The 72,089-nt window shown below is 35.1% G+C and overlaps 2 pseudogenes; both read right to left on the bottom strand.

The window, feature by feature from the left end:
- Window positions 1–32,104: 32,104 nt before the first annotated feature.
- On the bottom strand, window positions 32,105–42,491 carry LOC110197096 (replication termination factor 2 pseudogene; annotated as a pseudogene).
- Window positions 42,492–42,514: 23 nt separating this feature from the next.
- LOC110197095 (inosine-5'-monophosphate dehydrogenase 2 pseudogene) lies at window positions 42,515–45,618 on the bottom strand (annotated as a pseudogene).
- Window positions 45,619–72,089: the final 26,471 nt, after the last annotated feature.

Here is a 72,089-nt window from a genome sequence, read left to right as displayed (position 1 = left end):
GAATTAAAGTATGTAGTGGGACTTCTGGGAGCCAACATGGCGGAGTAAGCAGTAAGTCACTCACTCTACCTTACTGACCTTCAAAAACCCAGAAAATACCAGCCAGGAAAAATCCTAGAACAGTGGGGCCAGCAGAAAGGGGGATAGAACAGCTTTTTTTTCCTTATTCATTTATTTATTTATTTATTTATTAGCTCATGAGGCTAGGAGGATTAATAGGAAAGGTACCTCTTGCTGTGGCTGAAGGGGATAAGTATAGGATGGGAGGTGACCCTGCAAGACAGCAGCAGACCCAACCTCAGCAAACCAGCAGGAATCCTGAATAAAAGGGAGATGGAGTGGTCAAGTCCCAACACCACAATTACGAATTATTGGTTTACCTGAAAGTCATGATGGAAAAAAGAGCCTGAACAGCCTCTTCCAAGAAATCATCAAGGAAAACTACTCTGAAGTCCTAGAACAAGAGAGTAAAATAGCCATACAAAAAATCCAAAGAGATCCTAAATTGAAAATGCCAAGAAATGTAGTAACCAAATTACAAAATTACCATATCAAAGAAAAAAAATACTGGAAGCAGCCAGAAAGAAACAACTTAATATCATGGAACCACAGTCAGGATTACACAGGACTTTGCAGCTTCTACATGAAAAGATCATAGGGCACAGAATATGATATTCCATAAGGCAAAGGAGCTTGGATTACAGCCAAGGATAAATTACCCAGTGAAAATAATCATAATCTTTCAGGGGAAAACATGGACATTCAAAGAAATGGGGAATTTCCAAACCTTCCTGATAAAAAGACCAGAGCTTAACAGAAAATTTGATCTTGAAATAAAAGACTCAATAGTGACATAAAAAGGTAAACAGGAGAGAAAAATAAAAAAAAAACCGTGTTATTAATAGGGGAAAATTGTTTACATCCCCAAAAGGGAAGATGACACTTTTAATTCTTGAGAACTGTGTTATTATTACTCCATTTTAAAGGAATATACATAGAGGGGGTGAGTATAAGTTGACTTTAATGTGATGATAAAAAAATCTATTCAAGTGGGTTAAATGGGTCTACGTAAGGGGATTAATCTGATCTAACTAAGAAAATGTAGTGAGAGGGGGAAAACGGAGGTTTCAGATAACAGGGAAATTATTTTACCGAAAAAGGCACAAAAACCTATTATAATAGAGGGAAAGAAGGGAGGGAGATGAGCATTGTTTGAACCTTACTCTCATCTGGATTTGGATCAGGGAGGGAATAACATAGTCAATTAGGTATGGAAATCTAACTAGCCGCATAGACATTAGGAGGAAAAAGGTGAAAGAAAAGTTAGGGGAAATAGAACAGTGGGAAGAAGTAGTATGGGAAAAGGGGAAGAAAATGGAGGGGGTAATAGAAGAGAGGAGAGACTGAGGGCAGGCTGTGGTCAAAAGTAAAGCACTAATGAGGGGAGAAAGGAGAAAGAAAAGCACAAATGGGGAGAAATAGGATGGAGAGAAAGACACAGATAGTAATCATAACTGTGAATATGAATGGGATGAACTCCCCCATAAAACAGAAGTGGTTAGCAGAATGGATTAAAAACCATAATCCTACAATATGTTGTTTACAGGAAACATATTTGAAACAGAGTGACACACACAAGTTAAAGGTAAAAGGCTGGAGCAGAAGATATCATGCTTCAGCTGGAGTAAAAAATGCAAGGGTAGCAATCCTGATACCAGACAAAGCAAAAGCAAAAATAGAACTTATCAAAAGAGATAATGAAGGTAACAACATCCTGCTAAAAGACACCATAGACAATGAAGTAATATCATTAATAAACATATATGTGCCAAATGGTATAGAATCCAAATTCTTAAAGGAGAAGTTCAGGGAGTTGCATAAAGAAAAAGACGGCAAAAATATACTAGGGGTGACCTCAATCTGCCCTTCTCTGAACTAGATAAATAATATCAGGGATGAAAGAAGGATGTCCATTATCACCAATGTTTTTCAATATGTTACTGGAAACATTAGCTTTAGCAATAAGAGAAGAAAAAGAAATTGGAGGTATTTGAATGGACAAAGAAAAAACAAAGCTATCACTCCTTGCAGATAATATGATGATATACTTACAGAATTTTAGAAAATCAAGTAAAAAACTATTTGAAATAATAAACAACTTTAGCGAAGTTGTAGGCTATGAAATAAATCCACATAAATCATTAGCATTTCCGTATATTATCATTAAAGCCCAACAACAAGAGATAGAGAAATTCCATTTAAACTTACTGTAAACATAATAAAATATTTAGGAATCTACCTACCAAAAAAACCCCAAGAATTATATGAACACAATTACAAAACACTTTTCACACAAATAAAGTCTGATCTAAATAATTAAAAAACATCACTTGCTCATGGGTAGGCAAAAAAAAAATGGTAGTTCTACCTAAGCTAATTTACTTATGCATGCCATACCAATCAAACTAACAAAATTATTTTATAGAACTAGAAAAAATAACAAGGTTCATTTGGAAGAACAAAAGGTCCAGAATATAAAGGAAACTAATGAAAAGAAATGCAAGGGAAGGTGGCCTAGCCATTCCAGATCTTAAATTGTATTGTAAAGAGCAATCATCAGAACTACTTAGTACTGCCTAAGAAATATAGTGGTGGATTGGTGCAAAAGGTTAGGTATGCAAGACAGGTGACAAAATCACTGCAATCTTCTCTTTGGGATAAGAACTCACTATTTGACAAAAACTGCTGGGAAAACTGGAAAAGAGTATGGCAGAAACTAGGCATGGACCAAAATCTCACCCCATATACCCAAATAAAGACAAAATGAGCTCATGATTTAGATATAAATGCTAATACTATAAGCAAACTAGGAAAGCAAGGAATAGTTTAACCTTTCAGATTTATGGAGAACAGAAGAATTCATGACCAAACAGGAGACAGAGAACATTACAAAAAGCAAAATGGATAATTTTATACATTAAATTGAAGTTTTTGCAAAAACAAAGCCAACACAACCAAGATTAGAAAGTAAAAAATTGGGAAAAAATTTTTTTACAACCAGTGTCTCTGATAAGGTCCTCATTTCTAAAACACACATAGAAGTCAAATTTATTAGAACACAAGTCATTCCCCAATTGATAATTGATGAAAGGATATGCGTAGGTTGTTTTCAGATGAAGAAATTAAAGCCATCTCTAGTCATATGAAAAAATGCTCTAAATCACTATTGATTAGAGAAATGCACATGAAAACAGCTCTGAGGTACCATATCATACCTATTAGTTTGGCCAACATGACAAAACAGGACAATATAAATGTTGGAGAAGATGGGAGAAAATTGGAACAAATTGTTGGTGTAGTTGTGAAATGATCCAGCCATTTTGGAAAGCAATTTGGAACTATGCACAAAGGGCTACAAAAATTTGCATATCCTTGGACCCAGCAATAGCACTTCTAGGGCTGTATCCCAAAGAGATCATACAAATTGAAAAAGGACCCACATGTACAAAATTATTCACAGCAGCTCTTTTTGTGGTGGCAGAGAATTGGAATTTGAGAAAATGCACATAGATTGGGTTATGACTGAATACATGGTGTATGAATGTAATGGAATACTATAGTGCTCTAAGAAATGATGGAACAGGCAGACTTCAGCAAAATCTAGAAAGATTTGTATGAACTGATACTTTGTGAAGTGAATAGAACCAGTAGAACATTGCACATAGTAAGAGCAATGTAGTGCAATGACTAACATTAATAGACTTAGCCCTTCTCAGCAATGCAAGGATCTAAGACATCTCCAAAGGTCTCAGAATGGAAAATTCTGTCCACATCCAAAAGAAGAACTATGGAGTTTGAATGCAAAATATGTTTAATAGGCATGTATATGTATAACCTATACCAGATTGCACAATGTGTTTAGGAGAGAGACCAGGAGGGAGAAGGAGAAAAATATAAAACTCAAAACCTTATGGAAATGGTTGTTGATAAATCAAAAGAAATTAATTTAAAAAATGAGATGTGGAAGAGAACTATATCCCACTAAAAGGCACCATAGACAATGAAGTAAGATCATTATGAAATACATATACACCAAGTGTTGTAGCATCCAGATTCTTAGAGGGAAGTTCAGGGAGTTACAGGAAGAAATGGACAGCAAAATTATAGTAGTGGGGGACCTTAACCTCCCACTCTCTGAATTAGATAAATTTAACCACAAAATAAACAAGAAGAAAGTTAAGGAGGTGAATAGAATATTAGGAAAGTTAGATATGATAGATCTCTGGGGAAAATTGAATGGGGATAGAAAGGAATATACATTTTCTCAATGTTACATGGCACATACAAAAAATTAAGCACATACTAGGGCATAAAAACCTCATAATTCAGTGCAGAAAGGCAGAAATATTAAATGCGTGTTTTTCAGATCATGATGCCATAAAATATATGTAATAAAGGGCCATATAAAAAAAACACTTAAAATTAATTAGAAATGAAATAATTTCATCCTACAGAATGAGTGGGTCAAACAACAAATCATAGTAACAATCAGTATCTTCTTCCAGGAGAGTGATAATAATAAGACAACATACCAAAACTTATGGGATGCAGTGAAAGTGGTTCTTATGGGAAGTTTTATACCTCTAAATGTTTCATAAATAAATAAAGAGATCAGTGCATGAAACTAAAAAAAAAACTAGAAAAAGAACAAATTAAAAATTCCCAATTAAATACCAAGTTGGAAATACTGAAAATCAAAGAAGAGATTAATTAAATTGAAATTAAGAAAACTATTGAACTAACAAATAAAACTAACACCTGGTTTTATGGGAAAAAATATAAAGTAGGTAAACTTTTGCTTACTTTGATTTAAAAAAAACAAAAGAAAACCAAATTACTGGTACCAAAAATGAAAAAGGTGCATTCATCACCATTGAAGATTAAATTAAAACAATAAGTGGAAACAGTTTTGCCCCACTGTATGACAATAAATTTGACAATCAGTGAAATGGGTGAATATTTACAAAAATATAAATTGTCCACATAACAGACAAGGAAATGAAACACTCAACCCATCTTAGAAAAAGAAATTGAACAAACCATTAATGAACTCCCTAGGAAAAAATCTACAGGCCCAGATGAATTTACAAGTGAATTCTATCAAACATTAAAAGAATAATTAATTCCAATACTATACAGATTATTTGGGAAAATAGGCAAAGAAAGAATCCTGCCATATTGTTTTCATGATACAAATATGGTGCTCATACCCAAACTGGAAAGAGTCAAAGCAGAGAAAGAAAATTATAGACTATTTTCCCTAATGAATATAGATGCAAATAATAATAATCATCATCATCATCATCATCATCATCATCATCATCATCATCATCAAAAAGATTTCAGCAACTGAATCATGAGAATAATACCTATGGCCAAGAAGGATTTTTACCAGGAATGCAGGGCTGGTTCAGTATTAGGAAAACTATCATCATCATTGATTATATCAACAACAAAACTAACAGAAATGATATGATTATCTCAATGGTTGCACAAAAAAGCTTTGGACAAAATAAAAGAAAACCATTCCTATTAAAAACATTAGTGTGCATAGGAATAAATGGAGCCTTTTTTAAAATAAGTAGCATTTACATAAAACCATCAGCAAGCATTATATGTAATAGGGATAAGCTAGAAGCTTTTCCTGTAGGATTGGGGGTGAAAAAAGGATTTCCATTATCACCACTGTTATTTAATATGGTACTAGAAATGCTAGCTTTAGCAATAAGAGAAGAAAAAGGAATTAGAATAGATAAAGAAGAAACTAAGCTATCACTTCTTGTGAATGATATGATCATATACTTAAAGAATTCTAGAGAATCAAGTTAAAACTACTTGAAATATTAAGCAATTGGGGCAGCTAGGTGGCACAGTGGATAGAGCAGTGGCCCTGAAGTCAGAAGGACCTGAGTTCAAATCCAGCCTCCAAACAAGCATTTGACACTAGCTGTGTGACCCTGGGCAAGTCACTTAACCCCAACTGCCTAAATATAAAAAAAAAATGATTAAAACAAAAGAAATAATAAGCAACTTTTTCAAAGTTGCAGGATGTAAATTAAACCCACATAAATCATCAGCATTTCTATATGTTACTAACAAAGCCCAACAGCAAGAGGCAGAAACAGAAATTCCATTTAAAGTTACTCCAGACATTATAAAATGTTTAGGAATCTGCCTGCCAAAACAAACCGAGGAATTATATGAACACAATTACGAAACACTTCACACAAATAAAGTCAGAACTAAATAATTGGAAAAACAATTTCTCATGGGTAGGCTGAGCTAGTATAAAAAATGACAGTTCTACCTAAGCTAATTTACTTATTCAGTGTCATACCAATGAAACTAACAAAAATTATTTTATACAGCTAGAAAAAATAATAAGATTCATCTGGAATAACAAAAGGTCCAGAATATCAAAGGAACTAATGAAAAGAAATGTAGGGGAAGGTGGTTTAGCCATTTCGGATCTTGAATTGTATTATAAAAAAAGTAATCATCAAAGCTACTTCATACTGTCTAAGAAATAGAATGGTGGATCAGTGGAATAGGTTAGGTACATAAGATGCAGTAGTCAGTGACTATAGTAATCTACTGTTTGACAAACCCAAAGACCCCAACTTCTGCGATAAAAATTCACTATTTGACACTGTTGGGAAAAGTGGAAAATAGTGTGGCAAAGTTGGCATAGATGAACATCTTACACCGTACATCAAAATAAAGTCAAAATTAGTAAATGATTTAGATATACAGGATTATAGTATTAACAAATGGGAAGAGAAAACAATAGTTTCCCTGTCAGATATATGGAGAATGGAAGAATTCATGACCAAAGAAGAGATAGAGAACATTATGAAATGCAAAATGGATAATTTTATTACATTAAATTGAAAAGTTTTGCACAAAAAAAAAATGGAACTGAGATCAAGAGGGAAGCAGAAAATTGGGAAATAATTTTTCACAACCAGTGTTTCTGATAAGGGCCTCATATCTATAATATGTAGAGTACTGAATCAAATTTGTAAGAATACAACATTCCCCAACTAATAAATGTCCAAAAACATGGACAGGCAGCTTTCAAATGAAGAAATTAAATGCTGGAGAAGTTGTTGGAAAATTGGGTCAGTAATGCATTATTGATGGAATGTACACACCCTTTTACCTAGCAATACCACTTCTAGGTCTGTATCCCCAAAATATGACAAAAATGGGAAAAGGACCCACATGTGCCAAAATATTTATAGCAATTATTTTTGTGGTGGCAAAGAATTGGAAATTGATGGGATGCCCATCAATTAGGGACTGGCTGGAGAAATTGTAGTATATGAATATAATAGAGTACTATTTTTCCTTAAGAAACGGTGAGCAGACAGACTTCAGAAAAACCTGTATGAACTTATATGAACTGATGCAGAATGAAGTGAGCAGAACCAGGAGAACATTTTACACAGTAACAGCCACATTGTGTGATGAGCAACTTTGATAGACTTAACTCTTCTTAGAATACAGGGATCTAAGACAACTCCAAAAGACTCATGATAGAAAATGCTATCCACATCCAGCAAAAGAACTGTGAGTCTGAATGCAGATTGCAGCGTAAAATTTGCTGTCTCTCTCTCTTTTTATTTTGTTTTGTTTTTTCTTTCTTCTGGTTCTTCTCAATCATTACAATTTTTCTTTAAAACATGAATAATATGAAAATATATTTGATAAGAATGTATATGGTGAGCCCACATCAGGTTGCTCACTATCTTGAGGTTGGGGCAGTGAAGGGAAGCAGAGAAAATTGAAAACTCAAAAGGTTATGGAAGTGAATGTTGAAAACTAAAAATAAATAAATTAAAAATATATAGTGAATTCCATAGTTTTCTTCTTTAAAAAAATAAAAAAAAATTCTTAATAAGAATGAAGTCAGTATTTATTTTATTTGGCTACTAATATTGTTGTTTATTCATTCGGTCATTTCCAAAGCTTTGTGACACCGTGGACTAAAGTGTTCCAGGTCCTTCTAGCCTCCACTTCATTCCAAAGTCTATATGCATTGTTTTCATGACCCTATTTATCCAATTCATCTTGACCCAACCCCTTCTCATATTTCTGTCAATCTTTCCCATTATCAGGGTCTTTCCCAATGAGTCCTGTCTTCTCATTATGTGGTAAAAGTTTTTAAGCTTCAACTTCAATGCTTATTCTTGCAATGAATGGTTGGAATTAATGTCCTTAATTATTGACTGATTTGATCTCCTTACTGTCCAAGGGACTCTCAAAAGTCCTCTAGCACCACAACCTAAAAGTGTTGATTCTATGACATTCTGCTTTCCTCATAGTCCAATTCTCATGGCCATACGTTAATACTGGAAAAAATAAAATATAGCTTTGAAGCTTTGTTGGCAGGATGATGTCTCTGCTTTTTAGTATGTTGTCTAGGTGTGCCAAAGCTTTCTTCCAAGAGAGAAGAGGTTTTTTTTTCCTCCAAATTTTATGGCTGTAGTCACCATCTGTAGTAATCTTTGAGCATAAGAGTACAAAATCTGAAACATTTTTTCTTAATCAAAGATAAGTAGTTCTTTTTAAAATATTTTTCAATTCTTAAATTGACAAACTTCCAGGAGACAAAATGGTGGAATAAAGAGTAGATCGCTATCCCTCTCCCTTTTCATCCTCAAACATGCATAAAAAGTGCCCCAGAACAGATCTTGAAATAGCAAGTCAAGAAGAATGATGAGATGAAGCAATCTTTTGATCCGGGAGTTTTGGCAAAGAGAGAATAGCCAAAGAGGGTCCATATCACTGGGGAATAAGAAGAGTGCAGGCTAGGACAGGAGGTGTCGCAGAAAGTCAGGGCAGATTCCACCTCAGAAAACCAGTGGGAGATTCTGAGGGCCACACTATTGCAGCAGGAAAAGACCAATACCAGGACACCCCTCTTGCCTTAGCACGGCCAGTGGAACCAGCAGACTCCAGTTCAGAGAACCAATGAGTGTACTGGCATGGCCCCAGTGAGGCAAGTATCATCCACTAGCATACCCCAAGAGCCTCAGTGTAACCTAGGTAAACACAGAAAAAACCCACTTGCCCTCAGCAAAACTACACACTGCCACTAGGATCCCAGCTCAGTACAGGTGAGCTAATTAGTAAAAGATTTGAGAGATGTGCAGGTGAGAGCCAATAGCTTGGAAAAGACAGGAGAAAAACTGACTAAAGAAAGTATCTCCTTAAAAAGTAAAGTTGGCCAAATGAAAACAGAGGTGCAAAGCTAACTGAGGGAAGTAATTTCTTAAAAATAAGAATTGGGCAACTCAGAGCTAATGACTCTATAACATATCAGGAATCAGTGAAAAAATATCAGAAGAATAAAAAAAATAGAATGAAATGTAAAATACCTTATTGAAAAACAAACAAACAAAAAACAACACAACTAACTTGGAAAGTGGAACAAAGAGAGATAATATCAGAATTGTTGGTCTACCTGAAATCCATGATCAAAAAAAAGATCCTGGACAGCATCTTTTAAGAAATAATCAGGGACAACTACCCTGAGGTCTTAGACCGAGAGGGCAAAATAGTCATTGAAATCAACTCCTGAAAGAGATCCCAAAATGAAAATTTCAAGGAATATTGGATCCAAATTCCATTGAATAGTAGAAATAGTAGGATAGAAGAGAGGGTAGATTGAGGGAGGGTGGTGGTCAGAAAGAAAATACTGGTGAGGAGGAAAAAGGATGGAGAAGAGCAGAAACAAGAAGGAAAATAGGATGGGGAGAAAGACACACTTTGTAATAACTGTGAGTGTGAATGGGATGAACTATTCCATAAAATGAAATTGTATAGTAAAGTGGATTAAAAACTGAAATCCTACAATATGTTGTTTAAAAAAAAAAGTTTGAAACAGAGGGATACACATATAGTAAAGGTAAAAGGCTGGAACAGAATATATTATTCTTCATGTATTCCACAGAGATCATACAAATGAGAAAAGGACCCACATGTACAAAAATATTTATAGCAGTTTCTTTTATGATGCAAAGAATTGGAAATTGAGAGGGTGCCCATAGATTGGGGTTGAACAAGTTGTGGTATATGAATGTAATGAAATACTATTGTGCTCTAAGAAATGATGAACAGACTGACTTCAAAAAACCTGGAAAGCCTGCAAGAGCAATCTGAAAGCAGCTGAAGAAAGCAAAAGGGAAGGAAAAGCAGGCAATATCCAGGGGCCAGACAATCCTACCCCTAGAGTTCCAGTGTTGCTGATTCCAGACCAACACCAGGTAAGCTTCCAGAACACTACAGCCTCCAACTGCCTATACCTGAGGCCCCAACATACAAAGCCAGTGACCATGCCCAAAGATCCCAACAGAAGAAGCCTGGGTCTGTGCCCTCTGCTCACCAGCAGGAGAGCATAATCTATTTAAAGGCCAGGAAATAAGCAAACACAATGAGAAAAAAGAAATGTATCATAGATTCATATTATGAAAACAGTGAAGATCAAGGAAGAAATTCTGAAGAGGACATTGTCAACAAACACACATCTGGAACCTCAAAAGGGAATATGAACACAGGTCTAAATTGACTTTGATGCAATAATAAGAAATAATCTAATCAAGTAGGTTAAATGGATCCAAGTAAATGGATTAATCTGATCTAAGAAAATGTACTGAGAGAAAAGGAAAGGACAGGAAAGGGTAAATTACATTACAGGAAAAGACACCAAAACCTATTACAGTAGAGGGAAAGAAGGGAAAGAAATGAACATTGTTTGAACCTTACTGTTATCAGATTTGGCTCAGGAAGGGAATAACAATCAGTTAGGTATAGAAATCTGACTTGCCCTATAGGCAGTAGGAAGGAAAAGGAGATAGAAAAGGGAGGGGGATAGAGGGGTGGGAAGAAGCAGTAAGGGTAAAGGGGAAGAAAAGAGAAGCAGCAAATAGAAGGGAGGAGGGACTGAGGTAGGCAGTGGCCAGAAGAAAAAGCACTAGTGAGCAGGGAAAAGAGAAAGGAGAAAGAAAGTCATGAATAAGAGGGAAAAGGATGGAGAGAAAGACAAAGATAATTATCATAACTGTGAAAGTGAGTGGGATGAACTCTTAAATAAAACAGAAACAGCAGAATGAATTAAAAAAATAATCTTAAAATATGTTGTTTACAGGAAACACATTGGAAAAAAGAGTGACACACGCAGGGTAAAGGTAAAATGCTGGAGCAGAATATATTGTGCTTCATCTAGAGTAAACAAAAAAAAAAGCGGGAGTAGCAGTCCTGATCTCAGACAAAGCAAAAACAAAAACAGATCTTATTAAAGAGATAAAGAAGGAAACTACATCCTGCTAAAAGGCACCATAGACAATGAAGTAATATCATTATTAAACATATATGCACCAAATGGTATAGCATCCAAGTTCTTAGAGAAGTTCAGAGAGTTACAGGAAGAAATATACAACAAAACTACATTAGTGGGGGACCTTAACCTCCCCCTCTCTGAACTGGAATAGGCAAAGAAGAAGTAAAGATATTACTCTTTGCCGATGATATACTTAGAGAATCCTAGAGAATCAAGTAAAAAACTTCTTGAAATAATAAACAACTTTAGCAAAGTTGCAGGCTATAAAATAATTCCCCAGAAATCATTCCCATTTCTTTGTATTACCAACAAAGCCCAACAGCAAGAGATAGACAGAGAAATTCCATTTAAATTTAAACTTACTGTAGACATTATAAAATATTTAGTAGTCTACCTCCCAAAACAAACCCAGGAACTGTATGAACACAATTACAAAACACTTCTCACACAAATAAAGTCAGATCTAAATAATTGGTTAAATATCACTTGCTCATGGGTAGGCTGAACTAATATAAGAAAAATGACAATTCTACCTAAGCTAATTAATCAAACTACCAAAAATTGTTTTATGGAGGTAGAAAAAAAATAATAAGATTCATTTGGAAGGACAAAAGGTGTAGAATATTAAGGAAGCTAATGAAAAGAAATGCAGGGGAAGGTGGCCTACCCATTCCATATCTTAAATTGTATTATAAACTGGCAATCATCAAAACTACTTGATACTGTCTGAGAAATATGTGGATGGATCAGTGGAATAGGTTAAGTATGCAAGACACAGTAGTCAGTAACTTAAGTAATGTATTGTTTGATAAACACAAAGACCCCAGCTTCTGGGATAAGAACTTAATCTTTGACAAAAACTGCTGGGAAAACTGGAAAAGAATGTGGCAAAAAGTAGTCATACATCAAAATCTCACACCTTATTCCAAAATAAAGTCAAAATGGGTTCATGATTTAGATATAAGTGCTGATACTGTAAGCAATCTGGGAGAGCAAGTAATAGTTCACTTAACAGATTGAGGAAAACAGAAGAATTCATGGCCAAACAGGAGATAGAGAACATTATGAAATGCAAAATGAATAATTTTGATTACATTATACTGTAAAGTTTGACAATTGAAAGACATGACAAAACAGGGAAATGATAAATGTTGGAGAAGATGTGGGAAAAGTGGAACCCTAATGCATTGTTAGTGGAGTTGTGAAATGACCTAACCATTTTGGAGAGGAATTTGGAACTATGCCCAAAGGGCTATAAAAATATGCATATCCTTCTACCTGATCCAGCAATGTCACTTATAGGGCTGTATTCCTTAGAGATCATTCAAATGGGAAATGGACCCACATGCATAAAAATATTTATTGCATCTCTTTTTGTGGTGGCAAAGAATTGAAAATGAGAGGATGTCCATCAAATGGGGAATGGCTGAAGATGTTTGGGAATATGAATGTAATGGAACACTATTGTGCTCTAAGAAATGATGAACAGGTAGACTTCAGAAAAACCTAGAAAGACTTGTATGGTGTGATGCTGAGTGAAGTGAGCAGAACAAGGAGAATGTTGTACACAATAACAGCCACCTTGTGTGATGTTTAATATTGATAAACTTAACCCTTCCCAGCAATACAAGTGTCTAAGACATCTCCAAAGATCTTGTGATGGAAAATGCTATCCACAAAGAAGAAAGAACTATGGAGTTTGAATGTAGATTGAAGTATACTACTTGCTAGTTTTTTTCTTCTGTTGTTTTTTGTTTCCTCTTTCTGGTGGTTCCTGCTATTGGTTCTAATTCTTACTTACAACATTATTAATGTGACAATATGTTTAATAGGAATGTATATGTACAGCCTTTATCAGATTGCATGCCTTCTTTGGGAGGGAGGTTGGGAGGAAGGGGGAGAAAAATTTAAAATTCAAAAACTTATGGAAGTGATTATTGATAATTCGAAATAAATTGATAAAAAAAAGAAAAGTGAGATATGGTAGACCTCTGGAGAAAATTGAATAGGGATAGAAATGAATATACATTTTTCTTGGCAGCTACGCTAAAAATGAGGATATACTAGAGCATCAAAATCTCACAATCCAATACAGAAAGGCGGAAATCTTAAATGCATCCTTTTTTCAGATCATGGTGCAATAAAAATTACATAAAATAAAGGGCCTTGGAAAGAAAGACAAATTACTTGGAAATTAAACAGTCTAATCCTAACGAATGAGTGGGTCAAGCAATATATCATAGAAATATCAATACCTTCATCTAAGAAAATAACAATAATGAGACAACATATCAAAAGTTAAGGGATTCAGCTGAAGCACTTATTAGAGTAAATTTTATATTTCTAAATGCTTACAAGAATAAAAAACAAGAAACAGTAGATCAATGAACAGGGCATACATTTTAAAAAAAGCTAGAAAAAGAATGAATTAAAATCCCTAATTAAATACCAAATTAGAAATACTGAAAATCAAAGTACAGATTAATAAAATTGAAAGTAATTAAACTATTGAACTAATAAGTAAACTTAAGATGTGATTTAATGAAAAATAATAAAATAAATAATACTTTGGTTAATTTGATTTAAAAAAGAAAGAAAAAATGAAATTACCTGTATCAGAAATGGAAAAGGTGAATTTACCACCAGTAAAGAAGAAATTAAAACAATATTTAGGATCTATTTTGCCCTTCTGTATGCCCATAAATCTGATGAGCTAAGTGAAATAGATGAATATTTACAAAAATAAAAATTTCCCAGATTAGCAGAAGAAGAAATTAAACACTTAAATAACCTCATTTCAGAAACACCAATTGAAAAAACAATCAAAGAAGTTCCTACAAAAAAATGTCCAGGGAGAGATGGATTTTCAAGTAAATTCTATGTGACATTTAAAGAACAATTAATTCCAACACTATACAAACTATTTAGAAAACTGAACAAAGGAGAAGTCCTACAAATTCTTTTTATGATATAAATATAGTGCTGATACTGAAACAGGGAAAAACCAAAACAGAGAAAGAAAATTATAAGCCAATTTCTCTAAAGAATATAGATGTGAAAGTTTTAAATATATTAGCAAAGAGATCACATCACCTTATCATGAGGATAATATACAATTACCTTGTGAGATTTATACCATGAAGGCAGGGTTGGTTCACTATTAAGAAAACTGTTTGCATAATTACCACATCAATAACAAAATTAACAGAAATAATAAGGTTATCTCAATAGATGTAGAAAAACTTTTGACAAAATGTATGACCCATTCTTATTAAAAACACAGGAGTCTTCCTTGAAATGATAGGTAGCATCTATCTTAAACTATCAGCAAGCATTATATGCAGTGGGGGTAAGCTAGAAGTATTTCCAATAAGACATGTTGAAACACGGACGTCGATTATGACCAGTGCTATTCAATATCATGCTAGAAATGTGAGTCTTAGCTATAAGATAAGAAAAAGAAATTGAAGGAATTAGAATAGGCAATGAAGAAAGAAAACTACCATTCTTTGCAGATAATATGATAGTATACTTACAGAATCCCAGAAAATCAATTAATAAGCTACTTGAAATAATTATCAACTTTAACAAAGTGGCAGGATATAAAATAAACCCACAGAAATCATCAGAATTTCTATATACTAAGGCTTCCGCTTCTGGGAGCCAAGATGGTGGAGTAAAAAGGTAGTCGCTCTCACTCTCCCCTATCAACCTCTGAAAAACCAGAGAATATCACCCCAGAAAAAAAACCCTGGAACAGCTGAACTAGAAGAAAGATGGGGAGCATCAGTGCAGCAGCCCAGCAGAAAGGGTCTCCCAATACGTCAGCAAAAATAAGGGAGGCAGAACTGTGAGGGGCTCCAGGCAGATAAGTACCCTGCAGCATTCATCTGAAAGGAGGTGAAGAAAACAACCTAAAGGCTTCCTAAAGCCCCAGCCTTGCTGATTCCAACCCAACACCAGGTGAGCTGTCAGAGCCCTGCAGCCTCCAATTGTGAAGAAATCCTGAAGCCCAGGTGGTAGAACAGGCAAACACCAACACCTGGACCTCCAAGTGCCTTAGTGAGGGCGGGGGAACCAGTAGAAACCAGCTCAGAAAACCACCAGGTGCATCAGCACTCTACTGCAAAGGAATCTCCCAGTGCATTAGCAGAAAGGGGAGACAACACTGCAGGGGCCCCAGGCAGATAAACACCCTGCAGCACCCATCTAAAAGGAGCTGAAGAAAGCTAAAGGAAAGGAAAAGCAGGCAACCTAGAATTGCCTGAAAGTTCCAGCCTTGCTGATTCCAGCCCAACACAAGGTAAGCTGCCAGAAACCTACAGCCTCCAATTCCAGCATAAGAGGCCCCAGCACACAAAGCCAGTGACCAAGACCTAGGCTCCCAACACAAGAAGCTTGGGTCAGTACCCTCTGTTCCCCAGCAGGAGAGCTCAATCTCTTTAAAGGCCAGGGAATAAAGAAACACCATGAGTAAAAAGAAACATATAGATTCATATTATGAGAAGAGTGAAGATCAAGACAGAAATTCTGAAGAGGACAACATTGTCAACAAACCCACATCTGCAACAACAAAAGGGAATATGAACTGGTCTGAAGCCCAAAAAGCCTTCTTAGAAGAGCTCAAGAAGGATTTTAATAGTCAAATGAGAGAGGTAGAAAGTCCTTCAAAAATACAATTGGCCAATTGGAAAAAAAATACACTGAAGAAAACAAGTCCCTAAAAAAACAATTGGCCAATTGAAGAAGGAAACAAAAACTAACAGAAGAGTACACTGAAGAAACAAGTCCCTAAAAAACACAATTGGCCAGTTGAAGAAGGAAGTACAAAAACTAACAGAAGAAAACAATCTGTTAAAAACTAGAATTGGACAAATGGAAACTAATGTCTCTATGAGAGAGCAAGAATCAGTCAAAGAAACAAAAAAATGAAAAAATAGATGAAAATGTAAAATACCTCAGTAAAACAACCGACCTGGAAAATCGATCAGGAGAGACAATTTAAAAATTATTGGACTACCTGAAAATCATGATGAAAAAAGAGCCTGGACAGTATCTTTCAGGAAATCATAAAGGAAAACTGCCCGAAGTCCTAGAACCAGAAGGGAAAATAACCATAGAAAGAATCCACCATCACCACCTGAAAGAGATCCCAAATTGACAAAAGGAATATAATAGCAAAATTCCAAAATTACCAGATGAAAGAGAAGGTGCTGCAAGCAGCCAGAAAGAAACAATTTAAATATCATGGAACCACAGTCAGGATTACACAGGACCTTGCAGCTTCTACATTAAAAGACAGGGCATGGAACATGATATTCCAAGGCAAAGGAGCTTGGAATGCAGCCAAGGATCAATTACCCAGCAAAAATGAGCATCATTTTTCAAGGGAGGAGGTGGATATTCAATGAAATAGGAGACTTCCAAACTTTCCTGATAAAAACCAGAGCTCAACAAAAAATTTGATCTTCAAGTACAGGACTCAAGAAGGACTTAAAAAGGTAAATGGGACAGAAGATACAATATGTTGTTAATGGGGGGGCTGTTTAAACCCCTACAAGGGAATATGAGACTTGCAACCCTTGAGAACTGTATTGTTATTACACCTGTTAAAGGAGTATACATAAAGAGGGTGGATATTAGTTGACTTTGATGTAATGATAAAAAAAAATCTAATCAAGTGGGTTAAATGGATCCAAATAAGTGGATCAATCTGATCTTAGAAAATGTACTGAGAAAGGAGGAGGCAGACAAGGGTAAATTACATTACAGGAAAAGACACAAAATCCTATTACAGCAGAGGGAAAGAAGGGGGGGGCATTGTTTGAACCTTACTCTCATCAGATTTGGCTCAAGAAGGGCATAATATAATCAGTTAGGTTAATAGAAATCTAACTTGCCCTATAGGCAGTAGGAGGGGGGGGGGGGAGGGGGGAAAAGGGGAAAGAAAAGGGAGGGGAAAGAAAAGGGAGGGGAAAGAAGGGAGGGAAGAAGCAGTAAGACTAAAGGGGAAGAAAAGGGAAAGGGATAATAAAAGGGAAGGGACTGAAGGAGGCGGTGGTCAAAAGCAAAACACTAGGGGGGAAAGGAAAAAGGAGAAAGAAAAGCATAAAAGGGGGAAAAGGATGGAGAAAAAGACACAGATAGTAATCATAACTGTGAATGTGAATGGGATGAACTCTCCCATAAAACGGAAATGGATTGCAGAATGGATTTAAAAACCATAATCCTACAATATGTTGTTTACAGGAAACACATTTGAAAAAGAGTGACACATACAGGGTAAAGGTAAAAGGCTGGAGCAGAATATATTATGCTTCAGCTGAAGTAAAAAAAGCAGGGGTAGCAATCCTGATCTCAGACAAAGCAAAAGCAAAAATAGATCTAATCAAAAGAGATAAGGAAGGAAACTACATCCTGCTAAAAGGCACCATAGACAATGAAGTAATATCATTACTAAACATATATGCACCAAATGGTATAGCATCCAAATTCTTACAGGAGAAGTTCAGGGAGTTACAGGAAGAAATAGACAGCAAAACTATACTAGTGGGGGACCTGAACCTCCCCCTCTCTGCACTAGATAAATCTAACCACAAAATAAACAAGAAAGAAGTTAAGGAGGTGAATAGAACATTAGAAAAGTTAGGTATGATAGACCTCTGGAGAAAACTGAATGGGGATAGAAAGGAATATACTTTTTTCTCAGCAGTACATGGCACATACACAAAAATTGACCATGTACTAGGGCATAAAAACCTCACAATCCAATGCAGAAAGGCAGAAATATTAAACACATCCTTTTCAGATCATGACGCAATAAAAAGTATATGTAATAAAGGGCCTAAAAAATCATTGCAAACTATATAACCTAATCCTAAAAAATGATTGGGTCAACAACAAATCATAGAAACAATCAATAATTTCATTCAAGATAATGACAATAATGAGACAACAAACCAAAACTTATGGGATGCAGCAAAAGCAGTTCTTAGGGGAAGTTTTGTATATCTAAACGCTTACATAGAGAAAATAGAAAAAGAGGAGACTGATGAATTGGGCATACAACTACAAAAAACTAGAAAAACAACAACTTAAAAATTCTCAACTAAGCACTAAATTAGAAACCAAAGGAAAAATTAATAAAATTGAAATTAAGAAAACTATTGAACTAATAAATAAAACTAAGAGGTGGTTTTATGAAAAAACCAATAAAATAGATAAACCTTTGGTTAATTTAATTAAAAAAAAAGAAGAAAACCAAATTACTAGTATCAAGAATGAAAAGGGAAGCTACCACAAGGAAGAGGAAATTAAAAATAATTAGGCATTATTTTGCCCAACTACATGCCAACAAATTTAACAATTTTAGTGAAATTGATACATAATTACAAAAATATACATTGCCGACATTAGCGGAAGAGAAAGTAAAATACTTTAATAACCCCATCTCAGAAAAATAAATTGAACAAGCCATTGATGAACTCCCTAGGAAAAAATCTCTAGGACCAGATGGATTTACATGTGAATTCTATCAAACATTTAAAGAACAATTAATTCCAATACTATATAGACTATCTGGGAAAATAGGTGAAGAAGGAGTCTTACCAAATTCTTTTTATGATACAAATATGGTGTGATACCTAAACCAGGAAGAGTCAAAATAGAGAAAGAAAATTATAGACCAATTTCTCTAATGATGCAAAAATTTTAAACAAAATACTAGCAAATAGATTGCAGCAACTTATCACAAGAATAATACACTATGACCAGGTAGGATTTATACCAGGAATGCAGGGTTGGTTCAATATTAGGAAAACTATCAGCATATTGAGCATATCAACACAAAACCAACAGAAACCACATGATCATCTCAATAGATGCAGAAAAAGCTTTTGATAAAATACAACACCCATTCCTATTAAAAACACTAGAAAGCATAGGTATAAATGGAGTCTTCCTTAAAATAATAAATAGCATTATCTAAAACCTTCAGCAAGCATTATATGTAATGGGGACAGGCTAGAAGCATTTCCAATAAGATCGGGGGAAACAAGGATGTCCATTATCACCACTGTTATTCAATATTGTACTGGAAACCTTAGCTTTAGCAATAAGAGAGAAAAAGAAATTGAAGGCATTAGAATAGGCAAAGAAGAAACAAAGCTATCACTCTTTGCAGATGACATGATGATATACTTAGAGAATCCTAGAGAATCAAGTAAAAAACTACTTGAAATAATAAACAACTTTAGCAAAGTTGCAGGCTATAAAATAAACCCACATAAATCATCAGCATTTCTATATATTACCAACAAAGCCCAACAGCAAGAGATAGAAAGAGAAATCCCATTTAAACTTACTGTAGACATTATAAAATATTTAGGAGTCTACCTCCAAACAAACCCAGGAACTCTATGAACACAATTACAAAACACTTTTCACACAAATAAAATCAGATCTAAATAATTGGAAAAACATCAGTTGCTCATGGGTAGGCCAGCTAATATAATAAAAATGACAATCCTACCTAAGCTAATTTACTTATTCAGTGCCATACCAATCAAACTACCAAAAAATTATTTTATAGAGTTAGAAAAAATAATAACAAGATTCATTTGGAAAACAAAAGGTCCAGAATATCAAAGGAACTAATGAAAAGAAATGCAGGGGAAGGTGGCCTAGCAATTCCAGATCTTAAATTGTATTATAAAGCAGCAATCATCAAAACTGCTTGGTACTGGCTAAGAAATAGGGAGGTGGATCAGTGGAATAGGTTAAATATGCAAGACACAGTAGTCAATGACTATAGTAATCTATTATTTGATAAACCCAAAGACCCCAGCTTCTGGGATAAGAACCCACTCTTTGAAAAAAATGCTGGGAAAACTGGAAAAGAGTATGGCAGAAACTAGGCATAGACCCAAATCTCACACCATATACCAAAATAAAGTCAAAATGGGTTCATGACTTAGATATAAAGGCTGATACCATAAGTAAACTGGGAGAACAAGGAATAGTTTACCTATCAGATCTATGGAGAACAGAAGAATTCATGACCAAACAGGAGATAGAGAACATTATGAAAAGCAAAATGGATAATTTTGATTACATTAAATTGAAAAGTTTTTGCACAAACAAAGCCAATGCAACTAAGATTAGAAGGAAGGTAGAAAATTGGGAATTTTTACAACCAGTCTCTCTGATAAAGGCCTCATTTCTAAAATATATAGAGAATTAAGACAAATTTATAAGAACACAAGCCATTCCCCAATTGATAAATGGTCAAAGGATATGAACAGACAGTTCTCAGATGAAGAAATTAAAGCCATCTATAGTCATATGAAAAAATGCTCTAAATCTTATTGATTAGAGAAATGCAAATCAAAACAACTCTGAGGTACCACATCACACCTATCAGATTGGCCAACATGACAAAACAGGAAAATGATAAATGTTGGAGAAGATGTGGGAAAATTGGAACACTAATACATTGTTGGTGGAGTTGTGAAATGATCCAACCATTTTGGAGAACAATTTGGAACTATGCCCAAAGGGCTACAAAAATGTGCATACCCTTTGATCCAGCAATAGCACTTCTAGGGCTATATCCCAAAGAGATCAAACAAATGGGAAAAGGACCCACATGTACAAAAATATTCATAGCAGCCTTTTTTGTGGTGGCAAAGAATTGAAAATTGAGAGCATGCCCATCAATTGGGGAATGACTGAGCAAGTTGTGGTATATGAATATAATGGAATAGTATGGTGCTATAAGAAATGATCAACAGGCTGACTTCAGAAAAACCTGGAAATACTTATATGGTTGGATGCTGAGTGAAGTGAGCAGAACCAAGAGGACTTTGTACTCAATAGCAACCCCATAATGTGATGACTAATATTGTTAAACTGAACCCTTCTCAGCCTTACAAGGATCTAAGACATCTCCAGAGGCCTTGGGATGGAAAATGCTGTCCACATCCAAAGAAAGAACTATGGAAGTCGAATTGCTATCACTTATTTTTATCTTCTGTAGTTTTGTTTCATCTTTCTGATGGCTCCTTCTATTGGTTTTAATTTTTACTTACAAGTTCACTAATGTGAAAATATGTTTAATAGGAATGTAAATGTAAAGCCTATATCAGATTGTGTGCCATCTTGGGGGGGGAAGGAGAGGGGAGAAAACTTTCAACTCAAAAGCATATTGAAGTGATTGTTGATAAATCAAAATAAAGTAATAATAATTTTTTACAAAAGAATTTCTATATACTATCAACAAAGTCTGGAAGGAAGAGATGAACAATAAATTTCATTAAAATAATGATAGACAACATAAAATATTTGGGAATCTATGTGCTAAGACAGACTAAGAAACTATATGAAGAGAATTTAAAACACTTTTCACACAAATAAAGTCAGATCTAAATAATTGGAAAAAAATATCAGTTGCTCAGTGGAAGACCAAGCTAAAATGATAATTCCACCTAAATTAATTTATTTATTCAGTGCCATACCAATCAAACTACTAAAGATTATTTTAAAGAACTAGAAAAAAAAGCAATAACAAAATTAATCTGGAAGAACAAAAGGTCAAAAATATTAAGGGAATTAATGTAAAGAAAAGGACGGGAAGCTTGCCCAGCTGTACCAAATCCAAAACTGTAGTATAAAGCAGCAATCATCAAAACTTCTTAATGTTGGATAAGAAATGAATGGTCAATTGGTGGGATAGGGTTATACAAAACTTAGTAGTCAATGACTGCAGTAATCTACTGTTTAATAAACCCAAACACTCTAGCTTCTGGGATAAGAATTCAGTATTCAACAAAAACTGCTGGTGAAATTAAAAAGCAGTATGGCAGAAACTAGGCATAGACCAACATCTTTTGCCGTAGAGCAGGATGAGGTCAAAACGGGTACACAATTTAGACATAAAGGGTGATACTTTTCAAGCACATTAGGAGAGCAAGGAGTAGTTTACCTGTAAGACCTATTGAGAAGGGAGAATTTGACCAAACAAGAGATAGAGAACATTTTAAAATAAAAAATGGATAATTTTGATCACAATAAATTTAAAAGTTCTTGCACAAAGCAAATGTGATCAAGACTAGAAGGGAAGCAGAAAGCTGGGAAACAATTTCCACAGCCAGTGTCTCTGATAAAGACCTCATTTCTAAAAGTAATTCTCCAATACATATGTCATCAAAGGACGTGAAAAGGCACTTTTCAGATGAAGAAAATAAAATTGTCGTATGAAAAAATGCATTAAATCACTAATGGTTAAAAAACTGCAATTTAAAAAAAATGTTGAGGTACCACCTCACACCTATCTAATTCACTAATATGACAAAACATGAAAATGATAAATGTTGGAGAAGATGTGGGAAAATTGGAAGACTAATGCATTGTTGTTGGAGCTGTGTACTGATCCAAATATTTTGGAGAACAATTTGGAACTATGCTTAAAGGGCTATAAAACCGTCCATACCTTTTGAACCAGCAAGAGCATTACTAGGCCTGTATTTCAAAGAGATCATAAAAAGGGAAAATGACTTACATATACAAACATATTTATAGCAACTCTTTTTGTAGTGGCAAAGAATTGGAAACTTGTCTAAGAGTATTCAAAAACCCTTGCAATGGAAAATGCTATCCACATCCAGAGAAAGAACTATGGAATCTGAATATAGATCAAAACATACTATTTTCTCCTTCTTGTTGTTACTATTGTTGTTTTCCTTTCTCATTATTTTCCCTTTTTGTTTTGATTCTTCTTTCACAAAATGGTTAATATGGAAATATTTTTAAGATTATCATACATGTATAGACTTTATACATCTGATTATATGCCGTATTGGGATGAGGAGGGATGAGGGGAATTTCTGAACTCAAAATCTCATGGAAGTGAATATTGAAAAAATAAAAATAAATAAATAAGCAAGCAAGCAAACAAATCAGTGAATCAATCTTACCATTTCACAAGATATATTCAGATTTCTGCATAGCATAAACATGTACTAGATTTTAAGAGATATAACTAATAATACTAGACTTGCTTAAGGGGCCTGAGTTTGAATACATACTAAGATACTTATTATTTATGGATGATGGACAAGTTAATGAACTTGGAAAAATCTGTTTCCCCTCCTGTAAAATGGGAAAAAATAATACTCATATTGCTTCATTTTTATAAGGAAAAAAGTTTTTTTGAATTTTAAAGTACAATATAAATTAGTTCTTTAATTTTTTTCCTGAACATTAGCATTTTTCATATTAATATTAAAACACATGCATTTTTAGGAACATATGAAAGACAAAAAAATTTCTTACATCTCTGTACTACAAATTTTTCATAAAATATTGCATGACACCTTCCATTTTCATTTGGCTATAGATCCATAATCTTATCAACAGATATTCTTCAAAATAAAATGTACCAATTCTCTAATTGTTTTAGAAACCAATACTTAAATGAGATGAAATATCTAATATAATTTAGCCTTCTGTCTCTAAAACTAAATATTTGGAAGAATAATTGAAAATCATGTAGTGATCAACATTTTCTTTAATTATACTTGACTGTGCTTTTTTTTCCACCTCTCAATGGAAAGCTTGACATCCTGTCATCAGCCTTTATGGGGGTCTACCTTTAATCTCTTTTCTCCTTATACTCTGTACTCTAGTCCCTATCTTTATTAAACAATTACAAGGAGAAGAAACATATGCTCAATTATCAAAAATATGTTAAATATGCTTAGTAAAAAAGTAAAACCATCATTATAGAAAGCTGAATGACAAGAAACAAATCTGGCCATTTGTCTGACATTTTATCATTTGCCTTCTTAAATTTTCTATAGCATTCGTACTGCCTCCTGTTTTCCACTTCTTTAAGATAATTGTTTTGGCAACTGCAAATAATCTCAACAAATGTCTTTTGAGGATTACTGAAACCTGTGACAGATTTTAAATCTTACGGAACAAAAGTCTTGACAGCTGTTGCTCATGGATTTAAAATTACTTTAAACATTATAAAAAGGCATTGATTTTTACAGCATTTCAACATTAGTAAGACTCCAACAATGACTCAAAGACAATGGAATGAAGGCCATCCCTTTTTGCCTTTAAGTGATTCGTACAGCACTCCTAAAAATAGATCTTGTGTTGGCACTCTTCTCTCTAAAATGTTTGTTGCTTAAAAGGAAGGCAATGAAAAATCAACACAGAATTTTCACTTCACTAGCAAACCAAGTTTAAAAAAAAAGAATGTTTACTATATTTACTAAATAATGACCTGTTTTTGTTGCTGTTGTTATTGTCTAAAGCTGTCCGAGTAATTATTTTATACAAATGAGGTGCAAGAGAAAGAATTGGCAAAGAGGAATTACATGGGGGAGGAGGGCTGTTAATTCTGGAAACCTACTTTCATTGAGAATTCATTCAAGAGGGAATAATACATAAATGCATACATACATGCATCCTATGTACATATATTATACATGCATATTAATATATAAACTGAAATACAAAATAAGAAAAAGCATGTCATGTGCACAGCAGAATGTGAGAGGTTTCAAAATATATAGCAATAAATTTCATTTCAACAAAGCCTACATAATATATACTATGTGTTATATTGAAAGCTATCCATCTGTACTTCTTTGTAAGTTTTCTTTTGTTCTCTGCTATGCACTCTTTACATCTAGATATTGATGTATGTAGGCATGTATATATGTGTATATATGTATATATGTATATGTGTGCATGTATACATACATATATATATATACATATATGCACATACATATGTACATATATACATATTTTAGTATAAAAGTTTTCCAAATTCTGAAAGAAAGAAAATGCAAAGAGACAGGGCAGGAGGAGAGGAAGAGGGAGGGATCCATAGGAGTGGAGAGTGAAGAAGCTGGTTAAGGGCTGTTTAGGTAAATGGGAATGGGAGGATAAGGGAGAGATTCTTGGTAGGATAAGGGCAGATATTTAGAGGGGAGGGTGAGTGAATAGATCAAAAGGGGTATTGGAAGGGTGTTTAGATTAATGAGAATGATAAGAGAGGCTCCTGGGTGGGGTGTAGGTTAAGTAACAGGAAGGCAAGGCATTGCGTAGAAGTGAAGTAGAGGAGTCAAGAGGGATAGGAAATATGATGCATGCACAAACATAGAACAAAGATCAGGAATAAAATTTATTAGGGAAAGCATATATGTATGTATTTATGTATATGTGTATGTGTGTATTTATTTATATCTGTATATAAATATATACACACTTTATGTAGTCTTCTTAGGGGAAGAGAGGGAACAAAGAAAAAAGTGATAAGTGCACAGCAGAGAACAAAAAGAAAACTTACAAGGAAGGAAAGATAGATAGGTATCAACAGAATAAATAGTATTTATTATGTAGGCTTTCTTGAAATGGAAATTTATTGCTATATATTTTGAATCCTCTCTTACGTTCTGCTGTGCACGTGACGTGTTTTATTTTCTCATTCTGTATTTAAGTTTTAATATTTAAGTTTATAATGTTTTTCTTTTCTTTCTTATTGTTTAAGTTTCAGAGAAATCAATTTAAAAGAAGGAAAACAATAATAATCCCAATTACTAATGGAGAGAGTTTTTGGAGACAATAGGCTAGATAATGGAAGATGTGTAGGAAAACTCAAACACTAACTTTTATACAAAGTTAAACTTGCTGAGGTTTTCATTCTGGTTAACTATTCATGTATTTCCATATTAACAATTATCCCAGTATGCTGGGCTGATTTTATCTGCAGCTTGAGTTATGGATTGTTAGAGGTAGGCCTAAGGTCAACATTCTTTTATTTCAGGTTCAATGTTGGATGGAACTAAGGCACTCTCAAGTTATCAAACAATTAACAAAAGGGGGTTTATTTCCACAACACACAAATGATGTGCAACAATGATATAGTGATATTTAACTTCTCTAGAACCTCCCCTTCCTCCTCTCCATATGAAAATGTGTCTGGTCTCTCCTCCTGAAAGAGATCCCCAAAGGAAAACTCCTAGGAATATTATAGCTAAATTCCAGAGTTCCCAGGTCAGGGAGGAAATATTACAAGCTGCCAGAAGGAAACAGTTCAAGTACTGTGGAAACACAATAAGGACAACACAAGATTTAGCAGCTTCTACACTAAAGGACTGCAGGGCATGGAATATAATATTCCAGAGGGCAAAGGAGATAGGATTACAACCAAGAATCACCTACCCAGCAAAACTGAGTATAATCCTTCAGGGGAAAAAATGGTCATTCAGTGAAATAGAGGACTTTCAAGCATTCCTGATGAAAAGACCAGAGCTGAATAGAAAATTTGACTTTCAAATACAGGACTCAAGTGGAACATGAAGAGGTAAACAGGAAAGAGAAATCATAAGAGACTTATTAAGATTGAACTGTTTACATCCCTACATGGAAAGATGATATTTATAACTCATTAGACCTTTGTCAGTATTAGGGTAGTTGGAGGAAAAAAAATTATATGTATGTATATGTAGATAGATAGAGGGCACATGGTGAGTTGAAGATTAAGAGGTCATCTGGAGAATACACTTAAGGGATTAGAGAGGGTTATACTCAGAGAAGAAGAAAGGGAGAGGTAGAATGGTGTAAATTATCTCACAAAAAAGGAAAACAGAAAAGTCTCTTACAGTGGAGGGGAAATGGGGGAAGGTGAGAGGGAATGAGTGAATCTTATTCTCATAAGATTTGACTTAAGGAGGGAATAACATACACATTCAATTGGGTATAGAAATCTGTCTTACCCTACAGCAAAATAGGGGGAGAAGGGAAAAAGAGAGCAGGGGGATTATAGAGAGGAGGGCAGATTGGGAAAGGGGGTAATCAGAAGGAAATACTTCTGAGGAGGGACAAGCTCAAAAGAAAGGATAGAATAAATGGAAGGGCAGGATAGGATTAAGGGAAATAGAGTTAGTTTTTCACAACATGTCTACTATGGATGTGTTTTGCATAACTGCACATGTATAACCTATATTGAGTTGCTTGCCTTTTCAATGAGGGTTGGTGGGGAGGGAGGAAGACAGAAAATTTGAAACCTAAAGTTTTAAAAACATATGTTTAAAAAAAATGTTTTCACATGCTACTGGGAAATAAGAAATACAGGAAATGGGGTTCAGAAGTCTATCCGACCCTACAGGAAAATAGAAGGGGAAGGTGATAAGAGAAGGGGAGAGAGATAGAAGAGAGGACAGACTAGGGGAAGGGATATTCAGAATGTGTGCCATCTTGGGGTGGGGGGAGGGGGAAGATTGGGTGAAAATTTGGAATTCAAAAATTTGTGATACTGAATGTTGAAAACTAAAAATAAATTTATATTATAAAAAATGTATCTGGCCATCAGAGCAAGGTATGGTGGCTCATAGCCTTCAGAAGTCTACCAAATTGAAAAGGACTACTTGTGCACAACTTTTTTTTTTTATCATTTTAAGTGGTCAGGGAGTTAATCAGGGAAGTAGGGGTGAATCAGGTGTTATGGACAACTCTGTCTCTTATTAAGCAAAATAAAAAAAAAATTTTGTAAGATGGAAGGAGAAAGAATAGGCCTAACTCATCATACAGGTGACAGTGAGGGAAAAAGCTTAATCCATGTTTTTGGGAAATTCTAGTAGATTTAGTCATATCACATCACTCAAATCCAGGGTTTTCTTAAAATGTGGGAGTAGAAAAGTTCTCAAAGCACATTATGAATCAATTTTGAGATAGACATTTTATTCATATACAAAAAAGGAATGTAAAATGCTGAAAATTCAAAGCATGCATTTGATGAAAAATTAACTTTAAAATAGGATTAATTTCTTCTACTAAGTAGTATATAGCTAAAGTTCATTAGTACATTAAGTAGTTTGAAGATTGCTACTTAAGCATTTTATAGATTACTTTGTTTTTGTACACATCTACTATTAAATTATAGTAGATATCTACTATTAAATTATAGTAGATATCTACTATTAAAAATAATCTCACATCAATCCTTTTGTTTTTGGCCTTCCTTAGAGCAGGAAAGAACATGCACAAAAGTAGAAACTGAAAGTTGACTTAAGCTTGCCTAGGGAAGAACATATGCTCTAGATGTTGTGGGCTTGCATGACCAGGACTAGAGCATAGATCAAATCACCCTTCCACCTCCTCTCAGGAATCAATTGAAACAATCCTGACATAAGTAGCAATTTGGAAAGAAGAGAGAATTTTAGGGGGAAGTAGTATCTTTTTGTATGTATAAGAAGCCATTACATCTTTTGCCTCTTTAGCCAATAGATGGAGTCTGCCTTCTTAAAGTGGAAGTCTTTAGTCATGAGTTATACATGACCAGAAATGGCATGTAGTAGTCCTATGTGTTTAACCAGAACCAGGAATAGCAACTTTGAGTATGTTCCATGAGATAGTCTTATAGCCCAATTCAAATTTGCTACAAAAGTAATGTTTCTAACAACTGGTGTAGTTAAAAAGGATGTAATGGGCTAATATAGGTCATACTCTGCTACTGGAAATATTTGAATACATTTTCAGAAGATGATAAAGGAAAATCCTACCAAAAATAAAAAATTAAATTAGATGACTTGTGAAGTACCTTCCAATACTAAGATTCTGTGATGCCTAAGAAGCTACGTATAAATGTTTAAATAAATGAGCAAATAAAAATATGCACATGCATGTATATGTGTGTGTATATTATATGTATATGTATATATATGTGTGTGTGTGTGTATAGATATATTTCTTTTTTGTTTTGCTTTTGTTTTGTTTTGTTTTGTTTAGCTAGGCAGTGGGGTTAAGTGACTTGCCCAGAATCACACAGCTAGTAAGTGTTATGTGTCTGAGGCTGGATGTGAACTCAGGTCCTCCTGACTCCAGAGCCGGTGCTCTATCCACTGCACCACCTAGCTGCCCTAGATATATTTCTTTTTCTTAATGTTTATAATGGGTTAAATTGTCAAGTCATGATATGTTTTTTCCAAGTTTCTATTTTTTTGTTTCTGTCATCTTGACTTCAGGAGTTCCTTTTTTAAACATTTGTAATAACTAAAGATAATGATTCTATGTATTCTTTTATTGGTATTACATTTTGTTCTTGCCTAAAAATTGACATGATTGCACTTGAACAGCAACAACAAAAACTTGACATAGAATTCTGTATGCTGTGATTCTAGTTAGGATATCTACAGAGACCATAGTATATTGAAGTAATATATTTTAACAGGTCCCTTTATACAACTGATAAGTCTAAGCTTCTTAATCACATGCAGTGAGCAGATTGTAGAAACTTTTGGAATAATAATAATAAAATATGTGGGTCTTCATTAGCTATGGCTATACCCATAGAAGCAGTTACCAGACCAAATCTTGATTGAGGTTGCTTTCAGGGATAATGCCTGGAGAGCGTCAGTCAAAAGCAGGACCTGTGGTCATGGGTGGGGGATGTTGGTACTCCCAGGGTTCTTGGGCTTACCTGCAAGTGAGTGTCATTTGGTGAGGTGATGGTGGTGAGGAAAAGATCATCTTTTTCACAGTGATTGCTCATTTCAATGTTGGATGTGAGGACAGAACTGGAAGCTGGGCTGGTGGTTTTAGGGAAACCACTATTATAAAGGCTCTTCAATTTAGGGTTATGGGCTATCTGCAACAGGAAAGGAGGAGAGTTGAGGTGATGCTAAAATTGTATCTTGCTTAGTAAATGCTATTTTTCCCTCAAGTGGCCTTCTTCCCGCAACTAGGTGGTCTACCTGTCAATTGGGCCATATAATCACAAAAATTCATAAATGGCCATTTCTGATGATATATGTCTCTTTTTGTACATCTGGTCCATCATGTCTTTGTAAATGGTGGGAAGTACAGTTCATCATAAGTCATCGGGATTCATGATTGGTGATTGGATCAAGGTCCTTAAGGCTTTCATGGTTAAAAAAAAATGTTTTGGTCTTTCTATAAATTGTTTTCCTGATCCAGATCAACTTGTAGCTCCCTTTCTTTCAGACAGCTTACCTCAGTTCGTTATGGCTTCCCTGGAGGAACCCTTCCTTTCCTGAATTACCTGTGTTTACTTGTGCTTGGACTGATTTCCTTAGTGAGACTCTTCTTCCTGACTCTACTGGCTTCTGGTCATGTGATTGTGCTATTCTGGATTAGACAGAAAAGCTTCCTTTTGATTCTTTTACATTTTCTTTATCATTGTAATTTCTTGAGTCATTTAAAATAATTATATTTGTTGGTGATATCTTGGAGAAAAGAGATTTCACATTGTCACTTTAAACAGAAGTCTTCCACATTGTTCTTCCACCAAATGCATCATTGCTGAGCCACTTAACTGGTTATTGTGAAAAGGTGGCCTGTAACATTAGAATAAGGATGTTTTCCAGAATGTCAAGCAGTTATTAACTTTGTAGTTTGTGCTAGCATATTACAATGGACACAAACCACTGATTCTTGTCACTGATGCTTCACCTTATTATCTGTGCTTAGCTGTCAAGTGGCAAATGGTGCTGAAACATCAGTTACTTAGTATTAAGAACAAAACAATATAGAGAAGTATTTCTGGACCACTAGGGTGGCATAGTCAACATTGAGTGAACCAATATTTCTCAGCAGCAAGATTTTAAGCTTTCACAAAACTTTTTTGTCTAAAGTCTTAGAACATATGAAAGGACTACAGATAACAAAGAAGTCTATGTTACAGAATATGGATATTTTATCAGTCTGCAACAAGTTTGAGTTTGGAAAACAGAGAGAAAGAGAAAGTGAGAGAGTCAGAGATAGAGCTTCCTCATGACCGTTAAAGAGATTATGGTGTTTGAGGAAGTCAAAGAGTCTTAGTTTCTCCCTTGAGAGACTAGACTTTTTTTCATTCTGGTCATTATATCTCTTCCTAGTACAGTTTTTTTTATATACATACTATATGCTTAATACATAAATGTCTATTGAATTTAATTCTCAACCTGTTTAAGAATTTGCATTTGTTTGATGGGGTATTGTCAAATAACATAAAGGAAGTTTGACTTTGTCTGTGTTCCTATTGATTAAATGGAGCCCTGTTTATGACTGTCTTGTCCGCTCTCCAAGTCAGTTCAATAGCCAAGGGAACTAATATCACCAAACAGAATATACCAGTGTTATGTCATAGAGTTCTGTGTTTAGCCTTGTGTTAAAAAGTTTCATCTGTGATGGGGGTAAAAGCATCAAATATAAAGGCATAAATGGCATGCTTATCAGTTTTGGATGACACAAAACTGGAGATAAGAGCTGAGCCAATTTTTTTTTTTAGTTTCTTCATTTGTATATACTTTATTTTAATATAAACTGCATCTGCAATTTAAGATGAAAAAGGCTGCTGTTCAATTTTAATTATTTTAATGATTAAAATAATTAAAATTACTAAAGTAAAGATGAAATCAAATTTACTTTAAGCATTTGATGCCATAACAGTTTAATATTCTCTAAAAATATGCTTGGAGAAATCCTGAATTTCTCAATTATCTGAGTATTTGCTATCTTTCCTACACACTCAGTAATTACAACTATATACTTCATATAGGCAAGGGCAAGTTTATGAACACTTTTCAGAATATAACAAAACAGATAATATTTGATTACAATGACTAGGCTATGTGAAAACTATTCTTCCTTGGGGAAGAAAAGCTGCAATCACAGAATAGTACTTTAGAAGCAATTCAATGTGTGAGTAACCCAATTGGAGGACTCTCCCTTAGAGCATTTGGCTCAGCAGTGTGTTGTAAAAATAGATTTGTAGGCCTCTGATTCTTCACCATCTGCTATGGATCTCTTAGTGGTTCCAGAAGACTTACTGACTTTTCCTGAAGAACTTCCATTTGTTCCCTCACTTTTCTGAGTAGAATTGAGTTTCTTCTCTTTAGAATTAAAGTTTATTTCTTCATGTTTTAAACCCTTAAGCTTTAATGGCTTTGGAGAATCTTCAGCGACGTCTGACTTAGAAGCTGATTCTACTGCCTTGGGTTTTTTGGATTTCTTTGCCAGTTTCATTTTGAGTTGTCTGTCTTCCATTCTCTTCTTTAACACCTCTACATCCTCTTTATTACCATTAAGCACAATGACATCATCTTCTTGAAAAGGGACACCTCAAGTATGACAAACTTCAGCTTTGATTTCTTTCAAGGTTCATTCAGAAAATACACAATCACAGCAGCACAAGAAGCAAAACCTGTGCCAACCATTCATCTGCAGACCTACGATAGGGCAAATAAATTGGGCACGCTGGAGGTCATCATATTTATCATCTTTTGTATTTGCCTTATCACCACTCCAGGCTGGATAATCAGAGAGCTTCAGTTCTGTCACATTCTTAATCTGAGCCTATTTTTTAACTTTCACTGTCAAGGGCAGCAATATTAATCATGAATGGAAATAATCTCTATGGGCTGTTTATTGACTTAGAAAACCACAAATTAACATTTTCCATGTTTCATTATATTTTGATTATTTTGTTAAATATCTCAATTATATTGTAATATGGTTTATCTGGTGCCTTCTGCATTTGGGAGTATTGTATGCAGGTGTTTATGTGTGAATGAGTGTGTGTGTGTGTGTGTGTATGTGTGTGTGTGTATTTGTAGGGGTGGGTGAAAACATTCTGGTCTAGAGCATGGAAATAAATCTAAAAAGATAAAATTCAATAGCAATAAAAGTAAAATTTAGTACTTGGGTACAAAATATGAACTTCAAAAGCACAAGATTGGATAGGTATGTTTGGACAGCACTTGTTCTGTTAATAATAACATAGTTTTAATGGAATGCAAACTTAATATGAGTCAATAGTGTGATTTGGTGCCCACAAAATAAATACAGTCCTGAGCTATAAGAGAGTTATTGCTTTCCAAGAACATGGAGGTGATAATTCTACTATGCACTGCCCTACTCAGACCTTATCTATAATATTGTGCTGAGTTCTGGGCAATACAGTTTAAGGGCACTAGGATACTGATAAGCTGCAAGAGAAGGCCACCAGAATGATGAAAGGTCTTCAGTCCATGTCATAGGACTGGTGATAAAAACTGATGATGTTTAGCCTAGAAAAGAGAACACATGGGGCTGGGGTGCTAATGGTGGTGGTGGTACAGGGACTGAAATGACAGTCATATTTGAGTACAGTGGAGACAATGTTCAACTTATAGTCAGGAGATCTGGACTTAAGTACCAGTTTCGTTATCTGCTACTTGTATGACCTTGGAAAAACCATTCAGCTCCCTAGTCTCAGTTTCCTCATTTGAAAAATGAGGTGGTTCTCTAAGATCCCTTTCAGTTAGGGAGTTAGGGAGTGGTGAACTGATCTAACCATTCTGGAGAACAATTCTGAACCATCCTCAAAGGACTAAAAATTTGTGATGCATTATTTTTGATCCAGCAATAAAACTACTAGGTCTGTATCCTAAAGAGATGAGAGAAAAAATAAAAGGACTTATTTGTACAACAATATTTTTAGCAGTTCTTTTTATGGTGACAAAATTGGAAACTTAAAGGATGACAATCAATAAGGAAATGGCTCAACATGGTTGTAGTATATGATTTTGAGAGAATATTATTGTGCTATAAGAAATAATGAACAGAATGGTTTCAGAATAGAATACTTGTGAAGAATTATATGAACCGACACAAAGTGAGTGGAACAAGGATAAAATTGTACACAATAGCAGCAATATTATAATGGTGATCAACTCTGAAAGACATAACTATTCCAATCAGTATTGTGTTATTATTTGTTCTTCAGTTGTGTCCAACTCTTCATGACACCGTTTAGGGTTTTCTTGGTAAAGATACTGAAGTGGTTTGCCATTTACTTCTCCAGCTCATTTTACAGATGAGGAAACTGATACAAACATGGTTATGTGAAATGTCCAGTGTCACACAGGTGCAGTCTGAGGCTGGATTTACACTCAGCTCTTCCTGATTCCAGGCCCAGCACTCCATACACTGCATCATCTAGCTATTGTCTTGATCAGAGTAACAGGATGGTTTCAGGAAGCAGCCAAATTCCTGAGTTCCCAGGTCCAGGAGAAAATGTTGCAAGTAGCCGGAAAGGAACAATCAAGTATTGTGGAAATGCAATGAGGATAACACCAGATTTAGCAGCTTCTACCTTAGAGGATCAAGGGTATTGGGATATGATATTCCAGAGGTCAAAAGACCTAGGATTAAAACCAAGAATCACCTGCCTATCAAAATTGATTATAATCCTTAAGGGGCAAAATGTACTTCAATGAAATAGAGTATTTTCAAGCATTATTTATGAAAAGACCAGAGCTGAGTAGAAAATTTGACTTTCAAATGCAAGACTCAAAAGAAGCATGAATAAGTAAATAAGAAAGAGAAATCATAAGGGACTTATTAAAGTTGAACTGTTCAAATTCCTATAAGAAAAGATGGTATTTGTAACTCATGAGACCTTTCTCAGCATTAGGGCAGTTACTTTTACTCCAGCACCTTGGGTCCATCCCCCAGGAACTCAATCAAAAAAAAAAACAAATGTAGAACTTCCACTTCCAGAAGCCAAGATGGCAGAGTAAAAAAGAAGTCACCCTCACCCTTCCCTATCAACCTCTGAAAGCCCAGAAAATATCGCCCCAGGAAAAACCCTGTAACAGCTGAACCAGAAGTAAGATGGGGAGCAGCAGTACAAGTAGTACAAGTAGCTTGAGGGATTAATGGGAAAAGAAACTCTTGCACTGGGGGAAAGGGAGCAGTATGGAACAGGAGTCATCCCAACACAAGAAACTTGGGTCAGTGCCCTCTGCTCCCCAGCAGGAGAGCTCAATCTCTTTAAAGTCCAGGGAATAATGAAACACCTTCAGCAAAAAGAAACATACCATAGATTCATATTATGAGAACAGTGAAGACCAAGGCAGAAATTCTGAAGAGGGCAACATTGTCAACAAACCCACATGAACAAAAGGAATATGAACTGCTCCAAAGCTCAAAAAGCCTTGATAGAAGAGCTCAAGAAGTATTTTAAAATTCAAATGAGAGAGGTAGAAGAGTCCTTAAAAATATAATTGGTCAACTGGAAAAAAAAGTCCACTGAAGAAAACAAGAACCTAAAAAATACAATTGGACAACTGGAAAAAAAGTACATGGAAGAAAACAAATCCCTAAAAAATACAGTTGGCCAAATGAGGAAGGAGGTACAAAATCTAATAGAAGAAAACAAATTGTTAATTAGAATTGGGCAAATGGAAGCTAATGATTGCATGAGAGAGCAAAAAAAAAAAAAAAGAAAAGAAAAAATAGATGAAAATGTAAAATACCTCATTGGTAAAACAACTGATCCAGAAAATCAATCCAGGACAGAAAATCTAAAAATTATTGATCTACCTGAAAAGCACAATGAAAAAAAGAGCCTGGACAGTATCTTTCAGGAAATCGTAAAGGAAACTGCCATGAGGTCCTAGAACCAGAGGGTTAAATAGCCAGAGAAAGAATCCACCAAACAACTCCTGAAAGAGATCTCAAATTGAAAAGGCCAAGGAATATAATAGCCAAATTCCTAAATTACCAGGTCAAAGAGAAAATATTGCAAGCAGCCAGAAAGAAACAATTTAAATATCATGGAACCACAGCCAGGATTACACAGGACCTTGCAGCTTCTACATTAAAAGACCGAAGGGCATGGAACATGATATTCCATAAGGCAAAGGAGCTTGGATTACAACCAAGAATCAACTACCCAGCCCAAATGAGAATATCTTTCAGGGGAGGAGGTGGATATTCAATGAAAAAGAGGACTTCCAAACCTTCCTGATAAAAAGATCAGAGCTCAACAGGAAATTTGACCTACAAATACAACACTGAAGAGAGACATAAAAAGGTAAATGGGACAGAAAGATACAATGCGTTGTTAAGGGCAAACTGTTTACATCCCTACTAGGGAAAATAATACTTGTAACTCTTGAGAGCTGTATTGTTATTGCACCATGTTAAAGGAGTATACATAAAGGGGGTGGATATAAGTTGACTTTGATGTAATGATAAAAAAAAAACACCCTAATCAAGTTGGTTAAATGGATTCAAGTAAGTGGATTAATCTGATCTAAGAAAATGTATTGAGGAAGGAGGAGGCAGAGAAGGGTAGATTACACTGCAGGAAAGGACACAAAAAAACTATGACAGCAGAGGAAAAGAAGAGAGGGAGACGAGCATTGTTTGAATCTTACTTTCATCAGATTTGGCTCAAGAAGGGAATAACATAATCAGTTAGGTGTAGAAATCTAACTTACCCTATAGGTAGTAGGAGGGAAAAGGGGAAAGAAAAGGGAAGGAGGACAGATGGGAGGGAAGAAGCAGTAAGGGTAAAGGGGAAGACAAGGGAAAGGGCTAATAGATGGGAGGAGGGACTGAAGGAGGCGGGGTCAAAAGCAAAACAGTAGTGAGTAGGGAAAAGGAGAAAGGAGAAAGAAAAGCATAAACGGGGGGTGGTGAGAAGGATGGAGAGAAAGACAAAGATAGTGATCATAACTGTGAATGTGAATGGGAGGAAATTTCCCATAAAATGGAAGTGGATAGCAGAATGGATTAAAAACAATATTCCTACAATATGTTACTTACGGGAAACACCTTTGAGAAAAAGTGGCACATACAGGGAAAGGTGAAAGGCTGGAGCAGAATATATTATGCTTCAGATGAAGTTAAAAAAAAAAGCAGGGGTAGTAATCCTGATCTCAGATAAAGCAAAAGCAAAAATAGCAAAAAGAGATAAGGAAGGAAACTATATCCTTCTGAAAGGAACAAAGACAAAGAATTAACATCATCACTAAACATATATGCACCACATGTTATAGCATCCAAATACTTAGAGGAGAAGTTCAGGGAGTTACGGAAAGAAATGGACAGCAAAACTATACTAGTGGGGGAACTCAACCTCCCCCTCTCTGAAGTAGATAAATCCAACCACAAAATAAAAGAGAAAGAATTTAAGGAGTTGAATAGAACATTAGAAAAGTTAGGTATGATAGAACTCTGGAGAAAACTGATTAGGGATAGAAAGGAATATATATACTTTTTTCTTAGTGGTACATGGCAAATACACAAAAATTGACCATGTACTAAGGCACTAAAAACCTCACAATCCAGTGCAGAAAGGCAGAAATATTAAATTCATCCTTTTCAGATCATGATGCAATAAAAATTATACCTAATAAAGGGTGATGGAAAGATAGATGGAAAAATAATTGAAAACTAAATAATCTGATTTAAAAAAAAAGATGGGTCAAACAACAAATCATGGAAACAATCAATAAGTTCATCCAAGAGAATGACAATGATGAGACAACCTATCAAGACTTATGAGATGCAGTGAAAGCAGTTCTTAGGGGAAGTTTTGTATCTCTAGATGCTTACATAAATACAACAGAAAAAGAGGAGATAAATGAATTGGGCATACAACTAAAAATCTAGAAAAAGAACAAATAAAAATCCTCAATTAAACACCAAATTAGAAATGTTGAAAACCAAAGTAAAAATTAATAAAATTAAATTATTATTGAACTAATAAATAAAACTAAGAGCTGGTTTTATCAAAAAAAATCAATAAAAAGATAAACCTTTGGTTAATTTAGTTGAAAAAAAAAGAAAGAAGAAAACCCAATTACTGGTATCAAGAATGAAAAGGGTGCATCTTCCACCAAGGAAGAGTAAATTAAAACAATATTTAGTAATTATTTTGCCCAAGTGCATGCCAATAAATTTAACAGAAATATAAATTGCCCAGATTAACAGAAGAGGAAGTAAAATACTTATATAACCCCATCTCAGAAAAAGAAATTGAACAAGCCACTGACGAACTGCTTAGGAAAAAATTTCCAGCATCAGATGGATTTACATGGGAATTCTATCAAATATTTAAAGAACAATTAATTCCAATATTATATGGACTATTTGGTAAAATAGGTGAAGAAGGAGTCTTATCAAATTCTTTTTTATGATACAAATATGGTAGTGAGACCTAAACCAAGAAAAGTCAATACAGAGAAAGAAAATTATAGACCAATTTCTCTAATGAATATAGATGCAAAAAATTTAAATAAAATGTTAGCAAATAGATTACATCAACTTATCACAAGAATAATACACTATGTACAGGTAGGATATATTCCAGGAATGCAGGGCTGGCTCAATATTAGGAAAACTATCAGCATAATTCAGATATCAACACCAAAACTAACAAAAACCACATGACCATCTCAATAGATGAGGAAAAACTTTTGATAAAATACAGCACCCATTCCTATTAAAAACACTAAAGAGCATAAGAATAAATGGAGTATTCCTTAAAACAGTAAATAGCATCTACCTAAACCTTCAGCAAGCATCATATGTAATGGGGACAAGCTAGAATCATTACTTTTTTTTTTTGCTTTTTTAGGCAATTGGGGTTAAGTGACTTGCCCAGGGTCACACAGCTAGTAAGTGTCAAGTGTTTGGTCTGAGACCTGATTTGAACTCAGGTCCTCCTGACTTCAGGGCCAGTGCTCTATCCACTGTGCCACTTAGCTGCCCCCTAGAATCATTTCTAGTAAGATTGGGGGTGAAGCAAGGATGTCCATTATCACCACTGTTGTTCAAATATCATATTGGAAACATTAGTTTTAGAAACAAGAGAAGAAAAAAGAAATTGAAGGTATTAGAATGGGCAAAGAAGAAGCAAAGCTATCACTCTTTGCAGATGACATGAAGATATATATATAGAGAGAATCCTAGAGAATTAAGTGAAAAACTACTTGAAATAATAAACAACATTAGCAAAGTTGCAGGCTATAAAATAAACCCACAGAAATCATTCCCATTTCTATACATTACCAACAAAGCCCAATGGCAAGAGATAGAGAAATTCCATTTAAACTTACTGTAGACATCATAAAATATTTAGGAGTTTACCTATCAAAACAAACTGAGGAACTATATGAACACAATTACAAAACGCTTTTCACACAAATAAAGTCATATCTAAATAATTGAAAAATATCGGTTGCTCATGGGTAGGCCAAGATAATATAATAAAAGTGACAATTCTACCTAAGTTAATTTACTTATTCAGTGTCATACCAATCAAGCCACCAAAAATTGTTTTATAGAGTTAGAAAAAATAATAACAAGATTCATTTGGAAAAACAAAAGGTCCAGAATATCAAAGGACCTAATGAGAAGAAATGTAGTGGAAGGTGGCCTAGCCATTCCACACCTTAAATTGTATTATAAAGCAGCAATCATCAAAACTGCTTAGTACTGGTCAAGAAATGGAGGGGTAGATCATTGGAATATGTTAGGTACAGAAGACACAGTAGTCAATGACTATAGTAATCTATCATTTGATAAACCCAAAGACCTCAGCTTCTGCGATAAGAACCCAGTCTTTGAAAAAAACTGCTGGGAAAACTGGAAAAGAATATGGCAGAAAGTGGGCATTGATCGAGATCTCACACCATATACCAAAATAAAGTCAAAATGGGTTCATGATGTAGATATAAAAGCTGATACTGTAAGCAAACTGGGAGATCAAGGAACAGTTTACCTATCAGATTTACAGAAAACAGAACACAGTACACAGAGAACACTACAGAAAGCTAAATGGATAACTTTGATTACATTAAATTGAAAAGTTTTTGCAGAAACAAAGCCAATGCAATCAAGATTAGAAAGAAAGTAGAAAATTGGGAAAGAATTTTTACAACCAGTCTCTCTGATAAAGGCCTCATTTCTAAAATACATAGAGAATTAAGTCAAATTTATAAGAATACAAATCATTCCCCAACTGATAAATGGTCAAAGAATATGAACAGCAAGCTCTCAGATGAAGAAATTAAAGCCAATTTTAGTTATATGAAAAAATGTTCTAAATCACTATTGATCACAGAAATGCAAATCACATCATATCTACCACATTGGCCAACATGACAAAACAAGAAAATGATAAATGTTGAAGGAGATGTGGGAAAATTGGAACACTAATGCATTGTTGGTGGAGTTGTGAAGTGATCCAACCATTCTGGAGAGCAATTTAGAACTATGCCCAAAGCGCTATAAAAATGTGCATAGCCTTGGACCCAGCAATAGCACTTCTAGGGCTATATCCCAAAGAGATCATACAAATGGGAAAAGGACCCCTGTGTACAAAAATATTCATAGCAGCTCTTTTTTGTGGTGGCAAAGAATTGGAAATTGAGAGTATACTCATCAATTGGAGAATGGTTGAACAAGTTGTGGTATATGAATGCAATGGAATCCTATTGTGCTATAAGAAATCATGTACAGACTGAGTTCAGAAAAACCTGGAAAGACTGTATGGTCTGATGCTGCATGAAATGAGCAGAACCAAGAGAACATTGTACACAATCACATCCAGGTTGTGCGATGACTAATATTGATAAACTTAACCCTTCCCAGCAATACAATGATCTTAGACATTTCCAAAGGCCTCTTGATGGAAAATGCTATCCACATTCAAAGAAGGAACTGTAGAATTTGAATGCAGATCCAAGGATAGTTTGCCATTTTTTTTCTTCTATTGAGTATTGTTTCCTCTTTCTGGTGGTACTTCCTATTGATTCTAATTCCTACTGACAATGAAAATACGTTTAATAGAAATGTATATGCATAGCCTATATCAGTTTGTGCACCATCTTGGGGAGGATGGTAGATAGGAAGGGGGAGAAAAATTTAAAAATCAAAAGCTTATGGAAGCGATTGTTGATAAATCAAAAGAAATAAAAAATAATTTTTAAAATAAATTAAAATTTCATTGGGGAGTATTTAATGAAATGAATAAGGTATATGTTTAAAATATATGAGTTAAGCTCTAAAAGCTAGTTCATAAAGATGTTTTCCTATTACAAAAAAGTCTCTTTGTTTTTCCAGAGAACAATGATTATGTGATTTTTACCATGTTATTATATGGTGAATCCATATCAATGAATGTGCTACTTCTTTTCAAGAATATCAATTGGAGGTATCACCAACTGCAGCAGGTCTCTAGAGAATTGCAGAATCAGTATGCATGTTTGGGAAGAGCCATTTACTTTTCAATGACCATAAATGTTTGATACATGAACCATGACCCATACCTGAAGTTATGTCATCCTTCCCATCCAGAAATTATAAAAATCATGACAAAATTTTTCTGAGAGTGCTAATTATGATGAACCTTCTTCCTCTTTAAAAAAGTGAATATTATAGAATCATTCTTCTGAGAAATAAAGTACTAAAGAAAGTCATATTTAGATTCATGAGCCACATAACTCTGTCTTTTACCATATAGTGGCATTGTCTTCTTTTCACATAATCTGTTTCTTCATTAGTCAAAAGCTTAAGTTCTGGATCTACTTGTTCTTATTCCCAGAAGTGTAATTTCCTTTTCCAGTTTCTGCTTGATTATATTAATCTATGTGGAGCCAGAGTATTCTGAAAGTATATACTTTTACTGGGGGTAGTTAACATTTGGTGAAATTTAACCTGTTTTAGTGATTATATTTACATTAATATAGGATATTCTGAGTACTCTACTGTGTCTAGCATCAGAAAGATTAATCAAGAGCCATCTGATACCATCATGCACTTTCTAGTTACCTGGAATTAGATTAGATGATGAAAAAAGCTTTAAATGACTACAGCATATGCCAGGCTACTCAATAACCTGCCAAAGTTATGTGTGTGTGTACGGGGCGGGTTACTGTATTGGTCTGAATATCAGCTGCACTTTTTCTTTAAATCTGACTAATATAAAACCTGAAAATTTTCAATATTTCAAAAACTTTATACCACTTATATAATATTAAAAATCATTTTTTTAAAAAGAATCATTGTAGGGCTTAAAGGGCCTCTAAAGGGATTCCATCTCCACTAAAGAAATTCTTGGTTTTAGTTCCAACCTTGTGGTCCAGACTGTGTTCAATGATGGGGAGGGAGAGCCTGGTTTCTAATGAGAGGAACCTACTCCCATAGTCACTCTTTTCTCACAATTTGTTTCGTTTAATTTCCAATGCTTGCACTCTGGAAGTAAATTGATTAAGCCTAGGTTTCTGTTCATGTCTGGTCTCTCCTAACAGGGAGCTAAAACAGCGACCATTGTACAATGGAAGTCAGATATGAGTGTAGCATTTTATTTCTGAAAAAAAGAGAAAAAAAGCTAAACATAAAATACCCATGGTGTTCATTGGAAGAATGACAAAACAGAGTTCAGTTGAGTTATAAGTACTGTTATGAGCTGATGAAAGGCTTATATTTACACCTCATCAGATTATAAGGCACCTTGCAGGACTGCTGATTAGTCATTTTATATTTTACCTCATCTTTGTACTGTGTTTTTCAAAGGCAATGACTTCTAGTAATTTAGCCAAAGGCTTAATTTTTTCCCCCAGTGGGTAGTCATCTTCTCCAGTAAACAAGTTCTTTTTCCATTAATCAGCTTTACTCAATGGACTCAGGACCTCATGAAACCCAGATTACCTGTAAGGCTAGAAATGTCCACTTTAAATTGATGCTTGTGTTACCTATGTAGAAACAGAAATACTAAATGGGAAAGACAGCAAGAGTCCTAGTGGAGTCCTATTCTAGGTGTCACATGAAAGTGGATATCATGAGTGAGAGTGAGGGAGAGCAAGCCCATCCATCATCCCTCACAGAAAGTCCCAGTTACAAATGCTATTTACCTCAAGAGAAAAAGCTGAGAAGATCTGAATGGAGATTAAAGCATACTTTTAACTTTTTTTTCTTTTATTTTTGTTCTGTGTTTTCTTTTGCAACATGGCTAATATGGATATGTGATTTGCATTACTTTACAAATGTGATATTTATGTATTTTTAAAAATGAATGTTAATATACCCTGCCCTACAGGAAAATAGATGGGGTATAACACAAGGTGGCGACAAATAGAAGGTAGGGCAGATTAGAGGAAGGGGTGTATAGAATTCATGCCATCTTGGGGTGGGGGAAGGGATGAGATGGGGAGAAAATTTGGAACTCAAAATCTTAGAGAAGTGAATGTTGAAAACTAAAAATAAATAGTTTAAAAAAATGAATGTTAACTTGTTTTACACATAATTGATAAATATTTAATGAAATGCATCTTCCTTTCTCCCAGATGGAAGATTGCTCTGTTTATCTTACATTGCACCCTGACCCCCTATGATGTCATAGGAAGAGGAAGAAATAAGAGACCAGCCAGGGTTTTCTGCATCGTTTCAAAATGACAGGTCCTTTCAGTGCTGGGCCACTTCATGGCCAGAAGCAGCCAAGAAGTTGTTATCCTTACAAGAGCCATCAGAGGTGTGACTATGTCTTTTAGGATCATGGAAAATTCTAGGGGATCTCTGGGAGCACAGTTCTTGAGATTGATTGAAAATTCCAACCCCACATTTCCTCCTCATCCTCCTCTTCTTTCTTCTTGACAATGTTATTCATATGTTTCTTCTTTTTCTTCTTTTCCTCCTCCTCTTCTTCCTTTTTTCTTCTCTACCACTGCCATGCACATGCATGCATTCGCGCGTGCGCACACACACACACACACACACACACACACACACACAACACTTTCTATTTGTTAATTTTTTTATATCCAGCTTTTTATTGAAAAACCTAGAGGGGGAGAGGTGAGAGGCAGTAAAAGCAAACAAGGCCACTTCTCGGAAGATCTGTTTCTCATATGGATGGAGTCCATGGACACCCCCTTCCATCTGAGTAGATGATGTATTCTTCTCAAATTCCAGCTCCCTTGAGTACATCATATCTCTGACTTGAATTAAACTCTGGGCTCCAATATCTTGGCAGGAGTCCTGAATGCCAGCAGTCAAGTAGGGAACAAACTTGTGGATGGACCCTTTGTCCTGCATGGCCCCAGGCACCCCTGGAACCAGTTTGATTTTTTGTGCTTCACTGACATAACGGTTCTAGCTGCTGAGGTTCTTTTCCATGGCATCAAGGGAGACCATTCCATGGTATTTCTTTAGCCAGATCCCATCAGAGAAAAAGTACTCACCTGGGGCCTCTGTAGTGGCCATCAAAAGAGAGCCCATCATTGTGGAAGCTCTGAGGGCAAGAGCTTTGGTGATGTGGCCCATATTTTGGATGACACCATCTGCAATGATGGGGACACTGAAGAGTTATGCATATTCTGAGACCTTTTATACAGCTGTTGCCTGAGGCTGTCCACATGCCAGCACTTCCTGTGTGATGCACATGGAGCTGCTGCCCATGCCAACCCTCAGGGCATCCACTCCAGCATCAGTGAGATTTTTTTTCCTGTGCAGCTGTCACTACATTGCCACCAATAAGATGGAGGTTGTTGTAATTCTCCTTGATGTACTTGATCATGTTAATTTGGAAAATAGAATTTCCTTGGGAAGAATCCAGCATGACCACATTGACACTGGCCTGGGCCAACAAGTCAAGCCAATACTTGTTGTCCTCATGGGGACTTACGGCTGCCCCACACAACAGTTGATTCTTGGTGTCTTTGGATGTCCTTCCAACTCTTCTTCAGGTCCATGCAGGAAATGATGGCTACTAATTCATCATCATCATTCACAATGGGTATCTTCTCTTTCTTATTCTACTGCTTGGCCTCCTTAAGTGTGAATCCTACAGGAAACACCAGTAGATCCTCCTGCCTGGTCATGGTCTTGCCCTGGAAATGGTCATGTTACTCTTCCTTGAGAAAGTCAATGTCGCAAGAGGAAATGATGCCCACTAGGTGGCTGCCCATCTTGCCATTGTCCCTGATTAGGATTCCACAGAAGCTATGCTTTGCCTTGGGTTCAAACACATCTCTGACTCAATCTTTGGGGCTCAGGACCACAGAGTCAGTGATGAAGCCCTGCTCATATTTCTTCACTTTGCATACTTCATTGGCCTGGAATTCTGGGGTGCAATTGTGATAGACAAAGCCAATACCTCCTGTCAGCACTATGGCTATGGCCATCCCAACCTCTGTGACTGTGTCCAATGGGGACAAAACAAGTGGGGTCTTCAGGATAATCTTCTTGGTAAGTGGTGTAGTTGGGTCTACTTGGTCTGCTGTGAAGTCTATATAGAACAGGAGGGTGAAGAAGTCATTGCAGGTGACCACATCTCCACAGTTGAAGAATTGCTGAGCCACGAGCCCATTGTCTGGAATGTAACAAGTGTCACCTCTGATGAGACAGTCTGCCATGATGGGAACAGGATGGGGAGGGGGGAAGGAGGAGGGGGTGGGTCAAGCGGGACATGGGTTTGATGCTTCTCTGGCCTATTTGTTTTTCAAAGAGATATTATTTTTAACAGTGTGTCATATATTTGTGCCAACATAGTACTTTCCAATGAAGTGACCAAGACATCTCACATAGAATTAATATTGAAGGATCTTCTCAAAAGAAGACTTTGTTGATTGCAGTTGACTTTAATGTTTAGAGGGGTGAGGACTCCATACAAAATTCTGTGATAAAAACGTACTGTTTTGCATCAAATGTTTGTCATACATGGTCACTTCATATGATTGTTTCTGATAATACAGTTATATATAGTTCCATCCAGTTAAAGGAATGTGCAGACAAGGACCTTATCCCATCTCTCCTCATCATGCTTAGTATGAGTAGGCTACAGACTATTTCTATTAATTACCAACACAATATGTTTTGTAAAATACATTATTGAGGAAATTTATTAGTAAAGGAGGCTGGTTATATAGTATGAGTGAGAGATAACATTTTGTTGGTATCCACAAAATGTGAAAAGAGGAAGGATTCCGTCATACATAAATCTACCATGGAAGACCTGCGAGAGAACATCTATGAATTACACAGGAGGAAAAGAAACAAATTCATTGAGTATATTGTATTAAAAAGCTAGATTACTATGCTCACAAATAAAACTAAGACAGCAAAATTGCCAGAAAATTTACTAATTTTTATTTGATAATCTCATTAATCCATAAACAAAAGCTTTGGCCTTGTGGATAGTATTGTGAACTTAGGTTATCTTCACTTAGAAATGTAGGTGAGATTAGAAGAAGCTTAGGCAGCAATGGAGTTTGCAGTGTTATGACTTTGGTAAATGTGGGGGGAAAGCATTAAAAATGTTGCAGATAGAAGAGCAGGCTCATGGTTTTATTGATTTTTAAGATTTCTTTTCTTTTTTTGTTCAATATTCTCCAATGACATAAAAAAGTTGCAATCTTTTTTCTTTAATTTTGAGTTTAAAATGTCCCTCCTTCCTTTTATTTCTCCCCCTACTTGAGAGAGCAAGCAACTTGCTATTGATTAAACATGTGAAGTCATACAAAACATATTTCCATATTAGCTGAAAGAAAACACAGACAAAAAAAAACAAAGAAAATAAAGTTTTTGAAAAGGTAAGTTTCAATCTTCATTCATAATTCATCAGTCTTCTTTTTCATGGTGGCTAGCAATTTTCACCAAGGGTCATTTAAAATTGTCTTGGATCATCAGTAAAATTGTTTTGGATCAGAGTAATTATGTCTTTCACAGTTTATCATTGTTACAATATTGCTCTTGTGGTGTATGATATGCTCTTGGTTGTGCTTACTTCACTTTATTTCAATTCATATAAGTCTTCCTGGTCACTTCTGAAACCATCCCGCTTCTCATTTCTTAGTACAATAGTATTCCATCATAATAATATACCACAGTTTGTTCAGCCATTTCCCAACTGATGGTCATCCCTTAATTTCTATCCTTTGCCACCACAAAAAGAGAGCTGCTATAAACATTTTTTATACAAATAGGTGTTTTACCTTTTTTCTTTGAAGTCTTTGAGATACAGAATTAGTAGGGGTATTGCTGGGTTAAAGTGCATGCACAGTTTCATAGCACCTTTGGACATACTTCCAAATTGTTCTCCAGAATAGTTGAACTAGTTCACAACTTCACCAACAGTGCTTCAGTATCCTAATTTTTCCACATCCCCTCCAGCATATGTGATTTTCCTTTTTTCTCATGTTAGCCAATCTGATAGCTATGAAGTGGTATCTCAGAGTTCTTTTAATTTGCATTTCTCTAATCAGTGGTGACTTAGAACATTTTTTTCATGTGACTATTAGTAGCTTTGATTTCTTCTGAAGACTGATTCATTGTTCATATCCTCTGTCCATTTATCAACTGGGGAATGACTTTTTTTTTTTATAAATTTGGTTCAATTCCCAATATATTTAAGAGTTGATGCCTTTATCAGAGAAACTTGGCATAAGTCCCAGCTCAACCCAGTTTCCTGTTTTCCTTCTAATTTTGGCTACCTTAATTTTATTTCAGAAAAAGCCTTTTAATTTCTTGTAATCAAAATTATGTTTTACTCTCTATCTCTTATTTGTTCATAAATTCTTGCCTTATCCATTGCTCTTACAGGTACATTTTTTCATGCTCCTATAATTTATTTATATCACCATTTGTGTCTAAATTATTTATCCATTTTGATCTTAATTTTGTATATAGTATGAAATGTTGCTCTATGTCTTGTTTCTACCATAATGCTTTTCAGTTTTCTGAGTGATTTTTGTCAAATGGTAAGTTTTTATCCCAAAATATTGGATCTTTATGTTTATTAAACACTACATTACTATGGTCATTTACTACTGTATGTTGTGTACCTGCTCTATTCCATGAATCTACCATTCTATCTCTTAGCCAATATCAAATTGTTTTGGTGATTATAGCTTTGCAACATAGTTTGGAATCTGCAACTGCTAGTTCACCTTCCTTCACATTTTTTTTCTCAACCTTTTGTTCTTCCAGGTGAATTTTGTTATTTTTTCTCACACTATAAAATAAATAATTCTATAATAATTTGATTATGACACTAAATAAATAAATGAACTTAGGGAGAATTATCATTTTTATTATTGGCTCAGCCTACTCATGAACTATTAATGTTTCTCCAACTGTTTACATCTGTCTTTATTTGTGTGAAAAGTGTTTTGTAATCATGTTCATATATTTGCTGAGTTTTTTTATGGCAGGTAGACTCTCAAGTATTTTATATTGTCTGCAGTTATTTGTAATGGAATTTTTCTTTCTATCTCTTGCTCCTGGGTTTTGTTGGTAGCATATAAAAATGCCAGTTATGTGTGTGAAGTCATTTTTTATCCTGAAACTTTGTTGAAATTGTTAGTTGTTTAGTTTTTTAGTTGATTCTCAAGGGTTTTCTAGTATTCAATCATTTCCTTTGTAAATGGTGGTCATTTTGTTTCTTCATTTTTTATTCCTTCAATATCTAAAAGTGGTGATAATGGACATTTCCCTGATCATATTATACAGGTTTCAAGTTTATCCTTATTATAGATAATGCTTGTTCATGCTTTTAGATGAATGTTGCTTATCATTTTAAGAAACTTTCCTTTGATTTCTATGCTTTATTGTTTTATTTTGAAGTTTTTTCTGCATCTATTGATATAATAATTTATTTTCCCTGTTTCTGTTATTGATATATTCAATTATGCTGATAATTGTCCTAATATTGAATCAACCCTTCCTACCTTTTCTTAATCCCACATGGTTATAGTGTATTGTCTTTGTGATAAGTTGCTGTAATCTCCTTGCCAGTATTTTATTTAATGTTTAATTGATATTAATTAAGGGAATTGGCCTATAGATTACCCTCTCTGTTTTTGAAGTTTAGATATCAAAACCAAATTCATGACATAAAAGGAATTTAATAGAATTTCTTATCTCAAAAGGTTTGCATAGTTTGGAAATTAATTGTTCCTTAAATATTTGGTAGAATTCACTTGTGAATCCATCTCATTCTGGAGAATTTTTTCTTAGGGAGTTCATTGATGGCTTGTTAAATTTCTTTTTCTAAGATATGGTAGTTTTTATTTTTGTAAGTATTCATCAATTTAATTTAAACTGTCAGTTTTACTGGCATGTAATTGGGAAAAATAGCTCCTAATAATTGCATTCATTTCATCTTCATTGGTGGTGTATTCACTGTTTTAATTATTGATACAAGTAATTTGTTTTTCTTCTTTTTTAATCAAAATAAACAGTCATTCATCTACTTTCTTTTTTCCTTATAAAATCTAGATCTTAGTTTTATTTATTAGATTATTTTTATTTTCAATTTTATTAATCTCTCCTTTGATTTTCTGGATTGCCATGTTGAGATTTCAATAAGGATTTTTAATTTGTTCTTTTTCCATTTGTCCAATTCTACTTTTTAGGGAATTATTTTCATCAGTGAATATTTGTACCTCTTTTTTTATTTGGACAATTCTATTTTTAGGATGATATTTTCTTTCCTTTTTTATGACTCTTTCATCAAGCCGATAATTGTCTTTTTATAATTTTCTACCTTTACTGTCATTTCTTTACCTAATTTTTCCACTACTACTCTGATTTGGAAAATCATTTTTTTAACTCTTTGAGGAATTCTTGTTGTGCTTATTTCCAATTCATTATTTTTGCACTTTGAGGCTTTGCTTTTTGTTTGATTTTATTTTCTTCTAAGTTTGTTTCTTGATTTTCTGTGTTACCATAGTAACTCTTTATACTTAAGTCCTTTTTATTATTTGTTTTTTCCACCTTTTTTCTTGATTTTGAGCTTTATGTTAAAGATGGACTCTTTCCCCAACATGTATGGTGGAAGGCACTGCCTCAACTTCAAGCTGTTTTTGCACTGCTGTTTTCAGAGTTTGTTCTGCAGCTTTTGAAATGTTTGGTGTTTCCAAAAATGTGTGATCTAGGGAAAGCTATAATTATAGCTCAACAGGTCTGCATCCTAGTCTTTAGCCAGAAAGGCCTCTGATCCCTTGGAAATGTGATTGAAATTGCTTCTTTGGGGCCCTGCTCCATCAGGATTGGAAACAATACGGTTCCCCTTGGAACTGGAAATGATACTGTAACTCAACGTTTTTGATCCCTTGTTAACAAAATTATTACTGTCCCTCAGGCTTTCCATCAACAAAACTTTGCTCTTCTCTGCCCTTGAACAATGACCCAGAATTGGGTATTGGCAATGATGTTGTAAATAGCATCTAATCCTGCATCCAATACTAACATGGGAGTCCCTGCAGTCTCTGATAAAGTTGTCAGGTCCTCTTATCATTTCTAGTTTGGGATTTCCTAAAGGTGCTGCTGCATCATTATTACCCGCTAGAACTACCACTGCTATTTCATCCACATGAGGTTTAGGTCAGCCTCCTCCCCTAGACCATATCACAGATCTCACTTTCTGACCTAAGTTGTGTTGAGCTGGAATAATGTTTTACTCCTGACCTTTTGTTGGTTCTGTCATGCCAGAATTTGATTTGAGTTGTTATTTAAAAGTTATTTGGAGGTGAATGTTGGGAAACCGTAAGATTGATTTATTTTAGGTAATGTATGAAAATAATTAGGTTCCTGGATAAAAAAAGAAAGGAAACAATTTTTCTGTTGTTTATATTTTAGGTATGGATGTTTTAATGTGATATTGTATAAACATTTGTGAACAAGATTTATTTATACATACTAAACTAAAACAATGTAAAGTAGAATATATAGGCTTTATAAAATTCTCCTAAGAAATTAATCACAAGTATATATTGCTATTTTAACATATATAAAAGACTAAACAAATTGTGCTGAATATAATTGTCAAGGATGATTACCTTTTCTTTCGATACTAATGGAATTTCCATTGGGTAGATTTAATTGAGATTAACCCTAGCATATATAAGGAATAATGGGACCTGGATTCTATCCCTGGCTTTGTAAAGTTTTAATCACATAAGAGATTTAGGGGTAGTGCCCTTTTTGGGGATATTTTGCCTCTATAACCCAATGCCCTATTACTAACACTTTTTAGTGTCCATTAATAATGTTTAGGGCCTCGTTAGTAGAAAATGCCTGCATTTGATGCTATGGTTCTGCTACTAACTCTTGGGTAAGTGACTTTGGGAAAGCATGTAATTAATCATTGAGGCCAAAAATTTTGAGTCTTTGAGAAGCACTTCAGGAGATATTACCAGCATGCTATACTGGTTTACTATATTAAGTTAGTTTCTAAGAGTCGAGGTGTTTTTAAACTTTAAAATGTACCCCCATCCAGATATTGTTAATTTCATATTAGAGCACTTGCATTTGGCTATAAGGACATTCCCCCAAACCTCTTGGAGGCTTCAGAAATGTCTTAAGAATTTGGAATGCCTGCTGTAAAAATATAAACCTGTTTTACCTAATGGGGTGTGATTTTTGCCTTCTTCTACAGTAAAGTGATACTCTAAGCTTTGGATACATGTATCAGAAGAATCTGATCATTGAAAAAGAAGATCAGACTTTTTCTTGCATTTTGGTTCTTTCTACCACCACCTCAGAGCTCCAGGTAAAATGACTAAAGGCTTGGTCTTTGGCTCATACCTGGGGTCTCCCCACAGTGGGAAGTAGAATGATCCTCAACAAACACTACTATCAGTTTCCAGGTGGGAGGTGGGAAGTCCTTACCTCACAAAGTCATAGAATAACATGATGCCACTGGAATCAAAGGAAGATAAGGAGCTGAAAGATGTGTATTCCTTTTAAGTGGCACAGTAATCTGCCCCATTGTTGCTGTCATAGGTTTGGTGGCAAAGACTAAGTATGTCCTCAGGGTCTTCTTCATTATAATACAGTGCCAAGTCACTTAAAACTGAGCCATACATGTTAGGAAGTTGCCTGGGAAAACTAGGTATATACTTCTAGAATGGGCTGTGCAGGCTATACGAGGGTCAGCTTCAGCAATACCCAAAATAAATTTGCATATGTTCTCTAACAGAAGAAAAAACATCCCTGGAGAAGGAAGAGTCCATGGGCATTTATCTGCCTCTTTGTTCTTAACAGCTAGGGTTCTGGAGCTGAAAAGTTCCTTCTAGGGATATGAGCATGTTCAGTAGCCAAGATTTTGAAAGTACAAGACATCAAATGAGCTTTTTACTGCTTCCTAGGCACATATTTATTCATTTTCTAAAAGAGCTTCAGGCAATGGGATTTAAGCCCTCCCTTTTTCCTTGAAGAAGAGATAACCAAGAATTTCAGTTGAGCTGGAACTGGAGAGAATAGAGTCCAATGTCGACTATGTACCTAATTGCAAAGCACCTAATGGAGAGTAAGAGACCAACAGAAAACAGAATCAGAGAACGAAAGTGATTACAGAAAAGTCATCAGCAATTTTAGAGCATAAGATGTATGCCCTCCATTCATTCATCTTGCCTATACATGTCCCTTAGGTGGCAAATTAGCCTTGTGTGTTCTCTATATCTGCACTTCAAATATGTTCATTCTTTATGTCCCCACTTCACATTGATGTGTGCATCTGTAGAATACATATTTTGTTACTGCTTTACTTATACAATTTTATTAAATGTCTTTGCTTTGAGTTAATCAATCTATGAATAAGCAGTTATGAAATATAAAGACTCCATGTCTATTTTGTGTTGATAATTCAGGTAGATAGTGACAATAAGACACCTAGAAAACGCACCAAAGTCTCTGCCCTTAAGAAGCTTTCATTCTAACACATTGTGTCTTCTGGCTATTAAAGGTAAACAAATTGGGGGTGGGGGTGGTCTTAGATATAGTTTTAGGGCATGCATTCCCGCATAGTAGCTTGATCCCTTATTTTGGGGGGGACTTTTATGCCAGTTGGGGATGTCCCTAGAAGCTACAGATTTTGTCTTGAAACATAAGGCAATTTAAAGTTAAATAGCTAATTTATGTGCATATTCTTGAATACTGACATGATTCCTTTTCTTGTCTTAATTATTTTCTCTAGGGATCCTGTGCTTTAATATATTATTATACTCTGGAAAAAGAGTCAGTATGTCTATATCTATATCTGCATGCCCATGCACACATACATATGCATTTACTATCATAGTAGAAAATATATATCATATGCATATGTACTATATTAATAGTATATATAACACATGTATAGACATACTGTATACAGTAATATATGTGGTATATGTACTCTATATAGTGTGTGTGTGTGTGTGTGTGTGTGTGTGTGTGTGTGTGTGTGTGTGGCTGTGTGTGTTTAAGGATTCTATTAAGTAGCTTTTATTTGCCACCAACTCACTATGCTAAGCACTGGGAATATGAAGATAAAAATGAAGTCTCTCTCCTCAGGGAGCTTACTTACTCTGCTGAGTAACTCTTTGTTTTGGTGTAAATATATTAATTAAATTCTAGACTTTTTTACATTTCTTTATTCTCATTTCAATTCTAGCCTCATGGAATCTTGCAAAATTACATAGGTCACATTTATAGAGTCCTATGCAATTTACTGAGCAGTTTGTTTATTTAATAGCAGTTCTATGAGGCATAAAGTATTATTGCCTCCATTTTATAGGTGAGGATATTGAAACATAGGGAAATTAAATGGCTTTCTTATGGGGTGTGGAGAATACACATTTGTACTATTATGGGTCAGACATTATTCTAAGCACTTTAAAAATCTTACTTCATTTGATCCTAACAACAAACCTATGAAGCTGATGTTATAATAATCCCATTTTGCAATTGAGGAAAATGAGGTAAAGTTTAAGTGACTTGGGAGGGGTCCCATACGTAGTAAAATATCTGAGGTAAAATTTAAACTCATATTTTCTTTACTCCAGATCTGACATTCTATCCACAATGCCACTTAGTTATGTCTTGTATATGTGTGTATGACATAGCTGGGATTTCTACTCAGACTTTCTCATTCCAAGTTCACTTCTCTTCCTACTATACCATGACACTTTTGGTAGGTGAAAACAATTTATAAAAATAAATAAAAATATATGTGATTCTTCTGGGCACAAATTTAGTGCATTTTTTTTGGTCTGTTTTGTTTTGTTTTTGAGAGGGGATTATCAAGAGAAATAAGACAGATTGGTCAATGAAGGAGAAGTTGAGAGATTCCTCTTGAAGATACTGCCTCTGGACAGTGGAGTGGTAGCAAAAAAAAGAAACAAAGGATTGATGCTTTAAAATGCAGTTTTTAAGTAAAATGCTTTGTAATTTTGTATGAAGATCATTAAAAATAATTTTGACCTTGACAGCTAAAGAACTCTCATAAATCATTAACCCTTTGCTCCTTTCTATGCCTCAGAACACATTGCACAGTCATTTTAGGGAACTCTATAGAAGTGACTGCAAAAGAATTGAAAACTAGGACAAGAGCTGAAGGTTGTTACAAGAAAAATCCTATAAGTCCTGGCTGCAGGATCATAGATTTAGTTCTGGAAGAGATATTAGAGGTCTTCTAGTCCAACCACTTCATTTTATAGGTGAAATTGAAACTATAACACAGAGAAATTAAATGTCTTGCCTAATGCCACACACATAGTTACTGGCAAAAATAGGATTCAAACATAGAATCTTTAACTACAAATCAATCACTCTTCATGCATTACCATCTAAGCTGAATGTTTAGAAAAACAGCAGCTAAATAATCTGTTTCTTTGAGAAAATAATCAACTTGAAAAAAAATACAGAGCCCACATAAATTCAGGAATTCAATGCATAGAATTTCAAGTGTTTTTGTTATTAAATGATTATTCAAGTCAAATAATACTTAATGGGGAACTCTTTTTGCTTATGTTATTTTTTCCCCTAAAAAAAGTAAATTAAAGGAAATAAATTGACTATAGGCAAGAAAAGAAAATGTCTTTATCCCCATGTCTCTTCATCTTCAGTAAACAACTCAAGAAATACACAGAGTACAATTTCGTAGTGAATTCACATTTAATTTTCTTTCAAAATTATAATTTTCATTGAAGTTGACATGTATAAAGTATACTTCTACTTTATGATTATAACCTAAGCCCAAATCAGAGTGATTAGGACTTTTTGTACATTAAAGCAGAAGTGTCAAAGTTGTAGCCCTAAAACATTTGGCAAAAAATGTGATTAAGGCCTGAACCAGAATCTCAGTTTTCCAGATTAAGAAACTGACATTGATAGAAGTTAAGTGATTTGTCTGGTAGTTACTTGTGTCAGAGGTGAGATTTGAACCTAGAATTTCCAAACTCCAAAGCCAGCCTTCTAGCCTCTGTGAACATGGGTGATTAGAAAGATGGTAGTGCCTTGACAGTAATAAGAAAGTTAGTTGCAAGACAGTTGGGTTTGGGAGGGAAGATAATTTCTTCTATGTTGGACCTCTTAAATATGAGAAGTCTATGGGTCATCCTGATTGAAATGTCCAATAAACAGTTGATAATGTGGATCTGGAGCTCAGGAGAAATACTAGGACTGGGTATTTAGGCCTAAGAATCTTTATCTTGAACCTAAGATTTAAAGCCTTGTAAGATTACCAAGATAGAGTTCACAGAAAGAGAATAAAAGATGTTTCAGTACACAGTCTTGGGGCATACCCACAAAAGATGAGCATAATATATATAGTGATCTAGCAAGAGAGTGAAAAAAAAAGTGGACAGTTAAGTGAAGAACCAAATAAGAGAAAGCAGTACAATACAAGAGAAAGTGTCCAGTAAAAGGTCCTGGAGGCCATTGGACTTTGAAGCGAATGGCTAAGCTTATCAGGAAATAAAGAGATAAGCGTGAGGCAATGGCTTAAGCAGGACAGAAAACCAGATCACCTAGGTTTAGAGTTCATAGTAATAGCGAAAAATATACTACTCACCCACATTAAATTACTTTGAGATCTCAAAAGAAATAGTACTAGGCTCATTGTTGATGTGGTGATGAGTGTTTCTTGTTATTTAGAGTGTGACATTCACTTGGAGTAAGGGTATATGGCTATAACTCATTTATTTTAACATCAAATAAAGGGATTTGATTTGATTTAATGCAAATCTGATTTAATATCTAGATGGCACAAACATATAACAGTCTGAAATATTGATGTTGACTAGAGACTATTTCAATTCTGAACAAGTCTGCTTGTTCCATCCTTCTCCCCCTCTATGGTATTCATCGCTTTGGGGGCATACTCAGAATTAGTTTCATCTCTTACAAAATGCTACTCGTTCCCCAGTGAGTGTGGGGCATAACATAAAATAATAACATATGGTAATTGATGCAGTTTTATGGCTCTGTCCCTGACTTACAGTAATTCACTGTTTCTTTCCTCAGTGCCTATATTAATTCAGTCACACAACATTTTACCACTGAAGTTTTAATAAATATTGACATTAAAATAGGTGAAATTCTCTAGTACTCGAGATAGTCAACATTATCTACTTGTCCCATTCCTCCTCCTTGTTCCCTCTCAGATCTTCTATGTATAAAGGAGTAGAACAGGGCATTTCCTCCTCCTTTTTCATGTCAAAGAAATGCAGTTGTGACAAGAATTTCACAACTTTCACAGTTTTCCTATTTGTTCACAGTCCTCAGCTGACTTTTGATTTCACATGATCATGCATTTATATACTCATGCAATCCCCAGTGGACTTAGTTCCTGTCTCTCAGGACAGTAACCTGTCCCTTGACCTCTCAAAGTTTCAGTGAAGAAGTAGCACAAAACACAAGTATCACTTTTATCTTATCCTTTCTTTTGAAAAGAGATTTGCCTGACCCTGGGGGCAACCTCATTTCTCAATGGAGGTCTTTTCATTTGCTCCTTCTAGCATCCTCTGTGAATCATCCCCTGGATAGTGGAATGAGATGATTCCATCAGCTCTTAGTTTTATTTATTTGGTACTGGTCGTAGTGGAGGTGGTAGGGTTATATTTCCAAAAGAGAGAGGGATATCCTACATGCTTTCTAGAGCCCCAAAAAAATATGATTAAGTGAATTTGCTAGCTTTTAAGATGGGAGCTACAGGAATTATGACAAGACAAGTGTCTTTTTTTAACAGAAAATAACCTGGTGCCTTCATGCCTCAAATGTTTGTTACTAGGCTTATTAGAGTAGAACCGCTTTTTCACTGCTATAAGTAAAATCTAAAAGGGGATTATCAGCCTTGGCCCCTTGATAGTAGGATTAATTGTTTAAAAGAAAATACTAACCTCCTCCCTTCACACTTTTTTTTTTGAGAATCACTAAGATTTAGAGCATTTCATTAATTTTTAAAGTGCGTAGGGAAATCAAGTGTATCTATTTCTCTATGCCTCAGAAAGGTCAACCTTGCCTTAAGGGCACAAACCTATTAGCACTTCTTCTGGGCTTTGTTCCTTTCCCTGAAGGTAGATCTGGCACTTCAGTATTCAGTGGTCATTAATTCCTTGGCCTTGTTAAGAGTCTGTGCTTCTGAATGCTGTTTTAACTCCAACCACTGGAGAACAGATTTCTTTATGCCAAGTGACCTAGGGCCCTCAGCCATAGTATATCATACTGTTACTGTAAAAGTTTATGATGGGCTTTTTCTTGATGAAATGCATAATTTCTTGACTGTGAGAAGTAAGGTAACTTGAAACTCAGGGGAGATAACTTCTAAACAGAATTTCATTGTATTAGTAACAATATTTTATGATAGCAATTTATAGTAATAATACATTATTATTTCATTTTATTACAGGAGAGGTGCACATTTCACAGAGAGAGCTCACTGCTTGTTGTGGATTAAAGCTTGGTGACATCTTTAAATCTAATTCATCTAAGAAGTCAGAATGATGGGGTTGGGCTCTGGGCCCCAGAAAAGGAAAAACCCTGGACTTTCCCACATGGCCAAATCTCTGGCATTCGCCTGAGGCTATAATCCCATCAACTGACCTTTCATTGTGGCTACACCCAATCTCCCCTCCATTGTCTTACCTCCCTATGACCCCTGACCATTTCCCTTCCCATCCAGATCTCCTCAGATCCCTCCTCCTATCACCCCAATCTACTTGGCCACTCCTAGATCCCTCCCACAAGCTTTCTGTATGTTATGTCCATCTCCTCTCCATTAAGAGGCTGGGATTCTTATAATCTAGTCACTGCTGAGATTCTTGTAATTTAGGCAGTTTTCATTCTTAAAATCTAGGCACTGGTCAGATTCTTATAATCTAGTCAACAGCTTACTAATGTTCAGATTCCTTAAGAGTCTGCCCAATATTATAGATATTCCAATAAACCTTGTCTTTTACTGAAAGAAGGCTTGGGTTGAATTCTTTTGACCAGGACCCGAGTGTTGTGATTTTGGGGTCCCAGCACCCCCAAGCCCCTAAACCGCAACAAGTAGATGTAATGGACTTAGGTTAACTACTGACTAGTCCATGCTTTCTCTATACACATATGTGCCACTGATGCATCAACATTGCTCTTTTTTAAAATATATATTCAAAAGCTAACTGAGACATCCTTCCTGATGGAATATGGGTCCAAGACTACAGCTTTGTCCCTTACCCCAAAAAGAATTTGGGTCCCATTTGTCTGGGGCTCCAGAAAACCCTTAAACTTTCTTTGACCTCACTTTCGTCTCAAAAGGTTACCTGAAGCTATACTCCACTCAATGGCCTTTCCTCATTGACTCTCCTTATCTCCCTTTGAAAATCTAAGTAAGATATTTCCCACCTTTGATCTTATCCAGACCCCATTCAACCATCTTCCAGTTTCCTTCATTGTCTATTCCCATTGTCTATTCAACCTCCCAGACATTCCAGTCAGAATTCTCCCTAAACTCACCCCAGCTTCAGGATCTTTCTCCCAAACACTCCTCCAAATACCTAAAATTATTTGGGTGGATCTTATATACACTCATTTAAACCCCCATTTAAACACTGAGATTTCATCATGCCCACTCATTTTTATGGGCATCACTAATGTTCAGATTCCTTAAGAGTCTGGCCTTTATAGCCCATCCCTAATAAAACTCTGTCTCTGGCTGAAAGAAGATTTGGGTCAAATTTTTTCAGGCAGGACCCACTGTGCTGCTTAGGGGTCCCAGAACCAAAAGAATCTAGACCTCATCACTCTTCATTCCTCCCCAAATTTAATAGGATATACATTTATTTAGTTTTTTGCAGATTTTTGTCATGTTTACCTCTCATATACTTTCCTCTACTATGCTGCCAGAGAACAGACCAGGGTCAAGGCTATCTCTAGGCAAAATTGTGAAGCAGATGAAGTTGCCTTCAGTACACTCTCCTACCTTTAGGTTTCCTATATACTCATATTCTTTCATTTTAATCTCTAATAATAAAACCTACCCTCAAGAAAGAATCAGATTTGTCTTTTGTACATTAATGTGAATTTAAATCCATGCCTTGCCCATTTTAGAAATATTTACATTGTAATACCCTATCACTGATTGGCTGTTGTCCTTCATTATCAAAGAGGATCAAAATGACATCTCTAGGTTAGAGTGAAGTTATAGTGTTTCCGACTGTGACTGATTAGGCCAATATGAGTTTGGAATGCTCTATCACAGGTCTGGAACTGATAGTCCATGTGAATATTTGGGGTGGATTCTCTAAATTTGTGCATCTCACATTTCTTTTGAGCTACTTCAATTCTGCTTGCTCATAGAGCACAGAACTTTAATAATGGTAGAATGAAAGCCTTTGTCTTTAACTGAAATAATTTATGGACATCTAGAAGCAGGTGAGGTCATTTATACTCAGATAAATAAATAAAATACAGTATAAAATAGTAATAGCTTACTTTAAGATTTACAAAGCCTTTTCTTCACAACACAGAAAACTGTTGTTGTTGTTATTTTTCTGTTTAGCTTTGTTTTGGTGGTGGTGTGATGATGGTTGTATATCCTAACTGATGTGGGGGTGTGGGGTGTGGGGAAATTCTAGCATATGTATGAAAATATCCTCTGCTAATAGAGTTCTGCAACTCCTCTGGATTTGCAGAACTCATCTGGATTTCCCAAAATCACACAATTACTACTGGCCTGAGGCAATGTTGAAAGCAGAATTGATTGATTCCAAGGCCAACTATCCTCTATCCCCTACATCCATAGTCTCAAATTCAAATAGAAGAAGTAGGGGTGAGAGGACAGAAACTAAATTGTATGTAAGAATCCCTGTGGGAACACATTGATTTAGCAAAGCACATGTTAACACAATCTGTTTTGTGGTATTTTTATTAAATTGTTAAATATTTCTCAATTACGTTTTAATCTGGCCCCAGCCACACTCAGAAAGTTTGTGAATCATGTGTGGACCACAGGCCTGTGTATGACGGGCCTGCCCTGAATTATATTTCCTTTCATATGACATAGGGTTGGTGTTGTTGTTTTAAATAATCAGACAGATTATGTAGGGAATTCTCCTTTTACCAATGCATATTAACAACTCCTTTGTACTTTTAAAATTAATTAATTTATGTTTACTTTTCAAGATTCACTTCCACAAGATTTTGAGTTCCCAATTTTCTCCCTGTCTCTCCTCTCCCCCACCCGAACAAGATATGCAATTTGATACGGGTTCTACATATGCAATTATATTGAACCTATTTTCACATTAGGCATGTTGAAAAGAAGAATTAGAACCAAAGGCAGAAACCATGAGAGAGAAGAAACAAAAGGAAAAAAGAACAAAGAGAAAACAAATAATATGCTTTCATCTACATTCAGACACCATAGTTCTTTTTCTGGATGTGGACAACATTTTCCATCATAAGTCCTTTGGAGTTGTCTTGGATCATTGCTTTGGTAATAAGAAATGAGTCTATAAAAGTTGGTCATCGAACATTGCGGCTATTACTGTGTACAATGTTCTCCTAGTTCTGCCCACTTCACTCAGAATTGGTTCATTCAAGTCTTTCCGTGTTTTTCTGAAGTCTGCCTACACATCACTTCTTATAGCTCATCATTTCTTATAGCCCAACAGTATTCCATTACATTCATATGACACAACTTGTTCAGCCATTCCCTAACTGATGGGCATCGTCTCAACTTCTAATTCTTTGCCATCACATATAGAGATGCTATAAATATTTTTGTACATGTGGGTCCTTTTCCCATTTGTATGACCTTATGGGATATAGCCCTAGAAGTGGTATTTCTGGGTCAAAGGGTTATAGCCCTTTGGGGATAGTTCCAAATTGTTCTCTAGAATGGTTGGATCACCTCACAATTCCACCAACTGTTACTGTTCCAATTTTCCCATATCTTCTCTGACATTTATCATTTTCCTATTTTGTCATGTTACCAATCTGATAGGTGTGGTGTGGTACCTCAGAGTTACTTTGATTTCCATTTCTCTAATCAATAATGATTTAGAGCATTATTCATATGACTATAGATAGCTTTAATTTCTTCATCTGAAAATTGCCTGTTCATATCCTTTGACCAGTTATCAATTGGGGAATGACTAGTATTCTTATAAATTTGACTCCATTCTCTACATATTTTAGAAATGAGGTCTTTATCAGATACATTGGCTGTAAAAATTATTTCCCAGTTTTCTGCTTCCCTCCTGATATTCATTATATTGGCTTTGTTTCTGCAAAAAAAAAATCAATTTAAAGCAATTAAAATTATTCATTTTGCATTTCATAATGTTCTGTATAACTTGTTTTGTCATAAATTCTCCCATTCTCCATAAATCTGACAGGTAAACCATTCCTTTCTCTTCCACTTTGCTTATAGTGTCAACCTTTATATCTAACTCATTTACTCATTATGATTTTATTTTGGTATATGGTTTAAGACGTTGGTCTATGCCTCATTTTTGCCATATTTTTCCAGTTTTCCCAGAAGTTTTTGTTAAATAGTGGCTTCTTATCCCAGAATTTGGAGTCTTTGTGTTTATCAAACAGTATATTACTATAGTAATTGCCTACTGTGTCTTGTGTACCTAACCTGTTCCACTGATCCATCATTCTATTTCTCAGCCAGTATGAAGTAGTTTTGATAATTTCTGCTTTACAATACAATTTAAGATCAGGAATTGCTAGGCCACCTTACCCTTCATTTCTTTTCATTAGTTCCCTTGATATTCTGGACTTTTTGTGCTTCCAGATGAATTTTATTATTCTCTTTTTCTATCTCTATAAAATATTTTTTGGCAGTTTTATTGGTATGGCACTGAATTAGTAGATTAACTTGGGTAGCATTGTTATTTTTATTATATTAGGCCAGCCCACCCATGAGCAACTGATATTTTCCCAATTATTTAGATATGATTTAGTTGTGTGAAAAGTGTTTAAGTGTTTTTAGTTATGTTCATGTAGTTCCTGGGTTTGTTTTGTGAAGTAGACTCCAAAATATTTCATAATGTCTACAAGAACTTTAAATTGAATTTGTCTTTCTGTCTCTTGCTATTGGGCTTTGTTAGTAATATGTAGAAATGCCAATGACTTATGTGGGTTTATTTTATATACTGCAACTTTGCCAAAATTTTTAATTTTTTCAAGTAGTTTTATTACTTGATTGTCTAGGATATTCTAAGTGTACTACCATATCATCCACAAAGAATGATAGCTTTGTTTCATGTTAGCCTATTCTAATTTTTTCCATTTCTTCTTATTCTCTTATTTCTAAACCTAACTTTTCTAATACCATATTGAATAATAGTGGTGATCATGGACATCCTTGTTTTACCCCTTATCTTATTGGAAATACTTCTAGTTTATCCCCCTAACATATAATACTTGTTGATAATATTACGTACTTAGGTTTTAGATACTACTTATCATTTTAAGGAAAACTCCATTCATTCCTATGCTCCCTAGTGTTTTTAATAGGAATGAATGTTGTAATTTGTCAAAAGCTTTTTCAACATTGATTGAGATAATCATACAGTTTCTGTCAGTTTTGTTATTGATATATTAAGTTATGCTGATGGTTTTCCTAATAGTGAACCAGCCCTGCATTCCTGGTATAAATCCTACCTGGTCATAGTGTATTATTATTGTGATAACTTGCTGTAATCTTTTACTAATATTTTACTTAAAATTTTTGTATCTATATCCATTATGGTAATTGGTCTATAATTTTCTTTCTCTCTTTTAATTCTTCCTGGTTTAAGTATAGTACCATATTTGTATCACAAAAAGAATTTGGTAGGACTCCTTCTTCTATTTTGCCAAATACTGTATATAGTATTGGAATTAATTTTTCTTTAAATATTTGATAGGATTTGGTTCTAAATACATCTGGCACCAGAGATTTTTTTTTCTTGGGAGTTCATTAATGGCTTCTTCAATTTCTTTTTCTGAGATGCAGTTATTTAAGTATTTTAATTCATCTTCTGTTAATCTGGGCAATTTGTAGTTTTGTAAATATCCATCCATTTCACTGAGATTGCCAAATATATTGCCATACAGTTAGGCAAAACAGTTCCTAATTATTGTTTTGATTTCCTCTTCGTTGATGATGAATTGACCCTTTTCATTTTTAATACTGGTAATTGGTTTTCTTTTTTCTTTTTTTTTTAATCAACAATCAAAGGTTTATCTATTTTCTTGTGTTTTTTTCATAAAACCAGCTCATAATTTTATTTATTAATTCAACAGTTTTCTTAATTTTAATTTTATTATTTTCTCCTTTGGTTTTCAGTATTTATAATTTAGTATTTATTTGGGGATTTTTAATTTGTTCTTTTTCCAGCTTTTTTAGTTGCTTGACCAATTGTGTGAACTCCTATTTCTCTATTACATTTACGTAAACATAAAACTTCTCCTGAGAACCACTTTCACCGTCTCCCATGAGTTTTAGGATACTTGTCTCACTATTGTCATTCTCTTGGAAGAAGTTATTGATTCTTTCTATGATTTATTGATTGAGACACTCATTATTTAGCATTAGATTATTTAGTTTGCAATTAATTTTTAGTCTCTCTTTCCATGGCACTTTATTTATATAATTTTTATTGTATCATGATTGAAAAGGATGCATTTAATATCTCTCCCTTTCTGTTGGATTCTGACATTTTTATGCCTTAGTACATGGTCAATGTTTGTGTAGGTGTCATTTATCACTGAGAAAAACCTATCCTTACTATCCCCATTTCATTTTCTTCTCCAGAGGTCTACCATATCAAACTTTTCTAAAATTCTATTCACCTCCTTAACTTCTTTCTTTTTTATTTTGTTTTTAGATTGATTTAGTTCTGACAGGGAGAGTTTTAGGTCCCCATTAGAATAGTTTTGCTCCCTATTTCTTCCTGTAATTCCCTTAACTTGCCTAAGAATTTGGATGATATACCCTTGGTGCATATAGGTTTTATAATGATATCACTTCATTGTCTAGGGTAACTTTTAGCAGGATGTAGTTTTCTTCCTTATCATGTTCAATTAGATCTCTTTTTGCTTTTGCTTTATCTGAAATCAGGATTGCTACCTGCTTTTTTTTTTTACTTCAGCTGAATCCTAATATATTCTATTCAACCCTTTTACATTTACTCTGTATGTATCCCTCTGCTTCAAATGTGTTTCTAGTAAATGACATATTGGAGGATTATTATTTTTAATCCACTCTGCTACATACTTCTGTTCTTTGGGAAAATTCATCCCCTTCACATTCATAGTTATTATTACTATTTGTGTCTTTCTCTCCATCTTCTTTTTACCCCTGTTTATGCTTTTCTTTCACCTTTCTGCCTTTCCTTCCTCGGTAGAGTTTTGCTTTCCCACACCACCTCCCTCTTATCTGCCCTCCCTTCTGTCAGCTGCCTCTCTTTTCTTTCTCTTCTCCTTTACTACTTCTCATTGCTTTTAAACACCTCCTCGCTTTTTTTTTCCTTTTCTTGTCCTACTGCCTAACAGAGCAGTTAGATTTCTATACCTAACTGATTTTTATTCTCCCTTGAGCCAAATCAGATGAAAGTAAGATTCAAACATTGCTCATCTCCCTCCCTTCTTTCCCTCTACTGTAATATGTCTTTGTGTCTCTTCATGGAATGTAATTTACCCTTTTCTGCCTCCTCTTTCCCTCTTTTCCCATTACACTCCCCTTTTGCCACTTAATAAGGGTCAAAGTTAACTTAAACTCACCCCTTCTGTCTATGTATATTTCTTCTACGTGTCACAATAAAGATATAGTTTTCAAGAGTTGTAAGCATCATTTTCCAATGTAGGGATGTAAAAAGTTCACCCTGATTGAATAACATGTTTCTTTTTTTTCCCTTTCTTGTTTACCTTTTTATGACTCTCTTGAGTCTTTGTTTGAAGATCAAATTTTCCATTGAGTTCTGGTCTTTTCATCAGGAAAGTCTGGAAGTCCCCTATTTCATTGAATATCCATCTCTTCCCCTGAAAGATTATGCTAAATATTGCTGGGTAGTTGATCTTTTGTTGTAATGCAAGCTCTTTTTCCTTAGAGAATATCATATTCCAAACCCTCTGATCTTTTAATGTAGAAGCTGCATAATCCTGAGTTTGTTTCTAGGATATTATATTGCTTCTTTCTGGCTGCTTACAAGATTTTGTCCTTGAGCTGATATTTTTGGAATTTGGCTGCAATATTCCTTGGTATTTTCAATTTGGGATCTCTTTCAGGAGGTGATTGGCGGATTGTTTTTATGACTGTTTTATCCTCTGAGTCTAGGATCACAAGGGAGTCTTCCTTGTTGATTTCTTCAAAGATTCTGTAAAGACTCTTTTATTATTATTGTTGTTGTTGTTGTTGTTGTTGTTGTTGTTGTTTTTATTGGTCATGGCTTTTGGGTAGACTAATACTTCTTACATTATTTCTCCTCTATCTATTTTCCAGTTCTATTGTTTTTCCAATGAGGTTTTTCATGTTTTCTATTTTTTTCATTCTTTTATTTTTGTTTGACTGATTCTTGATGTCTCATAGAATCATTAGTTTCCACTTGGCCAATTCTAATTTTTAAGGATTGTATTCTTCAGGTAGCTTTTGTATCTCTGTTTTCATTTGGCCAATTCTACTTTTTAAGGAGTTGCTTTCTTCAGTGTACTTTTTTTCCATTACATCAATTGCATTTTAAAGCAATAGCTCAATTTTTCCTCTACCCCTCTTATTTGACTTTTTAAAATCCTTCTTGGGTTCTTCTTTAGCTTTTTGGGCTTCAGACTGGCTCACATTCCTCTGTGAGATTTCAGATGTGCGTATATTGACAATATTGTCCTCTCCTGAATTTATGTTTTGATCTTCCAGGTCACCAAGATACTTCCCTATGGCCATTGTTTTTCTTTTCTTTTAAGCCTTTTTTCTGGCTTTTAAAGTTGATCTCTGCTTCTGGGGCACAGGGGGGAACTGTCCTGGAGGCCAGGGGCCTCATTTATGGTTTTGTGTACTGTGGCCTCAGCTGTTGGCTGCTAGAGGCTGTAGGCATCTGGTAGCTTACCTGATGCTGGTGGTGGTGACTGGTGTGTGCCTGGTGTTGGTGCTTGCCTGCTCCACCACCCTGGAGCACTCAGGATTTTCCACTGGTTTGCTGAGGTGGGGCTTACTGATGTATTGCCATGATGCCTCATATCCTGTATTGTTCCCTTTTAGGCACAGCAAGAGAGACCTTTCCCATTAAACCTCCTAGCCTCCTGAGCTAAAAGACTGCTACACCTTGTCTTTCTGCTGGCTCTACTATTTCAGGATTTTTCATGGGGCAATATACTCTGGATTTTTCAAATTCAAAAAAAGAGGGTGAAAATGACTTACTACTTACTCTGCCATCTTGGCTCCTGGAAGTTGAAGTAGCTGACTTTCAAACATTCCAATTTGTACGTTGTTAGCTCCAGGTGTGGCTGCTGCTGTTGCTGGTGCTGCTGCTGCCACTGCCACTGCTGATGCTGATTCAATCAGTACCAAAGCTTGCTCTTGATTTGCTGGGGCTGGGCAGGGGTTCTGTCTCACCCAGTTCCCACAGACCCCTCCTGCTGACTTAAGTTGTCTTTGGTGTCTGTGGGCTGAGAAATCTGGAAAGCTCCACTGTTGTCAGTGATTCAGGTCCTTGAGGCCTGATGCAGCTTTGTTGGGGCCAGTTCTTTGCTTGCATGGCCTGCATTAGATTGCACTCTCCTCTCAGCTCGGTGCAACAGACCCTTCCTGTTTGTTAATGATTGAGGCACTCTCAGTCAATGAGGTCCAAAGACAATGATCTTCACTATTTTCTCTATTAGGATTGGCAAGGCTTCTTTTACTGATTTCCTTGAATACAAAAATCCAAGAAAATATGTGAAAAAAAAGGCAGCCAGAACTACAAATGAATTTTTCATGAAAAGCAAGACAATGACATAATCAATCAAATTGTTTTTATTTACTTTAATCAGTATATGTACACTTAGTTACTTCACTCAATTTACTTAATAGAGAGGGAGAAATTCCCTATGCACACAATGGAAATCACCTAAGTTCCTGAAAATATATATTAGAGAATTCCCAAAACAATGTGTTATTCAAACTACTCTCAAGAGTTTTATAATTCCTCTCCACTGAAGGACACAATTGAAAATGGTTGATCAGAGGTCAAAGTTGGAAAGAGGCAGAGACTTGGATTTGAGCAGACAGATCTGGTTTCCACGGTTCTCTGACTTGCCACCATAATTCAACTGGTCTGGTTTCTGATAAATCTTCACTTAGTCTTCTCTGGGCTCCAGGAAGCTGGATTGTGATTTGTTCTCAAGTCTAAGGTCATTACCATTGGAACATATTCTGGTTCTGCTATTTTCAGGCTTACATTCTACTATAATACCAGAGCATCCTGTCAAGATCACAAATGGAAGTCCAGTCTGTGAGTCAGTTTTAATGAGAATTTGATCAATAGCATTTTTGTTGATGTGATTAGTGGTCAAGATCTTCTATGCCAAACTATGAATATTTCAATGTCTAAGTTTAGGGTATTTTATGATGAACAGAGGTATATATGAGAAGGATCATGGCATAATGGACAAAGGAAGACTTGATTTCTAATCCTGTTTCTAATACATACAAGCAGTCTGACCCTAGGCAAGGCAAAGAACCTTTAAGTGCTAAAACCCAGGGGGGTGAAACATCCAGTCAGCTGATCCAATATGAGTGCTTTGAGAAACAGATAAAAATGTAACAACAAGAAATTAAAAATACAATAGAACATATATAATATTAATATGTCTTTTTCTATGTCAATATGCATGCCACATGGTTTAGTGGACCCTATTTCTATTTGAATTTGACACCATTGCTGTAGACAACTCTCTAAATGTATTGGTTGTAGTGGAGATAGTTTAAATTGATAGAGGGCATTCCTTTCCCTGGGAATTCCTTTTACTAATGAAATCATAGCTCTAGCTTGTATGTTTATATCCTATAATAAAAAGTCCTGGCCACCCCAACCAGTACAAACATGAGGTCATGAAAACTGGACATGCTAATCATAAGCATGTAATTATCTGATCTTAACACTCAAATTGTTTATACATGCATGCTCATTACAAATTCAAACTGTAGTCATTCTTGTGAAGGGTGTTCCTATGACAACTACTAATTCAATATTCAATTTTATGTACATTTAAGTGAAAATATGTCACAATAGCAAACATTTATATAGTTTTTACTATGTTCCAGGTACTATGCTAATGACTTTACATTCATTACCTCATTTCATTCTCATAAACAACCCTGGGAGGGTAAGTACTATTATTATCCCCATTTTATGGATGAGAAAACTGAGGCAAATGAGGTTAAATGACTAACCCAAGGTCACACAGCTCATAGGTGTCTGAGTTGAAATATGAACCTGAATCTTCCTGATTCTATGTCCAGCACTTTATTCACTTCATCACCAGAATTTTCAAACTGGAAGGAAATATAAATATTATTAATCCAGCCTACTTATTTTACAAATGGAAGAATAGGTCTAGAGAAATTAACTGGAACTATACAACTAGTTAAAGTTTATGGAAAGCCAGACGATATCTCTTGGCATTGTAACATTCTCTTACTAACAGTTTAAATTTGCAAATGTGAAGAATTTCTTGGGTATTTGAGAATACAGAAAGAAAAAAATCCTTTTAGAAAGGTATCTCTTTGATATAACCGTTGATGACAGTATATACTCCTTCTCAGGGCTAACTTCCAGGGCTGGATCACATTTGAGATTAAAATAATAGGTGATAGAAATTTCATCAAGTTCTAATAAAATCGTGGAAATTACTATGGGTTCTCAAAGGTTACACCAATGTAGTTTAAACTCTGAAAAACTCAACCATGTTTTTGCTTTAATCTTTGAATAGTGTTTTGGCAATAAACTGAGACTATTTTCTGAGGTCCAGTCATCATTCAGTACAAAGTAGGCTTGCCACTTGGTGAGGAATTAATTGGGTGTGGGTTATTATGAAATACAGAAAAATACAAAAATGGAACTCAGTCCTGTGTGGCTTCTCTTGCACTTCTGTAATGACTATAGAAAGAAAATGAGTAGAAAGATCTAACACTCAGACTTTTTAGTCAACAAGTCAACAGGCATTTACTAAACACTTACAATGTGCCATGTACTGTGCAGAGTTTTGGATATAGAAAGAAAGTTTAAAAAAATGCCTTTGCCCTAAAGAGGCTCACAATGTAATGGGGGAGACAACATAAAAACACCTACGTGCAAAACAAAATATAGACCCAATGAATTAGAGGTACTATCTCAGAGAAGGGTTAGGCTAGTTAGCATTAAGGGGAATTGGGAAAGGCTTCTTGCAGAAGGTGTATCTTTGCCCTGTACTTGAAGAAATATAAGGAAGCCAGGCAGCAAAGCCTTGCTGGGAGAATATACTAGGCATGGGAGACAGCCAGTGACAATGCAAAGACAAATTAGAAATTTTAACTTGCCACTCAGTTCTCTAAAGGTTAAATTCTTGTCTGCTAATCAACAGATAGACTTTCTGCTGAAGGAACTGAATCATAAAAATACTCACTATAAATGAAACCATAAGAAAGAAGAAAGTTACAGTTAAGTGGAATGATGGCTCACAGGAAGGGAAAAGGAGAAAGAGAGAAAAGAAAGGAAGTGGTGAGATAGTATGGAGGTGGAAGTTATGTAAAATGGTCCAATTTGTCAGCAACCTAGAGAATGTGAAAGAAAGTAACATGAAATTGTCTGGAAAGGTTGGTTGCAATAAGATTGTGAATGGATTTGAAATTTCAAGCTGGCAACTTTCTAAAAACAATTTTATCCAAGTTGCAACAAGGAATTAATTGCTCCAAGTTTTAAAATCAAGGAAATGATGTAGCCAGACTTAAGATTCATAATATTGTGTGGATTGGAGAGGAATCATTGGATCACAGATTTTAAAATAGGGTGGATTCTGGAAGTCATTAGATCCAACTCTCTCATTTTACAAATGAGCAAAGTGAGAACCAGAGGGAATAAATGATTTTCCTAAAATCATATACTTAGTAGTGGGCAGAATTTAAAATCCTGACTACTGATCCAGTGGAAGTACTAGAATCAGAGAGATTAATTGAAAGCTGTTATAATAGTTCAAATGACACACCTGAGGATTAGATAGAGCATTGGGCCTGGGGTCAGGAGACTTAAGTTCAAAATCTGGTCTCAGATACCCATCAACTGTGTTTCTCTGGACAAGGTGCTTAACCTATATTTGCCTCAGTATTCTCTGTTTTAAGACAGGGATAATAATAGCACTTACCTCCTAAAGTTGTTGGGAGGATAAAATGAAATGCTAATTATAAAATACTTAGCACAATGTCTGGCACATGGTAAGTAATATATAAATACTCACTATTAATAATAATAACAATAATAATACTAATAACACATATCAGAAAATTTGGAGGTAGAATCAGAAAGACAGGGAATGTTTGGATATGATAGATGATGAAGAAAGAAGAGATAATAATTACTTTGATGTTGCAAATCTAAATGTTTTCTGGAATACAGATGTCCTTAAGTGGTATAGGAAATGATGTTTTGGAGATACGATAATAAACTTATTTTAAACAAGTGGATTTTTAAGATGTTAAAGGAACATACTGATAGAGATATCTAACTGAATATATGATATTGGACTGGGTTGAAAAGAGCAATATGAGATTTGGACATATAGAATTGGGAGCTATATGCATTGAGATGATAAAAAAACCCATGAGATCATAGAATTGAAAGAAAAAAGAGAAAGTAGAAAAGGGAACTCAGGACAGAACCTTTATCAAAAAAAAAGTGTATCCCATTCACATTTGCGGTTATGATTATTGACTATGTATTTCCCTCCATCCTATTTTTCCTGTTTGTACTTTTCTCTTTCTCATTTCACCCTGTCCCTTCTCCCCAGTGTTTTGCTTTGAACCACAACCTACTTCAATTTTCCTCCCTTCTAGCAGCCTCTCCCTTTTCTTGTTCCTCTCCTTTCCTACTTCCCCTATACCCAACTGAGCATCTATTTTATTCCTCTTTGAGCCAAATCTGATGAGGTAATAGTTGAAACAATGCTCAATCTCCTCCCTTATTTCTCTCCACTGTGCACCTCTTCATGTGAAATGATTTACTCCATTTTTCCTCTCCCTTGCCTCTTCTCCCAGGGTAATCCTCTTTTTTGCCCCTTAATTTTTTTTTATACCAGCCCATCAAAATCAACTTATACCAACATCCCATGTCTATGTATATCCTACCTAAATATTCTGAAATACATAGCTGTTAAGAGTTACAAGTATCATCTTCCCATGTTTAACCTTATAGAATAACATGCTTATCTTGAGCCTTCTATTTGAAAATCAAATTTTCTGTTCAGCTCTGGTCTTTTCATCAGGAAACTTTGAAAGTCCCCTGTTTCATTAAATATCCATTTTCCCTTAAAGATGATGCTCAATTTTGCTGGGCAATTGATTCTTGAATGCAATCCAAGCTCTTTTGCCTTCCAGAATATCATATTCCAAGCCCTCTGATCATTTAATGTGCATGCTGCTAAATCT

This window comes from Phascolarctos cinereus, unplaced genomic scaffold, assembly GCF_003287225.1.
Source record: "Phascolarctos cinereus isolate Bilbo 61053 unplaced genomic scaffold, phaCin_HiC Scaffold_7;HRSCAF=346, whole genome shotgun sequence".
Classification (NCBI taxonomy): Eukaryota; Metazoa; Chordata; class Mammalia; order Diprotodontia; family Phascolarctidae; genus Phascolarctos; species Phascolarctos cinereus.
Note: the sequence above shows the minus strand (reverse complement) of the source record. Positions and strands in the feature narration are given on the sequence as shown.